General features: G+C 47.3%; 2 pseudogenes; both read left to right on the forward strand.

Moving 5' to 3' along the window:
* Positions 1-2345: 2345 nt before the first annotated feature.
* Positions 2346-7491, forward strand: LOC121835910 (annotated as a pseudogene).
* A 21547-nt stretch (positions 7492-29038) lies between these two features.
* Positions 29039-60668, forward strand: LOC121835911 (annotated as a pseudogene).
* The last annotated feature ends 11421 nt before the right edge of the window (positions 60669-72089 follow it).

A 72089-nucleotide genomic window follows, 5' to 3' on the forward strand; every position in this document is an offset into this window, starting at 1 on the left:
TCGGCGAGCTGAACTACGAGGTGATGCCCGACGGAACACGAACATCGTCACGCCGCCCACCACGACCTGAGGTCGTCCACGTCGTGTGCCTGAAGCCGTACTACGCTCGATAAGACTGTGGAACTTTTGTGCTCCGAAAGACTCTTTAGTTTATCGTTCTTTTTTTTATTTTGATTTGTTTTACACTGCATCGGGGCGATGCACTTTTAATGGGGGAGTAATGCCGCGCGCAAGGCTGAGAAAGCAACGCTCGGTCACGGTCCTCCAGAAAGTTCCCGTTTATTCATGTACCGCACGTAACTTCTATCATTTATCTCTGCATTTGTTTTCTAGAAGGTGCGTGTTCATTCTCGCCCCGATCACGCGACGCTCGAACCGCTTTCGCCGAATCTTCGAGATAGCGACGCACTCTAGATAAGAGGCCGACCGTGACCTTGTCGAGTCAATCTCGCCCCAGCGCTCGATCCTGCGGTTTCGCCGAATTCGACGCCCGCGACGCTCTGTTATTATTCTTTGTACCCCTTTTATTTTTGGCACAAGTTCGCCACATTAAACGTTTATTTCTTTCTGTTTATTTATTGTTTTTGGTCACCACCCGTGACAATATTTAAATTAAACAAAACTTTACAAGCCCAACCGCATTGTAAGTCGAAAGCCGTGCGAATTTAAGAAAAAAAATATTTTGGGTGTTTCACTAAAAAGCTGATTTTTCATCAAGTATTGAGTGATGCCTAGTTTCACGCTGTTTTTAAAAGTTAAAACTGTGCTCACGTCATCAAAATTTGTTTTCGCCGAAATATTTCAGAGCATGGCTACGGACATTGCAGCAAAAGGCCATGAATTTCTTTTTAGAAATCGGAAGGGGTCGAGCGCAATGTCTGGGACGTTTGACATGGAATGAGTCACCTCCTTTTCTTCGAATGCTCTCCACCTTTTCACTGTGCTGCATCCGCGGTGCCCAAGCACATCAGCCGAACCGAGCTTACTCGTTGGACATGAGCACTGCGTCACTCGGACGTACGCGCGCGTCAACAATCAGGCCGTCAACGAATATTTGAATTCGAGTTCGTAGCGAATGAGTGTCACGACGGCACTTATCATCGCTAGGGAATGACAAGTTCTATGGTGTGCTTAAAAAGCACGGTGGAAGCTAGGCGTCATCGCACCGGTGTCCAAGCACGTCAGGACCACGTGATTTCTCATTTCGCTTTTGATTTGAGGATAAAAGCTAAGGAGGAAGAAGTTGAAAAATCATTTCATGGTCCCTTAAAATAGGGACCCAACTGAAAAAAAAAACAATTTTCATACGGGTTGACCTGTTTGGGTCATACGATATTATGGACCAGGCCAGGATTTTGTTTCGGGGGGGGGGGGGGGGGGGGGGGCGCTTATAACAAAATGCTGTATGAGGGGGAGGGAGGAGAGGAGGTTCCAGCAAAATGGAAGATTTCGGGGGGGGGGGGGGGGGGGGCGGGCCCCATGACCTCCCTCCTTCCCCTGGCTACGTGCCTGTTATGACATACGGGGCCCATATACAAACAGGTCGCAAACAGGACTCAGGAGCACCCGAAAGGATACGGGTCGACCTGTTATGCGGGTCGAACCGGAATGCGGTTTAACCCGTTATGAAGGTCCACCCGTGATGCAGGTCCCCCCGTACAATTCCTGTTCAGAAAAAGGTGAGCTGGCAACCCCCGGTCTGCCTTTCGTATTCCGAGGCTTTCAACTAAAATGAAGTCCTGACACCCTTCCTGACAGGAGCATGCAAAAGAACTAAAAGAAGGACTCGAAAGCAGGTACAGTTGACGAATCAAATATATTACACGCATGACAAAAGCAAATCACCCAGCACCGTCATCACATCAACCGGAAAACTGAGTTAGTTCACAGAAGTAGCTTAAAACTGCAGCTTCCTGTCAATATCTTGAAGTTTCTCCGTGATATACTTGTTCATGAGACCCTTCCGCTGCCTAGGTGACACATCCGAGGGTGCTTGTCCAATGTACATGTCGAAGGCATCTGAAAATGAAAAAAAATAACATGGAAATTATCTATATGCACCGAAACGACGACGAAGTTTAGAGAGATTGGAAGCCTTTTGCATCTGCTCCCTCGAAAACGTCATCTGTTTTTATTTTACGGGTGATACGCCGTGAAATTTAATTTCCGGCACCAAGCAGCAAGTTCCCGGTCCCGGCCCAGGGTGGTACTTCACCAGTAGCCCCGGGCCGAAGACCTCAAGGATGTCTGAACAAGCTCCATCGCTGGCTCCAGGGACCTCCGAGGGCGGGATACCCGGACCATCACATGCAAGTGCTCAGCAGCCAACTCAGAACGCCGTAGCCATGTCGCCAGTTGTCATGGCTACCAGTACTGTAAAAATCCCAACCAAGCGACGATGCCCGGACTTTGATAAAGATCCACTATCCGACGACGACCAAACCTCTACCTACACTGTTCACGGCACAGTCGCCCCATCGGAGGGAGGCAGTCAGGATCACATGCAAGACGTCGACCTGGACGATTACGAGAACCCTTTCACTGAAGTCCGATACAAGAAAAACCGCCCTGCAGGGATACCAGTAGTCTTCAAAACAGTCAACAGAGAAAAATCTTTCTGGCGCATCAATCCCAATGTTGTTGCCAACGAAGTGATTGGCATCGCCAAAGAGAAACTACTCTCGCACCGCATCAACAAGGATGGCAGCCTTGCTGTTAGCGTGGAATCGCTCCTAGCGGCAAACAGGCTTCTTGCTGTCACATCGCTTTGTACCATCGAGGTGACCACGAGTGTCCCCGAGTCATACTCACGGAACCTCGGGAAAATCAAAGGAGTCCCTCTTGAATACTCGGACGGTGAGCTACTCGAATATTTAAAAGATTTCGGCGTCCTCTATGTTCAGCACCAGATTGCTTACAGACGACAGGATGACGGCAAAGTCGAAGAACACAAGACTGAGAGTGTCATTCTTCGTTTCCGTCCGGATCGCCCAATGCCACAGCGCATTTTAATGGGTTTCACATCTCACCCTGTAGAGGAATACTTTGGCCCACCCATCCAATGCTTTCACTGTCAAAGATATGGACACATTTCAAAATTCTGCCGTGGTCCACAACGTTGTAAAGTGTGCGCTGGGCCGCACAATCACAAGGCGTGTACATCTTTGCAAGACCCAAAGTGTGCCAACTGTGAAGGTCCACATCCCTCAACGTTTGCTGGATGCCCATGCAAGAAGTCCGCGACAAACATACACAAGAAGGAACTCGTGAACGGTAGGGATTATCGAGCAAAGAAACCGAACCCGAACCCAGACATTGTACGTTTTTCAAGGCCACCACCATCTGCAAATCTAAAGAAATCAACGAAGAGAACGTACTCTGACGTCGTACAAGGGGCACCAAAAGAAGATAGGAGCAGATCAAAAGCAATGTTACAGCAAGACATTCCTCTGTCAAGAAATACCTCGGATCCTACGACACGGCCGCCGGTAGCAGCACCTCGTAGAGGAAAGAACAATGAACGCAACCCACCAGCTGCTGCAATTCCAGGTAGAATACCTCAGGAACAACAAAACGACCTTGGACAAGTTATTGTTCCCATGCTTTTTGCTGCGCTTAGAGCGATAATCAGAACGCTGCCCGGTTCTAGCGACCTTCCGGAAGTTAGGGCAATACTGGCCATGGAACCACTCATCAGGTCAACATGCCCATTGGTGAGTGGATACCTCCATGGCTGAGGTCTATAAGCGCACATCTATCCTCCAGTGGAATGCTAACAGCTTGCAAGGAAAATCAGGGGACTTCCGACAATTTGTTGCACAATATTCTTTCCCCATTCTGGTAATATCAGAGGCGCGTGTAAATAATCAATTTCGACTTGCTAACTATGTTACGTACCAATCAAAGAGGCCAAAAGGACCAAGTCGATGCTTAGTCGGAGTGCGTAAAGAATTTGGCTCGATTCTGTTATTTACTTCAGATTCAAGTGCATTGGAGTATGTCGTCTGCAAAGTCAGTTATGGCACGACCTCACTTACTGTAGTAGGCGTGTATATAGAACCGCAGAAGACTGTGACAAGAGCAGAGTTCGAGGCATTATTCACAAGACTTGAACGTCCCCACGTTGTTTGCGGAAATTTTAACGCCCATCATACCCTATGGGGCGGGTCCCACTGCGATCCTCGAGGAAACCTTATCGAAAGCCTGGTAGACCAGTATGATATGCGCATTCTGAATGACGGCTCTCCAACATACTTGAAAGGTGTAAACTATTCAAGCTGCCTAGACCTGACCTTGTGTTCCTCCGATCATTCACATGAGTTTGACTGGCGCACAGACTTGGACACGCGTGGCAGTGATCATTTTCCCATACTGATACACCATCCCCGGATTGTTGCTAATCGTATCCCGCACCGGGTACACTTTACCAACTGGAAAATGTTCCGCTTTTTAAATAACAAAGAGGTGGAAGAAATTCAGTCTCTCGAAGACTTCGAAAACATCATTAGCAGAAATTTTGAAAAGGCTACACGTAGGGTGCCCGTTCCAAAAGACCGTGGTTGTGTAAATGGCGAATATGAAAGACTGCGGGCTATAAGACGCAAAGCTGAAAGAAGGTATCGGAGATCTGGGAGAATCGAAGACTATCGCGAGGCTCAACACCTTCATACTCAAATGCGCCGACAGCTACAAAAGCTGGCTAAGCGTCATTGGAGAAAGCTTTGTGCCAGATTTTCTCCTTTCACCCAAATTAAGATGGTATGGAACATATTGCGTTCGCTTAGGTCCCCGGTTACGCAACAACGTCCATTTCGGGCACTGGCACTTTCACGAGAAACATCCGAAGTGATAGTGGCTGATGAGTTTTGTGTTTCTCTATCTCAACCAGGTGTGGCAATGTTATCACCAGAATATTGTGCCTCTCGTGAAGCTGCACTGAAAGACGTTGCTCAAGAAATTCATTCCCAACACTGGCAACTCGACTATAATTTCACCATTCATGAACTTAATGAGGCGTTACGAACGATTCGTAAGCATACAGCCCCTGGGCATGATCACATTCGTTATGAAGCACTTACAAATCTCGGGCCGGGAACACTGCGCAGCCTACTTGATATTTACAATGATGTGTGGAACAGAGAAACCTTCCCAGCTTCATGGAAACTAGCGAAGATAATTCCATTATTGAAGTCGGGAAAAACACCGAAAGAGCTGGGATCATTTCGCCCAGTCAGTCTGACAAACTGTGTAGGAAAAATCTTCGAAAAGATGATTCAATCACGTCTACAATGGTGGATGGAAACAACCGATGTATTACCGGAACAATTAACCGGATTTCGACCTCGGCGATGCACTATAGACTCAGTCTTAGATCTAGTAACAACTATTGAACATGAACGGGCATCCGGAAATATGACGATCGCTGTATTTCTAGACGTGCATCGTGCTTTTGACACCGTGAGTGACGAACATGTTCTCCGTGGACTTCTACGGCTTAAGATACGAGGCCGTATGATCCGCTGTATACGCAACTTTCTCATGCACAGGAAGATATTTGTAAGCACGAGTGAGGGAAATAGCAAACAACATGAACTGCACCACGGTGTGCCACAAGGCAGCGTGTTAAGCCCCACTTTATTCAATGTAGTCATGGCTGAACTGCCAAGTAAACTTCCTTCACCACTGAATCTGTCCATCTACGCTGATGATATCTGTATATGGGTGTCTGGGTCTTCTGAGACCAAACTACAAGAACAACTGCAGTATGGCCTTAATGACTCTTCGTGAAAGGGGCATGGACATTTCAGTTCAAAAATCTGCATTTCTTCCATTTACTAGAAAGCACCTTAAGAATTTTAAATTGACACTTCAAGGACAACATATTGAAAAGGTGAAGTGGCATCGTTTTCTTGGAGTTACGCTGGACTGCTCCCTCACATGGTCAAGACATATTAACATGCTTGAGGAAAAAATCAACAGAGTCATTAACGTTCTTAGATATGTGGCAGGTGCAAGATGGGGAGGCTCGACTGATGGACTACTGCTATTGCATACAGCTCTAGTACGCCAGACTATCGCATACTCCATTCCTGTTTTACATGGCCTCTCACCAACACTGGAAAAACGCTTGACATACATGATTGCGCGAAGTCTGCGCGAAGTCTGCGCGTATGACTTGGACTCCCCCGCGCAACATCTAGTGATCTTGTCATTGCTGAGGCCAAGGAACCTCCAGTACCTGTTCTCCGGGAACAAGAAACATGCCGTCATTATCTTCGACTGGCTTCGCACTCACATGCTCGACCCTTGTGCCAAAAGATACTTCGACGGACGGAGTCTAGCTTTCACCGACTTCTCGTAGGACTACCCGTCGCAGCACCCCATCATGCGCATTGGCTTCCAAGTCTAATCAACCCTCCGTGGAGAATTCCGTCACTGGAGATACAGACCGAAATTCCTGGTCTTGGATCAAAATCTTCGGTGGCCCCCCTGGTGGCGAAGACAATTTCCCTCTCCCATTTAGAAGCACGCTACAAAGACGACATTCATATTTACACAGACGGGTCAACATCTAACATGGGGTCAACATCTGCTTACTCAATCCCGATGTTAGACACATTTAAATGTTTCCGATTGTCCCATCATACATGCTCGACGTCAGCGGAGTTACATGCAATACTTTCAGCATCATCATTCATTGAAGCATTCGGTACACCATCAAACTGGGTTATTCTAACGGACTCAAAATCATCTCTAGAGTTATTACAGGGCATGCACCTTCGTACTTCCCAGGCAACCATTCTATATCGGGTGCAACTCACGTTAGCACAAGCTCGACTCCACGGACATAACGTCAGGCTACGATGGATACCGAGCCACTGCCAAATCGCCGGAAATGAAGAGGCTGATCGCCTGGCAGCTCAAGCTCACGATGGTGACGCAATGGAAGCGACATCCTTTACCTCTGGAGATGCAAAATTCATCCTTCGTCACTTACGCCATCTACGTTGTCGGCAGTGCTGGCTAAAGGACACTTCAGCAAACACTCTCCTACCATATATCGACCCGGATTTTGAGCTTCCGCCACACACCAGGATGAAAAGAAAATACGACGCATTAATCCATCGACTCAGACTTGAAGTGGCCTTTACTAATAGCTTTTTATTTCGAATTAAACGCCGAGATTCGCCAAGATGTGACTGTGGAGAACCATATCAAGATGTACAACATATCCTCCTTGACTGTGAACGCTTTCGGCATGAAATGCGCCGGATGGAGATTCGCCTTCAAATATTAGATGATAGACCCCTGTCTCTGACCAAGTTGTAGGGGCCCTGGCCGACGCGTAAAAAACAAGACAGAGCAATGAATATCATTCATGACTTTCTAAAGGACACTAGAATCGTGTATGATTATTAAGTGCGAACGTACGTCAATTTCAACGGGAATGACTATGTATGTAATTTAGCAAATCGGTGCACGACTCCCAAACGGTCGTCTTATTCGCAATTGTAATTAGATTTGTTTGTCAGTTTTTTTATTGTTTTTTTTTTTTTTACGGTTATACTTTATGTGTTTTATCTTTATTCTTTTCCTTTTATGTTCTTCCTCTTATTTATATATATTTTCTCTCTCTTTCTCGTTATGGAGTAGCCGGCGTCATTTAAAGAATACCAACATCTTCATAATAAAGAACTTATCTCTCTCTCTCTCTATATGCACCGCTGTTAAGTCAAACTCGAAGAAACCCGTCTACCAGTTTAATCTAGCGAGTAATTCTATATAAAAATTTTAAGGAATTTGACAACAAACAAGCACGCCCCATTTAGAAACATTTACTCTCAAAGGAGCGTCTGTAGGTCATGAGGGACGCTCTATGCGGCTATTCAGTGGCCGCTTCTTCGTTTTTCAATGCCTCACCGGCTCACTCTCTCTCTGCTCCCTACGCAAAAGAGATCTTTTTTTTCTTCCGGGCGGTTAAAGCGGTTGCCCCAAATAAAAAAAAAAGCCAGCTTTCTATGCAAGCTGTCTTTCCCCCAACGAGTTGGCCGCGTCGCGGGGAAAGCCAGCTTGCAGAGCAGTTCGATCTATCGGGAGATGCTGCAATTTTCGTTCCAATGTAACCACATTTTAAAGCGCAGCTCTTAGGGGCCCGTTCCCGGCTTGAGCGGCGTCGGCGTCGCCGTCGGCGTCGGCGTAACCAAGGTCATCCCAAGGTCACGTGACCCCTCCCAAGGTCATCTCAAGGTCACGTGACCCCCTGAAGGTCACGTGACCCCCAAGGTCACGTAACCTTGGGGGATACGTGGGGTCATCTTGGGGCCACGTGACCCCTCCAGGTCACGTGACCCCTCCCAAGGTCATCTCAAGGTCACGTGACCCCAAGATGACCCCACGTGACCCTTTGAAGGTCACGTGACCCCCAAGGTCACGTGACCCCAGGTCACGTGTCCCCTCTGAGGTCACGTGTCCCCTCTGAGGTCACGTGACCCCCGAGGTCACGTGGTCTCCTCCCCAAGGTCACGTGACCCCTCCAGGTCACGTGACCCCTCCCAAGGTCATCTCAAGGTCACATGACCCCAAGGTGACCCCCACGTGACCCCCAGGTCACGTGACCTCCTAAGAAGGAGGAGGAGAAGGAGGAGAGGTCACGTGACCCCTCTAAGGTCACGTGACCCCCGAGGTCACGTGGTCTCTTCCCCAAGGTCACGTGACCCCTGAGGTCACGTGGGGGTCACCCTGGGGGTCCCGTGACCTTGAGGTGACCACCACGTGACACCCAAGGTCACGTGACCCCCAGGTCACGCCTCCCCGAGGTCACGTGACCCCCTCTCCGAAGTCACGTGACACCCCCCCCCCGAGGTCACGTGACCCCCCGGAGCATATTAAAGAATGAGGGGAGGAGAAGGAGGAGGGGTCTACCCTCCCCTCAGTACCCTTCACTCCTCCTCCTCAAGAGCTGCGCTCCAATTCGGCGTTACAGGGATTTGTAAACGGCTTTCACTTTTTTTCGCTATGCATTTTTATTACACTACTCATATGGTCACAAATAGTTCGATACAAGGGATAGTGGAAATTAACCGGGTTCGATATAATCGGGTTTCACTGTAGCAACAGAAAAAAACATATCACAATCACATGTTAATTTGTTGTAATATTGTACTTATTAAGGTGCAACTGAGAACAATTAGCAAGGATCTTATTAGTCTATCAACCAAAAATAGGTCAGCCAAGAAAGCCACCTTTTATCTGACCACCTTCTAAATGACAACTTTGTTTCGAAATCGGCACAGCTAGCCTGCTCTGGGCTACACACTACGGTCACCCTAAACTGAGTGCCTTTCACCGAACCAATCAGTCCTGTCTCTGATTGCTTGACTTCACTCTCTGCACGCGAGTCTGCAGGGGGTGAGGGGGTTTATCATGTGGTTTAAAATTGACAGTTGACTGGACCAACAAGCATGCAGCTTCTACGGCCCAGTTAGCGTAGAGGTGAATGGAGAAATGGCGACTTGCGAAATCAACGGCACCTCGTGGCTAGGACACAAAGCTGTCAGTGTGGGTACACAAAACTGTTGGGGTGGTTTCGTTCGACTGCTTACATGAGCTAAGCAAATATCCACGGCATCTGGCGGTCTAAACGGAGAGCCGTGAAAGTAGGTTCGAAAACGCCTCATGGAAATTGCCAATAACTGTGGCCCACCTCCAGGTTGACCACATAATACGGTGACAGAGCTGATCTATTCCAACATTTCAAGAACATTAGTCATTACTCAATATAATAAATCAGGGCACGTAAGTTTAGGCATATGCCTATAAATGTTTAAATTTATCACTTCAATGCTTGCTCACCTTATTCGGAATTTCATTTCGAAATTGAAATTTTACCTGCATCATGCCAATGTATGTGAATTTGGCACTTTTATTTACTTTCCCACGATTCCCCCAACAGCGGATATAAATTATGATCACCTCTGCCGCTTGTTTTATTAGATCTTCCTCAAATTGAACAAAAGGGCTCTATAATACCCTTCGGAATAGATGGGAGAACAATATCTGTCATGGCATCTGTAAAGTTTAAACATGATCGGGGCAAACAGGAGAACACTGCCGCATGGTTGGAGCATTGCTCCCAGAAAGACGGGAACGAATTGCTATACGGAGCCTGTCACAGCACTTGGGAGCTGAGCTAGTGAGGAATCATAAGTGTCAACAGAGAAGTTCTTTTACGCTTCTGCAATGAAGGGCCCAGAAGAACGAAGATTTAAACCTGATTTTATGTCTAAGCCGAAGCCGATTTGCCCTTCTGCTAACATGACAAAGGAAGCCTCAAAAGCGGCTTGGTGCAGGCCATGGGTTGCAGTCTGAAGATGTGTTCTCAACCAGTGAAAGTGTTCTCTTTTACAAGGCATGAAACGTTAGTTTACCATGCTTCTTTAAGAACTGCTGCTTCTTGACATCAGGTACTATCGCGGCAGGTATGAGCTGGAACGGCACGTGTGGCGCTATCAGCGCCGCCTTGCACATTGCTCCTTAAACACTGGCACCAACTGACGCAGAGACAAATCTCCTCGTGTGCACGTGCCACAGTGCGCTTGCGGCTGTATGGAAGCGAGACGGCGGGTGCGGCATTGAGTGCGAAGGTGACAAGGTCACACTTGTCATTCTCCATAAATATGAACCAAGATCTGAGTGTGAGCCATTTATCGCCAACTGATTGTTGCACAAATCGAGGCAAAAGTACCGCAGAGCTTGTTTTTGATTAATGTTTGCAAACGGTTTCATGCACAACTCTTGCCATTCAAGAGAACCCAGAATCGCGCTGTAAAACCCAGGGTACGGGTTTCTGTCGCTCCCCACACCTGCCTGTTGTTCATATGGGATGAGCACTATCCGGCAGGCCGTGCGTCACTGCTGTGTGATGCCTGTTAAAGCATTCCCCAGCTCAATTTCTCATTTACAATGCAGCAGAAGAAATGCCGGTTCTGAGGGCGTGTTGGTGAATGCTCCAGAGAGGCCTAATCGTTCAGCTGTTTGCAGAAGAAAGTTAAATTCACTCAAGTAAAAAGCAAGTTGGTAATTAACAATTTAATTTCTCCTTTCACTGGCAAAGATGCAGAGGCAAATTATCTAAAAATGTGGCTTTCACAAGTGTCTATAGACATTGGGTTGCATGGTGCACCCATCGTGACGAGGAATGGAACTAGGGATGTCGCGAACCACCCTAGGTTCGATTTCGAAAGGTTTCGGTGATTCCGAAGCGAACTGAGGTTCGATTAAAAAAATATCGATATTTTCGTACCGACCGAGGTTCGAATTCGGAAAATTCGCAACTTTCGATCGCAGTGGAGTTTCGAATTCGAAAAGTTCGAAGCTTTCACGGTTTCTAAAATTTCGGATTCGAATACTGCGAATATTTTTTTTTACTTCAGGTTTGACAAATTCGAAGATTTCGAAATTCTTTGGAAATAAAATTCGAAAACTTCGAACGCTTCGAATTTTTATTGACATAAAGTTCGAACAAATCGAAGATTTCGAATTTCTTTCTGCATAAAGTTCGAAAAGTTGGAAGGTTTCGATTCTCTTTTAAGGCCAAAGTCGAAAAAAAAAGCTTCGAGATTTTGAATTCCTTTCTAGTCCAAGTTTTCAAGTTCCTCCACAGTTTCAGTTTCAAATAATGTGTTCACGACTCACTGATTTTCACAAAATCAAGTTTAGAAAACTTAGGGTGTCATATCTAGATTCTGCGAAGCTGGTCAGGCGATTTAATGAGACGACGAGTGTCCCAGATGTGCCAGAATATTTGCCAGTGCAGAGTGACGTGTGACCATAGATCAGTAATTGTGACCGCCAGCCCGGCGGGGGGGGGGTCTTTAACCTGCATCACGCAGTAGTGATCACACGAACTCTGTTTTACGAGACTCATCCAGTTCGAAACGGCCAGGGGCGAGCAGGAGGTTGAGGCTCAGAAAAACCTTGAAGCGATCTGGCAAACTACCTCGCCACCCCTTGCACGCTGGTAGTAATCCGATCGAACGTCGCCCGAGTGACGCTGGTATAGACCTTTTCTGCAAGTGCGCCGCCATCTTGAATTTACGTCACTTCCAGTATGGGCGAAAACATTGTTTTGCCTCTGCCACGCCAATGGAAGGCATTAAGGATATAAGCGTAACTGTCACACTTTCTCGTTTTGCCTCCCCTTTATTTTTTTACTATTTGCACGTTGAAACGTCGGATTATTTTTTCTTCGCCCATACCGGATACGCCTATTAGGTGGCTGAGGACGAGAGTACACAGAAAAGGTCTATATAGTAAGTTAAGTTTGTAATTGTCCTGGAGGTTTATTTTCTGGGACGGCGGAATCGCCTCGCAAAAAGCCGACACAACTCGAGGTCGAGGAGCATTGTACCATACAAGTGGCGTCGGAAGAGGAAAAACGGGGGGAAAGAGGGTAACGGGGAAGGGGGGGAGGCTTCAGCCCCTTTCCTCCCCCCCCCCCCCCCCCCTTCCAGATATTTTGGACTGTTAAAGAAAACAATACGGGGAAAGAGGGCGTGGTCGAGCTTATTTTAGTCTGAAATTGTTTATGCATCTGTATAGCTACTGTCGCTCTTCACTCCATAAAAGATTGCGTAGATAGTCATTGTTAAAAACTCGTTGTCAGAAGGCACTACTCGTCACATGGTTAGTGGTTCGGAAGTTCAAAGCTATGTCTTTTCGACCTAAATACCTGCAACAATAGTTAAAAAAAAAAAAGAAAGAATAAATGCGGGGATAAAAAGCTGGAGAAACAAAAAATTATCAAGAATTCGCCGGAAGTGTTGTATTCTTGCATATTCAGAGGTTCAGATCTTCGAAACAAGTTTCTTTTACAAAAATGTGTGCAGGCTAAAAGAAACACGTCCCAGGAACGTGAAGCGAAAAAAAAATGTTTTCTTTTAATGACGTGCTGAACGTGAACACTATTAGAAATTTTCTCCCATGAGTTAATTTATTCCTTAACGTGAAAAAACAATAAATACATTATTTTGTATTCTGCAGATGGCAATGATATGTACTGTCTGTGGTGTTAATTTAAATTCGATACCTTAAACAACTTAGACGAAAATAAATATTAAGTTCAGGGCATAATTGCATGTAGATACATGTTTGGACATTTCTTCGAAACTCACGTTGAATAACAATAATCACGTCTTAAGACGGCACTTACCTAGGTTATACAAAGATCATTCTTAAAAAGTATAACATCTCTACCATAAATAGCTTCGGCTACAGCGCGCTTCAAATCTGGCACAAACGATAATCGTCAAAACCCGTCGTCCTACCTCGCCCCTTTGGGAATTTATTTCTTTAAAACTAAGCATGCCAGAACATTGAAACAAACAGCATTGTCTTTTGTAAGGAACGCAGCACCGCGTGTAAAAGTTCGAGAAAAAAAAATTACGAATGTACATCACTACTTGAATTCAAATGAAACCGTCCGCCGTTCTTTCGAAGTTCGATGAACGTCGAACTTTTAGCCTAAAAGTTCGAAGTTCGTCGACTTCTGACTTTTCAGGATCCGAAAGTTCGAAACGTTTCGAATTCTCTTGATGAATAAGTTCGACAGTTCAAAAATCATCGAAATATTTGGTCAGTCAAGTTCAGAAGTTCGACAAGCATCGAACTTGCAGCGCAATAAATTCAAAAGTTCGAAAAAGATTAATTTTTTTAGCGTAATAAGTTCGACGGTTCGAAAAGCGTCGAACTTCTTAGCTTAAAGACCGACGACCAGTTCGCGCTTTCCACTTTTCGCCCGCTTCCTCCTCTCCCTCCTACCCTTTCCAACCGCGCCCGCCCCTCTTGTTCCCTTCTTTCCATCCTTCGCTTCCCTCGCCCGAAGGCGTGGAGAGGAGGGTCTTCTGCCTTGCAGAATCTCGAGTCTGGTCGTCGGCCTTTAACAAGTTCGAAAATTCGACTTCTGTCGAATTTTACGATATAGACAATTCGAAAAATCGAAATCTTTCGAACCTTTCGAACCGCTTGAATCGATCATCGAATCTTCGATTCGAAAAAAGTTCGCGGCATCACTAAATGGAACGGCGTAACGAGCACAGGAGTAAATGTGTCTCGACCCCAGCGTGCACAAGTGTTTTCCCAGTGATACGACAAACAGCACAAATAGTCCCGAGACAAAGTGTCATGGCGTTTCAGCTCATATTCACCGTAATAGTACCTGATATTCCTCTGCAACCACGGCCTATTGTGGCTCGGTGGAGAAAATTGATAAGTGCAGCTGTAAACGAAGCTACGTATGTGACGACAGCCAAAGCGATCTTCAGTAAACGGAGGTCAAAAAACACTAACTAAATTTCTGCATGCTGACAACAAGCATGACGATGTTGGAAACAATTGACAATTATTTAACTGAGTTTTTAAAGATTGTTGAATATGTACAAGCATCACCTTACCCTTTAATAAGCAGAGCGATTCCTTGTAGGTGTCAAGTATTGTAACACTCTGTGCAGATGTCCGTGATTGGGACATTCTTCCGTCAGGCCTGTGATTATTATAAAGAATGGTGCCTTTCTTTACATGCAAGCAACCTTTATGCATATACTTCATTTTGTATTTACTGAATAAAGAGACCAAGCACTCAAAGTGGTCGGCATGAAGTCATATTGATGGCTGCAAATAAATGGCAGAGTTTGACGTGTTGGTAGCAAAGAGAAACAACTTACTGCCCACGGCTGCCAGCTTGTCCGGAGTCAGTGCCCTTTTCGGAGCTGCTCGCTTCAGCCGCCTGCAGGGCTGCCCCGTCACGCTTCGGCGCTGCAGGTCTAAGGCTGGTTCAGACATGCACTACGAGCGCGATGCGTCCGTTGCAACCGGAGCGACCGGAACGACCGCTCTGCGCCGCGCGTACAAACACATGCAACCGCAGCAACAAGCGCAGCGGATCGGAAACACGGCGACCACTCCTACGCCGCCGTCAGCTGTTTCAGCGGTGCCTCTAAAAAGGGGACGCACTGCCAGTCAATGCCGTAACAGAATATACAGACAGACAATTTTCTATAGCCTAAAGCTTTATTAATGTTTTTTTTTTTTTTTTCATGGTAGGCTTGCAGGATACAGTGGATGAAAAAAAGAAAAGAAAAAGATGGAGTACGCCGTCTTGGAGGATCACGGCTCTAATACACGACTTTTCCGATACTACAAATGTCGCCACACGCCTTTTCTACGATTATAAAAGACGATGTAATCTTATCAGCGATATAGCAACGTAGAAATATGTTTTGGTAATCAGATAGACGTTGCGAGCGTTCAGGATTGTTAACACTAACCACTTTTCTCCGGTGATGAAAACGCGTGAAAATTCGCATCCTTTATACGGTACGCGCCAGTAATAGCTTGAACTTTATCACACGCATGAAATGCGCCAAATAAGAAATCCGAGCGATGTTCGAGGACACAAAGGCTTAGAAAGCACCACCGTAGTCGAAGTAAACAAAAACGACGGCACGGGCGTTTCTGCTGTCTTGAGAGTGCCGCCACGATATCGCCGCACGAGTAGGTGGATCTTCCCTTCTAGTACGTGCTGGGTTATCTAGCGACACACGAAGAAAATTCACAGTCAAGGATAGCGCTTTTACGCAAAACGATGAGCTTTCACCACGCCGTCCACGTCGACGATCACCACCGACGCCATGTTTGCAAATAGAAGGAGCCGGCCCGCGACCGGCATGCAACGCGCGCCACCCATTCTCTTCGACGTGTGATTGATCTGTCGTTGCGGTCGTTTCAGTTGTTTCGAACGCAGTGGGGAAAGTTGGGCTCGCTCCAACTCCTTGCGTCGTGAACGACACGTGCGTGCGTCCCTCCGTCGCTATGGCAACTAACGGTTCAGACCCTTGCAACCGTCGTTTCGGTTGTTCCGGTCGTTGCGGTCGCTACGGGCGCATGTGTGTGAACGCGCCTTTACAGCATCGAAAACCGCCTTCGTCGCCCCTTTGCAGGAAACTGAATCTTGAGCTGCACTAAAAATAAAGGAGATTTAATGCTACAAATATCTTTTTGGGGCATTTGGACCATCACAGACGGGTGAGTCAAAATTTCAATAATAAGTTCCCAGCGAAAAAAACGGTATGAATTTTATCACGGTAACATTCAAACTGGATTATCGAACCACGGATCTTACTGTAAAGTATGCATACCATGGAGGTTCGGCAAAATCAAAGATACTCTGGTTATTAGCCTAGTGATTATTTTCTCTATGCAGGATTGTAGATTCTGAGTGACATAAAAAACTGCACTTTCTTAACCAGTTGCAGTCATGCGGTGGACACTGTCCAAAAATATCAAAGGCATTATGGGCAGGCCTTCATTTTCGAATAAGCCCCGATATTGTCACGAATGACAAATGATGAGGCGGCAAATAAAGGACGAACTAAACATTTAATGAGGCGAACTTGAGCTCAAAACAAAATAGAAGAAGCTTAGCGTCGCAAGCGTCGATGTCGGTAAAACAGCACGATCAAACGCTGGGGCGAGACTAATAACTCAGGCTGGCCACGCGGAGCCTCTCATGTAGACGCGTGGGCTTCTGGAACCACCGGCGTAGAACATTCTAACCTCAAATAAGCGTCAGGGTTCTCAAATTTACCAGAATGTGACATTACAGAAACAACAGAAAGGTGTATCAGCGGCCAGGCATCAAACCTCAGTTTTTCGTGTGGGAAGCAAGCACGGTAACCGTTAGGACACGGAAGCACAGCCAACTAGGCCAGCTGCGTGCGCGGTAATAGTTCCCAATTTTCAAAACCCGTATGGGTTATATCATGGAACTCAGGTTAATCCCAATTTTCTTCTGAAAGCCCGCCTACCTGAAAAATAATGGTGCGGTAAACACACCAGATAGCTAACCCCGCTTAACCGCTTGATGCGTTTGTGTTCGTTTCGTAAGTGGCGTTAAAGGGCCAGCACACAAGGCCTGTGCAGCACTTGGAAGCAAATGGCAGTGTAGCCTTGAAATCAGAGGCACTTGTAAGTGAGTGGTAGCACAGCAATCACTTGTGGAATGCCCCTCTCGCGTTCACACATTTAAGGCTGTACCGCATGCAAGTGATTTAGCAAGCGACGAGACGAGCGATGGAGATTCCTTACTGTCGGTCGTTACGCCGCTTGGTTTTTGGATTTCTAGAAAACGTTGCTCATCGCCTTGATCGCTTGCTCAAGTCGCTTTCATGCGGTTCGCCTCGTTGCGCGGATGACCGAGTGATAATGAAAAGGGTCGCTATCACTTGTCTCATCGCTCGCTTTATGGTTTTTGGAGCTTGCGAAAATGTGAAGCGTGGATTATATCAAGGGCTTTGTACTTCCCGACCTTAGACTGCTGGGAGAACTTTGGGTTCCAGTCAAATACGACCACATGATTTCTCAATTCGCTTAGGAACTGAGGAGGAAAGCTGAGGAGGAAATAGTTGGGAAATCAGTTCATGGTCTTTTGAAGAACGTTGTTCGAAACACCTTGTTTTCTTTCTAACTACTCAACGGCGTTTTTCCCCTACCTTCGCAATAAAGTACTGCCAGAGGGCTAACAAATAAGCGCAACATTACATGCCTTGCACCTACGTCACATGATGATGTCGAACGCGGGTAAGCACCATGCAGGTGGTTGACTCGACGGCCCTTCGCAGGAGGCGGTTCGCCTTATGGGAGAATACATAGAGATCGACGCAACACTGCTAATTAAAAAATAAACGGCGAGTTCACACTTTTCGAAACTAATCTGTCGTGAAGTTCGTAAAGCACTAAACACTTTATCAAAGTTTAAATATTATCGGATGCAGGTGAAACTTTTGAGAGGCAATTTCCAAGGCGTTTGAAGCAGACGATTTTTGCACGCAGCGGAGATGGGCTTTTTGGGTTGGCCGGAGCGGGTCAAGTGAACGCTGTGACGACGCTGTGACGTCGCCGCGTCGTCTGCTGCATGATGCCGCTCCTGCAATTTTTTTTTTTTATATTACGTCCTTACTTGGCACACAACTCAGCGCAAGTTATTCTAAAATGTTCCTTTATTATGTCAAAAACTATTGTCGTTCCGTACATCTCCAGAATATTCAAGAAACAACGATTTTCTTACGTTCCCCGTGCATCTCCGACCGGAGTTGGAACCTCCGGGTGTTCGCCGCTAGTCGCCGAGAGATGGCGTTCTAGATTGCGCTACGCTGCTCCGAAGGAGGTATGCGGGAACTATAGGGGGCGCTTAGAAAAACGCGCGCAGCGCCGCCAGCGGAAGAGCTGACCGCAAAAGCCGTCAAGGGTTTTTGCGGTCATCTGTTGTGTAATAACCTGTCGTGCGAGGTGCCGATTTTCGGCGCGCAGGTACTTTGACATAACCGTAACTTGACACAACACTTATTATACCAAAAAGAGTTGGCATAGCAAAGCCAGGTGGAAATTTAGTTTGGGCGGCGTAACTAAATAGGAACGGGTTTTGACCGTCAAAGGCTGTCAAGATAACTCATCGTGGGAGGTGCACACTTTACAGGTAGGAAGGGACCAGTGGACGCCGTACTTCTAGTTTGAACCACTTTGCGATTGGTGGCTCTAAAGCCGAGAAGAAAAATATTGTTGTCTACAGAACTCGGGGTGTCAGCGTTTCCACATTCAAAAGGAGGCTGATCAAGAAAGAAAGCACACCCCATAAACTTCCATACCCAAACGTCGATTCTCCAGTGATTCCGAGTTTCATTGTTGTTTTCTTTAGATTCATATTTGTCACTTTGTTTTTACCATTCGTATCCTTCTTCATGAAGTACAGATTGCGTGCCATACTTGTCCGGAAATATCATCGACACGTATGATGGGGACGAAACTTCTTTGGAGGGCATTCCTCCAACGAAATTGGCACTGCATACCCGCGAGTGTGGGATGGCATTTCAGTTCGTCCCATCGGCGCTAACACATGTAGGCGTTACTGGTACGAGAAGAAACGCAGAGCGCAAAGCGGCAGTGTAGAATATGTCAGCCGTGCCGACACGGTGGCAGACATGATCGGGAGACCAAATTTCTCGCGTCGTACGGCGCGGGTCCATCGTTGCCGCTGTCCCACAAAACATCGGCGAGGTGAAAAACTGAAACTTTGTCCCCACGAGATACGACGCATAACTATTGAAGCACTTAATGACGCAACACAGGCAGCACTTCATGCTGTGAACCCAGCGCAAACGCACCGCTCCGACTTCAATGCGTACCAACGTGCGCGGCGTGGTTTCGGTTTCGCTTTCTCTGGAATTCTCACTGCCTACCATCGGTACCGGCCGCGGGCGGCGCGCCAGTCGCGTCGCACGGAGTCTATACACTCCGTGCGGGAACTATAGGGGGCGCTTTGAAAAACGCGCGCAGCGCCGCTAGCGGAGGAGCTGGCGTTCGACTGTGAGGCGCGTTCAGCAGCCTGCGGCGCCTTTTCGCATGCCAAACTGTGGCGGCGGAAGCGCGCGCGGACGAAACTTTTGCGTTTTGAGCCGATAAGTTGAGGGTGACGTTGCATGAGTGCTGGGGCAGAAGGGCATTTAGCTGTTCTCCACTTCTTATATATTGAGTTTGAGTCGTTATTAGGGGTAATTTCTCTAGTTGCGGCCGAAAAAGGAGTTGGAGCAATTTTCCGAAAAACAAGACGGCCGCCACCATAATTGCTCTGAGTGGGAAATTTGTTTCGCTCGTCGCTGTAAACCTAGGACTGCTGGAACGATGATATTTGGAGGCGAGTGAGATGTTCACTAAGTTTGTGCACGAAAAGTGCCAAGTTTCTTTGAGACAGCAGGTGTGAAAGTTATGTTTCTAACGTACAAAGAAATAAAGCTGTACGGGATATCCAATATTGGACCCAAAATGTTGTGTTATAGCGGGCTGTGCAAAGTGCAGATTTGGGCACACAGGTGCTTGGACTTGACAGTAACATGACACAGCACTTAGTATGCAAAAAGAAAAAGGTGGCATAGGGAAACCAGGTGAAAATTTGGTTTGGGCGGCATAACTCAATGGGAACCGGTTTTGACCATGAATAGGCTGTCAAGAGAATACCACTGATTGTGGGAGGTGGAGACTTTACAAGTAGGAAGGGACTGGTGGACTGTACTTCCAATTGAAACAACTTTACGGAAGGTGGTTCCAAAGCCGAGAAAACAAAGCTGTCGGCCAACACACGGTTTGGCCGCCAAGGGCTTTTGCGGTCAGCTGTTGTGTAATAACCTGTTGTGTAATAACCTGTTGTGCGAGGTGCTGATTTTCGGCGCACAGGTACTTTAACATGACCGTCACTTGGCACAACACTTATTATAACAAAAAGAGTTGGCATAGCGAAACCAGGTGGAAATTTAGTTTGGGCGGCGTAACTAAATGGGAACCAGTTTTGACCGTCAAAGGCTGTCAAGATAATACCACTCATCGTGGGAGGTGCACACTTTACTGGTAAAAAGGGACCAGTGGAAGTTACTTCCAGTTCAAACCACTTTGCGATAGGTGGCTTTAAAGCCGAGAAAAAAATTGTTGTCTACAGAACTCAGGGTGTCAGCGTTTTCACATCCAAAAGGAGGCTGATCCAGAAAGAAAGCACACCACATAAACTTCCATACTCAAACGTCGATTCTCCAGTGATTCCGAGTTTCATTGTTGTTTTCTTTAGATTTATATTTGTCACTTTTTTTACCGTTCGAATCTTTCTTTATGAAGTACAGATTGCGCGCCATACTTGTCCGGAAATATCAATGACACGTACGATAGGGACGAAACTTCTTTGGAGGGCATTCCTCCAACGAAATTGGCACTTCATACCCGCGAGTGTGGGATGGCATTTCAGTTCGTCCCATCGGCGCTTACACATGTAGGCATTACTGGTACGAAAACAAACGCAGAGCGCAAAGCGGCAGAGTAGAATATGTCAGCCGTGATGACACAGTGGCAGACATGATCGGGAGACCAAATTTCTCGCGTCGTACGGCACGGCTCCATCGTTGTCGCTGTCCCAGAAAACATCGGCGAGGTGAAAAACTGTGAAACTTTGTCTCTACGAGATACGACGCGTAACTATTGAAGCACTTAATGACGCAGCACAGGCAGCACTTCATGCTGCGAACCCAGCGCAACCGCACCACTCCGACTTCAATGCGTACCAACGTGCGCCGACGTGGTTTCGGTTTCGTTTTCTCCGGGGTTCTCACTGCCTATCTTCGCTACCGGCCGCGCGGCGGCGCGCCAGTCGCGTCGCACGGAGTGTATATAGTGCTCCAGCCGAGACGGCGCCACCGGGACATTGGTTTGTGCCGTCCGCGAGACGGCAACCTTCGCAAGGAGCGAAATTATGCAGGCGAGCCGGTTAGGAAACATCATAATATAAACCCTGCGACGATGCGAGTTGTCTTGTCTGTTACTTGATCTATCCTTGTGACAGGGTTTGATTATAACGGCAACCTTGCGTTGTTTACCAGTAGTTCGCAAAGTCGTAACAATTTTCTACAAGCGACTCCTAGATCCCCTCGTCAAATTTTGCGGCGCGCAATTAAGCTTCTCTATTTATTTTTTTTTTTTTTTGCGACACGAACGGTCCTTTGCGTCAAAACTTAGTCGGCGGCATATCGAAACTTTCTGCTCGTAGCACAATCGCACCAATGCCGAAAAATTTTCCACATATTGGCTAAACGTCATCATCGTAAGCTCGGCTCGTGTTTCGAAGTTGGCATCTAACAAAACTAGCTATTATTGATGAAAATATGGTGCATGTCAGCGATGTCCGGGCAGTTAGTGATATCCTGCGCCTTGGTAAGCGCATCAGCGCCGTGTGAGGTCAACCAACAGCATGGCGCAGGGCCCAGTCCTTCCCTAGCGCGACGGCACTTACAAGGCATGTATACAGCATTTTGTATAAAAAGTCCGCGTCCCGGTCTAAAAAGAATTCTTTATACTCTTGGCAAGCAACACATCAATACAGACACCGCTTCTAAAGGCGCACGGCACGAAATATTTTGTGTAGTTTCCGAGAACGAAAATCGAACTTGACTCCGAACACCCGCAGTGGAAGCAAACGGGGTGCAAATACTAGTGCTAGCACGTAACGGGTATCTAGCAGTCACAGGTTCCGCAAAACACACCGCCACCCGATTTGTAGAACTCAAGCCTTATCCACCGATCCACGACATAACGCTCCCTGATATACTTACCAAGTCCGCCCTCCCCGTTCCCGCGCCTTCGGTGGGACGTTTGCCTCTGGGTGCGTTCCTGCAATCCGACTGCTCGCTCAGTGACAAGTCGGTTCCGGGACTTCCTTGGCAAAAATCGATGGTCATCCAATTCGCAAAGCACGTGTGCGACAAGGAGACGTACACGTTTGCTTTCAAGCTGCCTGCACACACAAGAACACGTCATAAACGCTCCGAAAAAAAAAGGACTGAAAAAGTAAAACGAATGGACGAGCACTCACCAATTAGACTCAAATCCACAGTTGGCTCCATGGGCACGCCGGCACCTGGGACACTTTTGTTTCCAAAAACGGGCTTTGATAAAGTTTATCACTCGCTTTGGTTTTGGGTTTTGTTACGATAGCGATGGCGATGTGGCGATGTTCGTTGGTTCGACCACAGTGGCTAGGACGAAACTCATTTGACGCAACGTGAATGTGCTCGTTATAGTCGACTTACATTTGAACTTTCAGATGTAAAAATAAACTGTTTTCACATTTATATAATTATTTACACTAAAGCATAATGGAGTGCATTGTGTACTAAACTGAAGCTTGGCCGGCTTAGCTTCGTTTTATTTAAACATGGCGGCGACCACCGTTGTTTCATGGGACGCCTTTTTTGGAGGTCGATACGGGGCAGTGACGTCTATGACGTCACTGCCGGAAACGTAAGGACAACCAAGTTTTTTTTTTTTACGTTTTGCAGAGAGCTTGTTGCAGGTTGCTGTGTCTATTGTTGGGGCGGGGGGAGGTGGCGGTCGCGGCGTGTTGCAGTGCCATACGCTAAAGAAGAGAGGCCAGCAGACACACAAAACGATCTTACGCCAAGAATGTACGTACTACAACAGCTACGGAGCCGTCTTTCCACGATCAAATCTACATGACCGACAACGTCGACCAACGGACATTTATTTTTCTACGTGCTCTTCTCGCGGGTCCCGATTTCAAGCAGCAAGAAAAAAAGAAGGAAGTACTCGAAACCGGCCACGACGAACATGAACGCTGGATCCACAATTAAATACCCGGGAAAAGGTACAACGGCAACGATGCCCCCAACCGAACGAGCTCGAGGCCTAGCAGGCACTCCGACTCGTCGCAGCGTTGCCGGCGTTGCTCCGACGGTCCTTGGCCAAGACCGTCTGCCCACGACCGATCGGCTGGCTTGCTGAATGGAATACGCGCCCTCGCGACCCTTTTGCACCCTTTCTGTATTATAGTTCGATCGCTGACCTCAATTTTAAACTAAGGGGTCCATTCTCTTCCCCTTGTCGTCTCCTTTTCCGAGGCAGCGGTGACAAACGCTGTTGTCGATTCTATCTCCTTGTTTTGTGTGATAAGGAGCTCAAATAAACGCCGTATGGATTACATTCGCAACACCGTATGTACACTTCGTTATTAGTGGGCCATTTTCATTCTGACGCGGTTGTCGCCGCGGAGGCGATTGCATTACTGTCGAGCTATAACAGTTCGTGAGAGCTACGCAATGCCGGTCCCACCTCTCTTTGCCGAGAGACACGTCAGTATTGACTGGTACTCGTAAAAGATCGGTCCCGAAGCACTTCGATCAAACGTGCGCGTCCGCTCCAAGTGTGCACAGGTATTTTACGTGGCTCTTGCTGACACTCTCGTAGTTCAAACGTATCTTTTTTAACGTCGGCTCGCTCCTGCATCTCCGAGGCCGCGAAAAACGCAGTAGCAATTTGTTTCCATCTACGTCGCTTTGCAAACGACTGGCACGGGCCGTTTTTTACCAACTACGACAGTTGAACATTTCGACAAAAACCCCGAGACTGGGACAAAAATGAACGGACAAACACAAAGTCTCAAAAAGACTTTGTGTTTGTCCGTCCCTTTTTGTCCCAGTCTCGGGGGTTTTGTCGAAATGTTTAACCACCACCAGCTCGTTTGCGCCCTTACCTTTTGTTTACGACAGTTGCGCTGACTTTGGAGGAACGAGCTGAAAACATACTCCGGAGGAGTACGGGAAGTGAAGAGGCGAAGATGTCAAGGTTACAAAATATCTGCAAATAGCAGTATTTTGACTAAAACCGGACATGACATCACAGACGTCAAACTACCACTCTGCTACTTCGCTCTGCCCCGTATCAACCTCCGGAAAAAGGCGTCCCTTGTCTCATTTATGGTGCCTGGAATGCGCATCCGACTGGTGTGTTTACCGCGCCCAAAAAAGTGGTCCCTCGATTTCCGCCTGATGACGTCTTAGAAGTGTCATGCTGTCGTCGGTCGCGACCCTGGCGGCGTTTCAGCAGTTGTGGTGTATATGGCAGATGCCTGTTCTGCTGCAGGTCGCTCTCCACTGTGACAGTTCACGGAAGCTAGAGCCGCCGGAAGCTGGGACGCCTGAGACGCCGTGACGACAGCGACAATCACGTTCGCTCGTGCTTTTCGTCAGCATTTCTACGCCCAACCGCGTGGATCGCTACAGGCAACAGCATGACACTCCGGTTTCTGTGACGCCATTTGTTGCCACTTGGGGACCACTTTTGATTTATGAGCGGTATAGGACGCTGAACACACCAGTCAGAGACGCGATCCAGGCACCATACCCATGTGCCGTGCTCGACATATTTGCTGTGCATTGGTTGTCCTGTTATCCACCTCCTTCGATTCGCATCAGCCACAAGCATGTGTCTAAGTATCGTGTGCCCGCCGGAAAGAATATCCAGCCTTCTCGGAAGCAAAGTCCGCACTAGGGATGTTTGGACCGTATCTCGGACGTCGTCGGCACCCACGAACCGCGTCCGCTAGCCTCACGTCATTTGCTTGGTTCCTTTACGTTTCCGGCGACGAATCCCCCAGCACTGGCCTCATCCCTACAGGACCCGACTGGGGAAAAACAATCTACGACAGCGCAGCGACTTTGGAATGCGATTACTACGATCAGTGGCTCTTAAAATTTCAATCTTCAACGTGAATGCGTTTTGGTTCTAGTACGACACTAACTTTCAAAACGCGACTTCTAAGCTGACCGTAGCGCAGTGGCCGTTCTGTTTCCAGCCACCGACGGGAGAGGACGCAGAACGGAAGGCTCCTCGCGAGCTGCGACAGCGGCCGACGCCGGCCGTGGTGACAAGGCATTCGATTCTTAGTATTATCGAGTTATTTTGCCCACTCTGCCATCAGGTGAATCAATGAAGCGTGCACTCGTGTTGCATTGCGACTTGACTGGACGACAGTACCGCATCGAATATTTTCGAATGCCTCGGGAAGGCGCAGGAGTCATCGGCGACATGGCTGTAATTGGGGCCTGTCAAATGACCTATGTCTGGCTAGTGAAGTTCAAGACGGATACGGCAAAATCCAAGGTGCTCCAGGAGGGGCAGCTCCTCGTCAAAGGGCGCTCGTGCCTCGTCGTAGACCCGTTCCGGCAAGAGCTTCGTATAAAGCTCCACTGGGTGTCGTTCGATGTCTTGAACGACACCATAAGGAGGGACTTCGAAGAACACGGCGAGGTCAAGGAGGTGAGCTATGACCGGCTGAAGGTGCCCGGCTTTGTCGGGGTCGAGTCTACCACCCGGATCGTGCGTCTCGTGCTACGGGAGGGCGTCCCCCTTGACCGTCTACCGTATCAGCTCCGCCTCGGCAGCGGGACGGCTCTCGTGGTTGTGCCTGAGCGGGCCCCGGTCTGCCCCCGGTGCGACAGGAGGGGGCATATTCGTCGTGACTGTCGAGCTCCGAGGTGAGCCAAGTGCCACGCTTTGGGGCACGAGGAGGTGGACTGTGTCCGCTCGTACGCTCGGGCCGCAGGAAGGGGCACGGTTCATAACCAGAACAAGCTACTCATGGATCAGGAGGAGGCGGAAAAAGCAGCAACGTCTGCCGTGTCGGCAACCGAGGAGCCAGGCCAGGAGGACAAGTCTGGCACCGTATCTGCTAAGGTGAGCCAACACCACCTAGACAGAAGGCCTCCGCATGGTTTCCTCTTCTTCTATGAAACGTCATCACAGTCGGATCCAATCGGTCGGCTATTGGACCTGAGCCCGACCTTCGACGCGCTGATTGGCCACGAGCCGCAGCCGAACACTGACGCAGCACTCGTGCCCAATCTCTCGCTTCGATCGATCTGACTATGATGACGCGTCTGGAGGCCTTCTGTCTAGGTGGTGTTGGGTGAGCGACGCTGGCTCGTCACAGAGGTCGACGGTTGCTCCTGCTCCGGCAGTTGAGCGTCAGTCGACAGAAGTGGCGGACCCGAACGCCACAAGTGTCGCCCCGGCGTCTGACGGCGAAAACCCTGCTACCGAGGACCCTGTGGCCGAGATGGACATAGAAGCGAGGTCAGTAAAGCGCCGTCTTGACGACGTCGTCGAGGTATCAGAAGAAAGGCGGCTGCAACAGCTCGAGCTGCAATGGACGAAGAATCTGGCACAGAAGCGCGTCCGGAACCAGCCGCGCTCGCTGTCACCGCAGCGCGGCGACAGACTGTCCTAGTAGATGCTGTTCGAGAAGTGTACTACCACGAAGATAAGTACCATGCGCTCTGCTTGGTCCTAGCCGATGACAATTTCCGTCGCAAAGCCTGTGCGACTTGCGACCCTTAATGTTCGGGGGCTATCGAACCGTAGGAGACGAAGACAGGTGTATCGCCTCGTCACAGAGCGGGATATTGACATCATCGCGTTGCAGGAAACCAAAGTCGAAGGAGAGGAACAGACAGGGCGTATGGTGTGGCATTTTACGGCGCTTTACGATGTGGGCATCAGCCATGCGGAAGGTGTCTCGGTGGGGTGTGTCTTGTTGGTTCGGAAGAGTTTGGGGGCGGTCGTTCAAGTTGTCACCACCTGTGATGAGAGACGGCTGGTTTTCTGCGATTTTTTTTTTTATTTTTGTGCCATGAATGGCAGGCTATCTGCATTTATGCTCCTATCAGTGCTGATAGAAGGAAATAATTTTTTGAAAATATTCGACCCTTTGTTTATACAGAACGCTTAGTCATCATCTTTGGTGATTTTAACTTTGTATGTTCCCCGCGTGATAAATTGAGCGCAACCCCTTTCAGAGATGCTACCAGGGACACCTTAATCGAAATTATAAATGAGAGTGGGCTGGACGATGTCGGTGATATCATGGGGAATGCACAAAAGTTTCGTTTTACAAATTTCAAGGGTCCAGTCACGCTCGTTTAGATGGGCTGTACGTTTCATTGGAGCTGCTGCCCCTTTGTTACAAATATTGTGCGATGCCTGTTTCTTTTAGTAATCACTGTCTGGTGTCGTTCACGCTTGGAGCTGACAACAGTAGAAGAAAATAATTTTCTTGGGAGCTATGGAAGATGAATGGTAGGCTCATGAGCGACGATATTTTTACGGCAGCGGTCGAGAACTGCCTGGAAAATTTAGTTGAATCGGTGGGGGTAACTATGCTATAAAATGAAAATTGAAAAAAACGAAAGCACTGGAAAGATCATGCGCGATCAAAAACGGTGAAATAAAAAGAGAAGCACTCCTTGGAGATAATCTTAAACTTCTCGGCGATGAAAGTAGGGCGCCTGGCGCCTATAAAGAAGATATCTGTACTGTGAAGGGCGCAGCTAGAGGTTTTGGATAAAGACCGATATCATGGTGCGATTGTTCGAGCGCGAGAAGAGAAACTGCTGCTTGGCGAAGCGCCGACAAAGAAAGCGCTCGGCACTGAGAAACGGTATGCCAGTCGGAATGAGATAGCGGAAATTGAATATTCCGGGGCTGTTGTAACCGTGAAGATATAGAGCGTGTATTTCTCGATTTCTATAAACCATTGTTCTCATACTACCCTGTAGACATAAATAATTTTAAAAGCGAGTTTCTTTGTTTACTGTCGCAGTTGGACAGTGACACAACTACAATTTTAGAGGCAGGGATCACCGTTGAGGAAGTTTAGAAAGCTATCGATGATTTGAATCCCGGCAAACAGCCTGGACCTGACGGTCGAGGTGCGGGTTTCTATAAGACATTCAAGCGTAAAATCAGCCCTGCGCTCTGTCGTGTACTCTGTGAAGCGTATGAGCAAAGAAAGCTACCACCGTCTTTTTCCCGTGCACACAGAGTTATCATTCCCAAAATCGAAGATAAGGGTAAACTAAGGCAGGTACCACCCTATGGACCAATTAGTTTGACTAAAGTCGATTATAAAATATTTATGAAAATATTGGCGAGTAGGTTGCAGACGTTCATGAAAGATATCGTTGGTCCTCATCAAACGTGTGGGATAAAAGGTCGATCAATGGTAACCAATATTCATGTAGCCTGGAGCGTTCTCGACTGTTGCGATTGTATGAATCGAGTAGTGGCGATCCTTCAGATCAACCTCGAAAAAGCTTTCGATTAAGCCTCGCATGAACTTTTGTTTACTATTGTAGAACACATAAACGTAGGATCCATTCTTCTTGATGGGGTACGCATGGCATACGATGGGTGTACTACTAACCTGGTCATTAACAAATCGATAAGTGAACGCATTGAAGTTCTCCGGGCGGTGCGCCAGGGCTGTCCGTTGTCCCCACTTCTTTTTTGCATTAATATTGAGTCCTTTTGTTTGCGTATAATTTGTAGCAAAATTATTCGTGGGTTTGCACTGCAGTCGTGCGAGCTCCACGTGTTGTCACACGCCGATGACATTGCCATATTTTGTGTCGATATGAATAGTATCAGAAAGACGTTGAAGATAATTAATACATTTTGCAAACATAGCGGAAGCGCTGTAACTTGGCAAAAATGTTTAGGTGTTTGGCACTGAGAGTGGGAGTCAACGCCCACTGTGTTTGAAAATGTATGTTGGGTAACGACACCTCCAAAATACTTAGGGGTTCCATTGGAAAATTACCGAGACAGTGAGCCGTACTGGCGGAGGCAGATAGTCGAACTACGTGAAAAGGCTGAAAAGTGTAAAGGACCTATCAATTTTTGCGTGCGCCACACTACGTAACCTGTTTTTAGCAAGCACGATATGGTATCTTCTGCAGGTACTGCACTGTTCGCGAGTGAATGTACAGAGATTGCATTGGGTGTTTTCTGTGTTGATATGGGGATCCACTTGGGAGCGGACGAGTCGAATGAACCTGTTCCGGCGCGTCCGCTTGGGGGGGGGGGGGGGGGGGGGGGGGGGGGGAGGGGGGGGAGGGGGGGGGGGGGCTGGCTCCCGGGTTTCGTTGTCTCATCTCCGAGGGTTTGTGGTGGAGGGATTCAAGGCGCGAGGCGTGAGGTGGTAAAAGCTATGCAGTTTTCGTGCACGCTTTTCTCTCTAGAATATTCGAGCAGGGTATCTCGAAGGCGATTGTACAGAGATCTTGTTGACGTTACCCTGCCTGTACCGCTGTATAGATCTCTGTATTGTATGGGTCCTGCTCAGAATGTTCTCAAGCGAGTTAAAACAATGCCTGTTCAGCCATCTGTTGAAACCTTTTTCTTTAAATTGCAATCTGGAGTCTTGCCGGTAAAGACTTGGTTAGAAGACGAAGGTCTGTTTGTACCGTGGAGTTTAAACTGTTTTCTGTGCCAAAAGCCGGAGACAGTAGAACACGTCTTTCTAGACTGTTGGGATGGGATTTTTCTTTGGGACGTGTTGCAACGTACATTGAAGAAAACGTTTCCGTTAAATCCGCATGGTATTAGGTTTTTAGCTGTAGAGGAAGAGAACAATGTTCCATATGATCTTGTGATGCTTGTAGGCCCTCACAGTATATGCAAATCCCGCATGGCCGTCCGCCATGCAGATACTGATGCCAGAGAGGTTAAAGAATACTTCGGTAAATCTATGCAATATGTTTTAGAAATGCCGAAGGCTCAACCTTGCGTACCTGATTTTGCATCGGTACTCGACGATGTGACTCGCTTGAAACCATCTTAGACATGTCCCGTAAGACGTCAGTCGATAAGCGTGGCATTTGGAATTTTGTAGTATGTTATTCTGTGAATGTCCATATCCCGGCAATAAAGAAGAAAAAAAATCTAGCGCAGTGGTAACGCCTCTGACGTCTACGCCACGGTCGCGGGTTCGATTCCTAATGGGGCTTTTTTTTTTTTTTTTCTGGCATATTTTTTTTTTAGGAGGCATTTGGCGATATTTACGCTTCTTTTTAATGATTAACACGTAAAAAAAAGAGTGTTTTCGATGAATCTTCGCTGTACTAAATGGTATGGGACTCTCTTTCCGGAGGGGCATGGGGGCTCCGTAGGGCTTGGGTTGCAGGCTGGTGTATGCAAAGCGTTTGTATTTTGTCCTGGTGTATTTCCCGGTATAAACCCAAGGTGTTAAACCGTTTTTTTTTTTTAATCTGTTACATTTTTCTGGTTTATGAAAACCGTTTTTCAGATTCCAGGTTCGTTTTTCACTGTTTTTTTTTAGTAGGGCTTTTATTAAAGATGTGTGAATATTCCCCCCTTTTTTTTTCTAGTGATATTTATCCTTTTACTTTTGTTTTATACAGAAACTACAATTGCAAACATTTTTATTGCGTGCTGCACTTTTATGGAGATATTTTTATTTTCTTGTTCCTAGTTTGCTTCAAATTCGTCAAAATCAGGTGTAATAAAACATTTACGTTTTTCGCGAATCAGCCGCCTTAAGCGCGAAACACATGTACGACGAAACCGTCCGATCCGACGTCCGACCGCGCAATACGACCGTCGGAGGCGAGGGTTTTCAACGCTCTCCGGTGCTACGAACACCCTCTCCCCCCAAGGTCATTCCGGCAGTCCGCACGTCGGATCGGAAGGTTTTCGTCGTACATGTGTTTCGCGCTTTATGGCTTTAGTTATGCGTCTTCGCCGGTATGACGAACTGATAAACCGCCACAGCTTTCCCGCTTATCGGTAGAGTTACCGGGTGACCGCTTTGACGATCTGGTTCACCGGTTTAACGCACCGGTTGACCGCTTTGCTTTCCTAGAATTCCGGTAATACCCGGTGCGACCGGAGCCACAGTCCGGTACACCAGATGGGTCCACTGCTATCAGGCTACCGGGGCTCCGCACTAAGCAAACCGGTCCCGGTGAAACACTCCGGGCCGCCGGTACGCCGTCACCGGGACCCCAGACAACGTATACCGGTCCCGGTGTAACTACTCCGGGCTGCCGGAATGATGCTACCGGGGCTCCGGTCTAAATATACCGGACCGGTATGGACCGGTACGATCCGGTACAACTTCATATGGGTTTTTTTCAGTAGGGGACTCACACTCAACGAACATGCTGTGATATTTCATACCCAAAAATCGCAGCCAAGCTTTGGTTTCCCAATGAAAAGGAATATTTATATTCAGTTTTTGCAAACTAAAAAAAAAAAAAAAACGCTAAATTTAGAGAAGGCGCGAAGGACACTGCAACGGAATTGACTGATTTATTGGTGCGTAAAAACTAAACATAAAACATAATCAAAAGAAAGTTCGTTTTTCATCGAGAGATTATAAGCGCCGGAATGTTTCGGTGGCACGCTCATATGATTTCTGTTTCTGAGGTCTCGACCAGGATTTGCCTCGCTGTGACGTCACGAGTTGTAAGCTTGGCTACTTATTATCAGTTGCAAACTAATTTAGATAGCTTCTGTAAGAAGCATAACGGAAACTTGGAGTCATCGAATTCTTAAAATAAAACTTTGAAAGTTGACAGTCCGAAATCGTTCTTATTTCCGTGGATAAAAACATATTTTTTTCAAAATAAACACATCATAATGAGGGTATGGGCAACTTTTGAATGCCGACCAAAACGACGCTCTTGGTCCCCATGTAACCAATAACTCCTCCTGTTTCTTTTTCTTCTAGAGACGTTCCCCTCTGTGTCACTTTCTACTTTCATCCTAACCACAGTCTCGGCTGTTACACAAAATAATTTATTATCGCCATTTAGCCTGCACTCTCCCTGTCTTTTTGTCGCACTATATCTGTTCAATAAGAATGTACCCTGCTTCATCACGATATGGTGTGAGCAATACACATCCGAGTGATCTGTTACTGCCGATTCTAGGGGTACTGCCATACGATCTCGACAATATTCGCGTGTTTTGCACATAGTTCTGTTCTGTAGTAGCGGTATCTCGGTCGTCTTACAGCTCTTGTAACTTCTAGCAGTCATGCCTTTAGTTTTGGGCCTTTTAGCCACTTGACAAAAAAAAAAGGAGCTGCGGAGTCCAGAATTTCTTGACTTGCGTACTGAAAGTTGCATGTACTATCAGACGACCCACGTGCCGCTATTCCAATCAAAGTCTGTCTGTAAAACATGCGGATTGTGTCGCCAGGTATGGAAACGCCCCTGGAATCGGGGGAAACAGGGGTCCTGTTTTTTTAGTTTTGCTACGAGTAAGCAAAGGTGACTCTAACCCAGTGTTGGACAAAATACTCGATAAAAGTATTTAAGTTAAGTTACTAAATACCTCCTTCATAAATCATTTAAAATACTACTCAAGTTACTTTCATTGTAAAGTATCTTGAGTAGAGTAGAAGTACTTAGAAATGTAATTCAATTACTTTTGAAGATACTTTCGCATTGCGTAATTTTTTATCAACGTCCGTGACAAACACAATTATACAGTGGCGCAAATCTGGTTTACCAGAATGGTTTATTAGCACGTAACAACACAAAACGGACAACAAACAAACAAAAACAAACATCGTAAGACTATTTTATACAGTCCAACCAAAAGGAGCAGAATATCACTGATCCATGCTACAAAACATTACTGGGATGAAAAAAAAGTAGGTTACTTTAGCTATTCGAAACTCTAACGACCTATAAGGGGCGCGCTTGTGCCTATCAAAATGATTGTCATCTGGATGATCGTCGTAGAACAGCAGTAACAAGCTGCAAGCTTTAAGTCAGACAACTTGCTTCAATCTAGTTCAACATCATAACGAGAACGTTCTTCAGCTGCTTTGAAAAAGAATTTATGTTTCCATAACATATCTTCTTTTTGTCTTATGGCATCATTGAACATACTGTTCTAGTAATTCGATTTAGCATGTTTCAGTTCGGAATTTAGTTTGTTACGGAAAGCTTTATAAGGACATAGTTGACTTGGATCCCTATGTTTAATAATTTTTTTTAAAAGCTTATTTTTATGTTTATTTTACGAACTTCTTCAGGTGTGACTCACGGCTTTTTTGAATTTTTGTTTTTTGTTATTTGTTTATACGGAAAACAATTTTCATAAATCCTAGGTAAAAAAGACGAGAAAATGTTATAAGCTTCATCTGCTGCTTCCTTTATGTATATTAAGCTCCAGTCAGTATTACTTATGGCATTACGAAACGTTTCTAATATTTGAGCATTCATTTGTTGAGCAAACATTGGTTCCTGTAATGGTATTGATGTCTTATTACGAGATTTTCTAATCAACAAAAAAAATAGGGAAATGATCGCTGACATTACTTAGTATTACGCCAGAATACCCATGTCCATTATCATTATTTGTTATGAAGAGGCCAATGAGGGTAGACGAATTACTTGTGACACGTGTTGGACATTCGATTAAATTGTTACAACCATTTCATTCAAGAATAGAGATAAATTCAGCTTGCGAGGGAGGTATACAGTGGATACGTCTATGAAGTCTCCACTCCTAAACAATGAATATCTGTTGCAACATACAAAATCAAGAAATCGCTCCAGAAACACACAATACTTGGCGACATTTCTATCAAGAGGCCAATATACAACATACAAAATAGTACAATCATTACATAAAGTTAATACTTTGTAGTCCGCGGTTGACTTAGTGAATTCAGTTAAAAGTTCGGTTTTTAGAGATGACACTGGTTTGTACGGCTACTCCACCACCCCTTCTATGTGATCGATTTAGCACAAAGTTGTTATAGTTAGGAATAAGAAAGTGACTCGAGTTATCGTTATACCAAGTTTCAGTAAACATTATTGCATAAAATTTTATACCCGTACTATCTAGCAACATTTCGACGTCGTTTGTTTTATTACTCATTCAACGGACGTTTAAGTGAAAAAAACGATAAATCGTTTACGTCTAATCACTTTCCAAGGTCAGCGGGATCTAAAAAATTTGCGAGTCCCATTTTTAAATGCTACAATTTTTTTTGTATGCAATTTAAACAATTTCGGAGAGGTTCTCACAAGTCATGATCTTTAAAGTCGGAGTGCCAACTGCCTTCCGTGCAAAGATCTGGCCGTTTCTAACCCAGACAAACTTCCAATTCGCCTTCTATTTTTGCTGGTAGTTTGACCGAGGAGCCTCTTTATCTGTGGACAGAGGTATTCATTGATGTAAATGGGCTCGTTTAATATTAATTCGACCCTGGTCACATTAAGCCTGTGGCGTCTTGCTTCCTCTAGTACATCGTTTCTTTTGACTCTATGAACGAACTGCACGACAATGTTTTTGTCGGTAGTGCTGTTTGCGATGCGTACTCGATAGCATATCTCAATGACTTCCTTTGTAATTGGTACGAAAATTTGGGCACCTATTCATTCCGGTAGCGTGGACAAATTCTCGTTTGGCGCTGTAGGTAGCCATTCTATTTCAATGTTTGCATTGCGAGAGTACTGCTTTGAACTCTGTATACGTGTTTCGCTATATTTCCTACGGACAGCAAGTTGGTCACACGTCGTTTGAAGCCGCGCATTGTCCTTTTTCAGTTCTCTGTTCTCATCCTGCGCAACTTTGATCTAGGTTTCCATTTCCTCACACATCTGACTAATTAAGCTTGCCTTAACGTCCGGCACATCCTTTCGAATTTCTTTATCAAAAGCACCTCCAAAAACCTTCAGCTCTGTTTTGAACTCATTCTTTAGATCCTTAAACGCAGTCAACAATTTTTGGCTCAGTAACATGTTCAAAAATGGGTAAAAATAAAACTGCTCAAAAACAGAAAACGAAAATACGAACAGTAGCACTACAGAGGCAGCAGCAGTAGTGGTCAAGTAAAAATGAAATTCCAATAGAAATAACACCAACCTGCGGTATCAAAAAGCGTTGTTTAGGTTTCGATTCGTTTGTCACCACTGCCGCTGCCGAAATGTAGAGACCTCGGTGAAAAGCCCTTGTTATATAGCCAGTGGCCGATAACGTAGTGACCACGTGATGACCTTGAGGGCTCTGGTGGGATGACGATGCTTTCGATGACAGTCACGCGCAGGTCCCCGAATGCGTGTTTCTTGTGCGTCTGCAGCTTCCTGCGGGCAATGATGCTGCAGAGCTTCGGCACTGCAGCCGAGCTGAGCACTGATGTTCACACGCAAACAGCCTTGCAACAGAAGCCTGCGGTATCAAAAACGCGTTGTTTAGGCGTCGATTCGTTCGTCAACACTGCTGCTGCCTTAATGTCGGGAAAAAAGTCGGGCGGCGCAGTTAAAACTTGTCTTAAAAAAAAAAAACAAAAAAACTACAAAACTAATGTTCTAACAACAAATGCGACTAACAGTCGCATTTGTTCTGTCTCGCGCGTACCCAACAAGAATAGTCTACAGGTCTTCTTTTTTATCAAATATAGTACGATGCTTACAAAATAGATCCACCATGAAACACAAAAGACAGTGGGAAAAGACGATAATCTAGTCACCAGCAGTGTTTGAAACTTCGCCTACGTAGGCTGCGCCATCGAAATCACAGTCCGCTCGGTTGGGGTTAGCAGAGACGCCGGTGAGATCCTAGCCTCAAACCCAGTGACTGGGCTCGAAAACGGTTTGTTGCACCTGGGGTTGAGTGTTTCTTGCAATGGTGTATGGGAAATGCAATACCGCAATTATTGTTCGAAAACGCCGTCCGACGGCGCCCCCTGGTGTCTGATCCAACGCGTAGAAAGCGGGGCGCGTGGCGATCATTGATTAGATGTTTAATAGTCTAACTTATGTTTTCTTCTTTTTTTTTTAGCATGCTTAGGGTATGTGAAACAGCTCTGTAGAACGTAAATCACAACAAATCTGTTGAGCGAGCCCGATAACGCAGTGAAAATAGTGCATGCGGGCAATGGCCACTCCTTTTCTCTTGTGATAAAATGTGCGCAAATAAAAAACGAACTTCCTGTGTACAATTTTTGTAAACTTCTATGCAAAATATTCGCGCCAATCTGCGGCGCTGCGAAAGTATCCAAATTGAGTATCAAGATACGACTTGAAGCACGTCTCTCTTCCTCTCCCCCGAAGGCATGTTAGAAGCAGACTTCATATGCCATTTTAAAGCCTCGTCATTTTGCTCTTTACTTAATTCGACACCGCAAAAAAAATATTTTGTAAAACAACCTAAATACAATACGCATGTCTCAAAGTGCGTTTTCTCCAGAGAATAAAATTAATCACAGCAATATTAACGACCGGAGACTCATTTGAGTGTTCCTCAAAGGTGGCACCTAAAAGCTTCTCCTAGAAAACACTCAAACCTGTCTTCTGTCAATAATGTATTGCCATGATTATTTTTTTCTTTGTAAGGAGGGGAGGGGGTGAATTTCGTGGCATGCGGATTGTAATCAGGCCGTTATAAAAATAGTTTCTTTGCATGTCTCTTCACGAGACTCGTTCTTCGGCTGATGTGGATGCCCCACAGAGAAGGCTGAGCTTGAGCAGGTTTCAGAAAAAGAAACATGTTTTCAAAATAGCGTCCTTTATTGTCAAAACTTGAAAGATTTTCATTGCACACTCAAAACGTTTACGCGCCATAAAAAGCATGTGCCTGCACCGCTAAACTTTTATTTTTACGAAAGTAAACATTATACGACTTACGGGCACGCACACCGAAAATGTGAGCGCAGTACTTGACGACTGGCATGTCTACTGGCAAAGAAATGATAGAAATCACAACTCCGCGAATAAAGAAAAATGCTTAACCTTTGGTTTAATGTTTACCCCCAAAAACGTCATGTCTAGGACAATGTTTGAATATGAGGCAGTTGCGCTCAAGAATAAAATAATAAAAGTTTGTATTCATTATGATCGGACCGAGGGAATTAGGTAACTCTTTCTGGTACATTAATGTCTATCACACTACACACATGCCTCATCATGACTTCAAACTTTTCAAAAGGGCTTTCAGTTTTCTTTTCATCAATGCTCTCGGGACGCTGTCCTTGGAACACACCATCTTTTTTAGTAGAATAAAAAATGGAGCAAATGCGATTGGGTAGTGCAGACTTGTACGTAATCCGTTACAAGTAACGAAATTACTTGTAATCCCTTACATTTATCGGTAATTTAGTAACGGAATGATTACATATTTTCTAGAGTAATTTTAAAGTAATTCCCTTACATTTTTGACGTAACGGATTCCTTGTAATCCGTTACATTTTTTGTCAGACTCGACCCCCCCCCCCCTCCCCCCCATTCTAAATAAAGTTTTTTTTTTAAATTTTTGTAAAGTTGAGCGCAGTGACACTGTCACGCGAATCGACCAGCCCAAAGGGAGGCTTTCAAGAAGGTCGAGGCGGTAAGTGCACTGAAAAGAATTAACAATGTCCTTCTCGGTTATAGTTTCATAATGTCACAACACAAGACAACGCTCCGTCTACCCTACCCTTTTTGTGAGTCAGCTTTTTGCGAGCACTTAGAAAATGCTAATAGTCTTTCTTTCTTCTTCTTCCTGTTTTGCCCCAGCAGGACGCATCTTATCTCAAGCAGATATTTTTACAAATAAAACATAATGGTGGCTGACATAGACTTGATATTCTGGGCTTGAGGAGAGAGTAAATTCGTGAGTGGGGCCATAGCGCGGCTTACTTAGTACCCTACCCTTTGCTGCCCGTGACATCAGCGGACGTCTATCTGGAGAACACCGGAGTAAACTGCAGTCTGTTCGTGCTCCGTGCGTTTTTGAACGGCACCAAGAAAGGTACACAGGGCAAACGTGCGTTTACATTCCCTTGTATTAACCGACATTTTAATTAATTGTTGTTATGAGTGTCCTTCCTTTTCTTTTATTACTTATATTTATATATTAGAAACTTTTTTTTATTCACCAACGTCTCAAGTGAGGCTCGAACTGTTCAGAACCAAAGGAAGAAGAATATCGAGCCAACCCTTATTTATTATTTAATTATCACCTTACTGTTACAACTATGTTTTGCTATTGATGACTTCTACAGCTTCGCGATTTATACAATGGAGAATTTTAATAGATCGGCCCGATGACTCTGATAACGATATCCGATACTTTGCCGCCGTCTTTGCGTATGCATCATATCGTATCGGGTACCGTTATTGCGGGTATCGGAGGTATCGGAAGGATCTACTAAATCTCTCAAATAACAGCAACGGCTGCAACGACGAAGCTTTGTTCTACATTCGAGGTAAATAGCACTTCCCTCGCTTCGCTGAAAAAATTCAATGCAGAGCATGAAGCATTTGTGAGGAACAATATGGCAGTCCCATCCAGTGCCTCAGCTCAAATGGTGTTCAGCGTAGCAGTCGACATATTGAGTAAGAAATAACGCAAAATGTCTGACGAGACATTCGAGAGCCAGCTGTTGCTCAAAATACTCAAGGTCATTAAATGGAACAGGTGGCAACGAAAAGAACTTGAATAACCCTCTTCCCTTTGTTCCTTACTTGAGGGCAATAATGTTAAAAGTAACGCCACGAAAGTAACGGATTACTTTTGGGGTAACGGCCAGTTACTTCCATGGGAGGGTAATTGTAATTGTAATAAATTACAATTTAGCCTTGAGTAATTGTAAATGTAATTCCTTACTATTTTTCAGTAACGTGTACAAGTCTGGGGTAGTGGAGGCTCTTGATGTTATAGAGTACGAGGCACACCAGAAGCGAATCACTCAGTGGCACAAGATTTCCCGGATTTCTACCGTAAATCACAATTTTCTGCGCTGTGCCAGACAAGGGGAGTTAGTCTGTTTCTTCCACCTGCAGTGTAAACAAACAAGAAAATTAATTCAGCAAGCATTGGTCATTCAATTACGCGAGTATGCTTAACGCTTAGAAATTCGGCCTTGCACAATTAGTAGTTTGTTGGCTTCAAGAGCACCGCAATCCAAACTAACATAGGAATATGAACTTCAAACAAGACTTTCGAAGCGAAACTTATGGTTTCTTTTTTCACAAATTTTCCCACATAAACGCGAAGACGTCATCTGCGCTTAAAAAGCCCCCTACATTCCCCCCCCCCCCCCCCCCCCGTGCTTGGGTATGGAGCGAACGAACCGCTAACATGCAGGCTGGCGTTAACTAGTTCGCTCGAGTCGACCAGATGGCGGAAACCGTGAAGTCTGAGATTCACGTCAGAAACCGTTCAAATATAACTTTCGCCAATCACTTTTTAAAAAGGTTTCGTGCCCAGGTTACCATGTCCCGACGGTCCATGCTGGCACTATCCCCACTTGAGCTGCGGGTTATTGATACCGATCGACGCAGCTTCCACGAGGTAGCTATGCATCATGGTCCTCCTCTTGGCAGCGTCATCTCACAATCCCAAACACGTATTTGTTTGCCAGAGCCGCCATGGCGACCTAAATGAACAGATCATGAATCCCTCATACCCCGATACATATGTAACCAATATAAATTATTTTGTACAAGTCAAGTGCCAAATGCACCTTATCAAGCTTCTGGATGTTTTCCAGAACTCGCAAAACCCAACCACAAAAAAAAAAAAAAAAAACCTGTGGATATTTGATGACAGCCGCCTGACCGCCACCGCCGCTTACCGCAACGACTTCCAGCCCAACGAAGAGCGCATCGCGGTCATGGCGCCAAGTCTGGTCACCTGAGATTACGTGTCTAAATTTTCGAAATCCGTAATACACACAAACACACACAAAAAAAATAGAAGCTAAACTAGCTTACGCTCCTTTTTCTTATGCCATTGTGTCTTGGGCCTCTTTTTGTTTGTCTCTCTCACTCTCCACCCTCTTCTTTGGGGGGGGGGGGGGGGGGGGGGGTTGAGGGGACGAAGAGGGGGGCGGGTGTTAGCAACCGCGTAAAGATGTTAAAAATGCTGCTCCTAGCGGTTACATATTAGGAGTTACATTGTCCGAGGCGCAGTATAACCACTAAACTTGCGCGCAAGTGACAAGATTGGCTTTTTAACCTCCGAAGCAAGGTAACAATAAAGGAAACCTCAAAAACGAAGCCCTTCACAGCTAAATTAAAGGATGCAGGAGTATATATAGCAGCTATAGAGGTTACAACGTAAATGGGAAGTTCAAGAGGTTCTTGAAAAAAACGGGTAAGAGGTGAATTCTAGAGTATCTTTATCTCATGAATCTAAACATCACGTTCGTTTCTTCGAAGATGTGACTAAACTTGAGGAAACACGGAGAACCCCTGACCAGCCATTACGTCATACCTAGATGTTTCGGCCACCGTGCTCGTGAAGCTCGTGTGGACAGCGCGTGCAATTGCATGCTTGCCATGTATATTCCCCCGGACTGACACCAGTCGTGACGTCTTTTTCTGCCCTTTTTGGAAATAGCGAAAGTGCGCACGCATAACTCTGGTAAACACTAAAAATGGCCGAAAGCTAATATTCCGAAAACTCTGGATATGACGGCTTCATTTCCCACCCCTGCCCGTTTCGATCTGGGTCCCTAAACTCGTGAAACACAAAGCTAGAGCCGAAAGTTCGCGGAGCACGCCGATTGGACGTCGGCGACAAAAGCGAGAAGTCAACGTCATGTTAGGCCGATCGGTGCGCTCTGTCAACTTCGGCCCCAACTTTGTCTCTGACGAGTTTTGGGGTCCAGGATGTGCGGTTGTGTATCACTACTGCGTGGTGTACGTTAAAGACCCCCGGGTAGGGGTTGTACTGCACTGGCTAAACTGCTCATCTACAGCTTAAAGACAAGTCGCTAGTTGAAGGCAGACTAACTTCAATGTTGTATAAACATACTCACAGGCAATTTATTTTCTCGATATGATGTCATGCTACGGGAGGAGGGGCTTCAGCGGTACTTAGAAAATTATGTTCTGCAACCTTTGTGCACCAAATCGAAATATAATCTGGATATTCTTCATCCTGGAGGCCAAATGAAGACGATCTGAGAGTCTTTTCTCAAATCCAGAGCCGCTTCAGTTTCCCTTTGACACTGGCAGCGCCCTTCGAGTTCACACACCGGCATTGGTTGCGTTTGCATGCAACCGAAACGACCGTAACGACAAAGTCACCGGGACTAGCGTTCGCCGTACACAATGCAAGAGGCAGCTCCGCGAATCAATCTGTGAGTCACGGTTGTTGGGGTGTTTTGGCCGGAACGGTCATTTCGATTACGTGCGAACGCAACCGTTTCAAATGTGTGAGCCGGCCTCATTCGAAAATGCGTCTTTGGCGCATGCGCCAATCAAAGGACAAAGTACGCGGGCGCATTTGGGGAGAAAACAAACGTACGAGGTACGCCAAGACCAGGCGAAACTGAACGCTCTATAGGGGTATTCACAAGACGCCATATTTAAGGGCGCTGTTTAGAGCGCATACTCAGAACGAGCCCACATCAAAGGGGCGACGCAACAATTTTTGTACTTCGCGCGAATACCGCTTAAAATGAATCCCTGACGTTAATGACCTATGAAACACGCGTTCGTTTTTCACCCCAAGCAATAGAAGTTCCAGAAAAAAAATTAAAGAAGAACGTGCACCGTTCACCCCCTCAACTCGCAGCCAGAACAAGCGGCCACATGATCAGGAGCCGATTATATGCCGCCAATGTTGATCATAGCCACGCGCTGGGGTTGGCAAAGCACAGCACACGCACTGTGTTCCAGACACTGTTATGGCTTGGCTATTGTCGTCGTCGCAGCGATTGGACACGGGCCACTACCCGAATGCATGTCGAGGCATCGATTGTCACGAGCCCAGATCGAATACGTACACAGTCTTCGCGTCCACTGTGTGAGCAGCATTTGAATATCGTCACCGCAAAGCTTGATGACGCATTCCCGGGGATCGTACTGTTGCCATTGTGCCCACAGCTCCGTCATCAAATTTCGCAAGGGAGCAAAAGGTGGCTTTGGAAGGAGAGACTGAAAGAAAAGCTCCGCTTCCATCCTTTGAATTGCGCCCTGACGAAGACGCTTCTTGGTCAGTAGTATTGCGTTCTAGTATTCTTGGGTCCCACTAGTGCCAGGGAGCTGGTGTAAAGTAAGAAATATTCCTACCCAATGTCGTTGCACAGCCCCTTTAATAGCTTGCTAAGACCGACAATGTTGAAAGTGAATGCGCGTTGTAAAAGAACTGTGGAAGCTCGTCGTCAGCACGCGCTCAGCAGTTGCGCACACATCTACGGCTGCTAGCGTGCCTGAACTGAAGAGTGCTTCCAACCGTTCGAACAAGGTCACGTTGTTTCTGGGCCGTCTTTGCAACACAAATAATGGCGAATTCGGGCGGGCAATCGCCGGCAAGACCGAGCCGGCAGAACCGGCAACCAGAAACGCGCCGGCAGCACACCACGTGACCCTCAGCACCCGAACACGAAACGCCAGACGGTGGCAGTTTACTTTGCCTCTTGCCCGCGCGAGACAGCTAGCGAGAGCCTGTCGCCGCTGTCACCCATGTCTCAACGACTTGGATTCACTCGAGTAAGGGCTCCTGAGGTGACTTCAGATCAGTTTACTCTCTAGTTCATTTTTTTCTCACTGACCTTCTCTTCCATTTCGGAAGTGACGACACCGGACACAGTCTGGCGCCTACTCGCCCGGCCGTTTTGGAGCTCGGGCGGAAAAATCGCCGGAAAGTTGCCGGTGCTTGCCGGAGAACCACCACTCGAACGGTGCGCGCCGGGCGGGTAGTGACCACGCGAACACTATTGCCGGTTTTCCGGCAAAATAAGTTGCCGACGATCGACCACCCGAATTCGCCATAAAAGGAGGTGACGAAAGCCTTCATCGTCTGAAAGCGTTTCCGCCTTTCCACCTGCTTCTCTCTTCGCCATGCGAAGATGCGGTGTGTGCGCACTTGCTACCAATTGACGCGGGAGGCATCGGCCACTAAATTGTAACATTCAAATTGCGAGAGAGGGAGCAACTCCAACTTTGCAGTTCCATTAACTCCCTTTCTCTTACATCTAGAATATCTATTTAACGCCAATGGTCACACTGTGCCACGAGTTTCTGGCGAGCTTTTACTCAGAGATTGTCACTGGAGTTACCACGAAGAGACTTCAGACCATGTTTTAACCCAAAGAAAGGCGGTGACGAATGAAAACTCAGATTTCTTAGTGTCTTTTTAATTTGAGATTTTTCCGACACATATTTTACTCGAGTGACAGATATTAAATTGCGCGAGTAATCCTGATATGACAGCAACTTTATGTCGCGCCTCCTTTTCAGTCAACGTCAAATTGTCGAATTCATTCATAATTAAACCCACTCTGCCACGACATAAGAAGACTTCCTGCCACCGCGGATGTCTCGCACAACGCTAGAGGCTACAAAATATTAGGAATTTGCGCCCGAACAAAATTGCCGTTTCAAAGATGTTGTCATATCCATCACGTCGCCCTCAACGAAAACTGACATATCAGAACGCGTGAAGAGCGAATACCATGAAAGAGAGGGGCAGCGATGAAATATTTGAATAAGAAATTTGTCCTAATTTGTATATAAATTTAATCTGGAGCGACTGCTTCGTATTTCAAACATCGTGTGTAGCATTTCTGGGTGAAAAATTAACAAATATTTGCTCACGTCGTTTTCCTTCGCCTACCGAGGAAAGCTTTCCGAGCACCGATTTTCTCCAACTTTCCTTAATTTTGATCGGCCTGAAGAGTTTGACGAAATATATCATCATAAGTTATCTTTTTGAACTCGGCTAGGCTAACTAAAATAAGCTTGTTCTAAGATATGAAGGGCTCTCTGTGTAAAGTTTAATAAATTCAATGCTGAACGCTTTCCTACGAAAAAGTACGAGTCTGGGGTTTTCACGGAGTAATGACTACTCCCGCGAAATCTACGCCGCGTTGAGGCAACGCCGATAAACTCTGAGAGGAGGTACTTCCGCCTCGGGCGGCGGAGGAAAGCTCACCGGCCTTTTGACGGATGCGAAGAAATGCTCACCTACGAATCTAAGAATCGAGCATTCACTCAAGTGAAAAACATTCACTCAACTGAAGTATGCTGGGATACATTATGCGCGTAGGGTCATTTTGGACCTCACTATGCTCCGTCCACCTAGTGCCACTAAATGAGCTTCGCTTCAGAGTAACGACACTTGGCCATATTGTGGCTTAAAATTATGTTAGCCTTAAAGTTATGTTTTGTATCTGAAGCTTTTTCTGAAATCGCAGGAAACGCCTTTCCGTCATCCATAAATATTTAAAGAGATTGCGACGAGACAAACACCGAATCTAATGCTCAAGGAGTCGCACTTTGGAATCATGACGATCGGCAGTTGCGCCTGCTCTGCACAAGCACCAAGATGGCGGCGCCCACAACAGCGTCAAGAAACGGAGTGCCGATACTCTAAGTACAGCTCATTTAGTGGCTAGTACGTCGATCCTTAAAGGGGCGATGCAACATTTTTTGTACTATGCGCAAAAAAAAGAATGGATCCCTGACATTAATGACCTATAAAACACGCGTTCGTTTTTCACCCCACACAAAAGAAGTCCCCGAAAAAAAAAATTAAAGAAAAACGAGCAGCGTTCAACCCCTCAACTGGCAGCCAGAACAAGCGGCCACGTGATCTGGAGCCAATTCTATGCCGCCAATGTTGATCATAGCCACGCGCTGGGGTTGGCAAGGCACAGGACACGCGCTGAGTTCCAGACATTGTTGTGGTTCGGCTATTGTCGTCGTTGCAGCGATTGGACACGGGTCACTACCCGAATGCTTCTCGAGCTATCGATTATCACGAGCCCAATTCGAGTGCCCACGCAATGCTCGGGTTCCAATCTATGAACCGCAACAAATATCGTCATTGGGGTATACTGCCATCCCCATGTTACGTCATCACTATTTGCAAAGGATAGATAGATTGATATTGATTGATTTTGTCCTTGAAATTACACCGCAACAAAGAAGTTTCCTGGTCAGTGGAGTTGCGTGCGAGTATCCTTGAGTCCCACTCGTGCCAGTAAGCTGGTGTAAAGTGAAAAACATTCCAATTGAATATCGTTGCACCGCCCCTTTAAGCAGAGAGAAAAAGCTCCATCTTCAGCGCGAGCTTTCTTCCTTTGCTAACACAAGCGTGCACGCGCAGGCACGCGCAACTAAAGCACTGCGGAAGCCAGCGAGCTCGCGCTAAAGGCGGAGCCCCTACTCTCAGCTTAATGGTGAACGGAGAATTGCAGAATATGATTTTAAAATATAAAAAAAGATCCCGTTAGACGTCAAGCGTTGCCTGACAAAGATAAAGTTAATAATTTCAGTAGAACGCTGATTCCGGGGTTCGCCGTGGGCCAGGCTACGCAGCCCGGCTCCGTCGTTCCTGCCCAGCTCCAGCCTCGCTCAGCACGCACTTTCTCGCGCCAGCTCGTGACTTCTCCGCCGACCGCCTGTCACGTGCCCTCTGCCTCGTCTTTCACCCTCGGCTTCCACAAACTGTACAAAATCGTTCCGTACGTATTGTTTATGACCGGTATTTTCAACGTCGTTTTTATTACAATTATTACTTTCTCGTTGATAAGATTTCTCTGAGGCTATTGCCCGAAAGAAGGGCTGAGCGTGACTTAATTTTCCTACATACCAGAATTAACATTCATGTCTCTTCTCGGTTCACTAGGGACCATCCTGCTTTTTACGTCGATACCGTATGTAGATCGTCGCCCCTGTTAGAGTGCACTAGAAAGTACGAGTGGGACGAGCTACAGGCTCCGCTCATGCTTTCAGTTGCACCTCAAAATGTGGAAAGCGATCAGGTGAAACCAAGCCACTTCGATCGCAGCGCCACCTCGGCTGCGTGCGATCAAGCAACGACACAGGTCAAGGTCAAATGGACAATATAGCCCCTTAGGGGCTATATTGTATTTTTTATGATTTTGATGTTAGAGGTAACGTCAAAGCACCACCACGCGACGACGGGACGTTACGACGACGCCACGACGTCATCATCGACTACGAAATTACGCGACGCCAACATGCTCTCGTAAGGCCGTCGTGACATCCCGTCGCGTCAAGGACGACGCCGTTACGCGACATCAATTCGCCGTTGTGACGCGGCCGTGACATCGCGTAGCGTTGAGGACGACGCCGTTGCGCGACATCAAGTCGCCGTTGCGACGCGATCATGACGTCGCGCGCCGCGTCGAGGACGACGTGGACGTGGTTGTCGATGCCGACGTTGACGTCGACGCCCTACGCAACGTTAAACATCGCTATGACGTCACGTTAACGCCGTCGTGACGTCATCATTAACGTCAACGTCACAACGAAGCCTTGACGGCGTGTAACGTCGCCGCTTTCGTCAGCATCAACGTCGACGCGCAGTCACGACGAAGTCTTGACGTCGTTGACGTTGACGTCAACGTCGACGTCCCGAAGTTGTCGGGACGTCTTCGTGACGTCGAGTTGCGTCATGTCGACAACGACGTCGACAAACTGACACCAAGCGTCCTTATGACGTCGCATTGACAAGAACGCCGTCATCTTGACGTCCCGTGACGTTGTCGTCGTCGTCATCAACGCCAACGCTGGCATCGTCGTCGTTGTCAGCGCAATATGACGTCGGAACGCAGTCCTGATGTCCTGTAATGCACGTTGTCAACGTCGATGACGACGTTGACGTCAAGGCGTCGTCCTGATGTCGCATGGCGTTGTGACAACAAGTCAGGTCGCGGTGATTTTATGTACGTGACGACTGACGTCTAGGTAGTATAAAAACTATAGTCCGGAGTTCTAGTGTTTCTATGACCTTGACCAGGGTAGCTAAACTCGTGGAGCAAAACATCCTTCGCTTTTTCACGTAGCGGGGGGAGTGACCAAAAGAACGCCGCAAAGTTTCCTCTTCCCTGCGTGCGCTCAACTTCGCAACTTTTGACGAAAAATCCCCCGCGATCCCTAGGCGGTGCACGAGAGAACGAGACAGCGCGGGGAGGCGAGCGTTCACGCCGCTCGCTGTACGTTGTCTTTGAGCTCTCTAGTGCCGCCCAGGCAAGGAGCGAGAGCAGACGACGAGAGTTCGTCTGCTACGATGCGGCATTCGCACAGCGGAACTGAAAGAAAAAGTTGGTTTACTGCTCGAAATCGCGTCCCGCGGGCCACAAACTCAAACGCGAGCTTGAATTGTAAGTGTCTAATACTTCACGAAGGGAGGAATCGACAGCCAATGTTTTATTTGCAAAATTTGAGTCGTTTTGTAGCCGTACAGACGCTCAAACCTACGAATATGTAATGAAAGGCCTAGGACAACCACATAGGCCGCGAGATCTAGCATCATTTGTGTATGGGTGAAAAGTGGAACATTTTTCGACAAAGCTCCCACAGCAGAAACCTGTGACGCATTCACTCAGCGTCCGGGAAGGCTAAACATGGAGAGTTTGCCCGAGACTCAAACAAAGTCATATTTGAACGGCAGCTTTCTTGCCCCGTCATATTTTGTTTTGAGAAAGCTCTCGTTCTCAATGCCCTCACCAGGGAAATAAAAAGTCTTACGAAACGTATTGCTAGATGTTCTAAAGAACTAGATTTAACCCGTATCCGTTCAGTGGTTCACTCATAATACTATGCTTAAAACGAAGCAAGCTCTTGCGCGTACAGCGCCATCAATTTTCCCAAGTGTATGCTGTTTTGTAGTCAGCTGGTATCGGAAACTTACGCCGTCTGTAGATATCTCTGACAGCCAAGTTGCTTAATTGGAAGTCATCGCAAATGTAAGTTCCACGTTGCAGCAACCAACGTTTATAGATAAAGGATGGCAGCGACTGCACTCTCGCATTCCCACCCATCACGTCGAACAAAAAGGCGCTAGTTTCGGTTTGAGGTCGGTACTTTTCTACAACATCTATGGCGACAGCATCAGTCTGCACTCGGTGCATTCGGCAAGTTGTTCGGGGCCTGTTCTCCGTGCAGCACACCGCGGGTGTAATGCATTAGAACTCTCACAGTGCAAGTCTGGATCGCGAATCGGGAGCCCGTCCCTGGCCTCACCGGCGGCCATTGCTTGACGACAGGCAATACGCCGCGTCCTGTCAAGTTCTCCCTTCGTTTTAGTCCTTGTTGTTTTGGCCTATTACATCATGAGGCAATACACGCAAGTCTAAGGGAGAAACACGCAAAAATTGGAAGCTTGTACGCGGTGCTCGAGGGCGAGCATTTTATGACGTCTGTCTATGCTGGAAAAAGCGATGAAGAAACTTCATCGTGACGTCGCCGGTGGGAGGAGCCGAATTCAATCGGCGGCGAACTCAACTGGTAGGGAACTTCATCGCGGCGCGTTGATGACGTCGACGAAGAGCGGCGATTGAGTTGTAACTTCATCGGGATTTGTACCTAGAAAATGTCCCTAGAGGGGAATGCGCAACGCCGCATCGGAGGCTCTTGTAAAAGCAACATTTTTAACTTATGAAAATGTATATATTTGATACAATCTAAATATAATTACCGGTGTCAAGTTTAGGTCGCATGAATCGTGTCTTTTTACGTAAGTGAAACAATTTAGATGATCGCAATGCGTGAGCTGCATCGCGATCGTGATGAATCGTCATGGCCGACGGTGGATGTCGCACGTAAAGTGCTCGTGTGTTCGTACGAAGATTTGCCTCACTTTTGGAAGTTTTGCTGTCAAGTCGGGCTTTTTCAAAGGTTGTCACGTCGCGATTGCCACTCGGCAGTCTGGTGGGGGACGTGAACCAAGTGTCGTCGCTGAACTCGAGGAGTAGGACAGAATCCTGACCCGCAAAGACACGGACGCGCGTCGTCCGTCGCCACACGGCATCTCGGCTGCAGTTTTGGTAAGTGCTGGGAATCGCAATAGGCGGTTTTAGCGTAGCGTTGCCGTGCGCAGCGAAATTGCTACTGGTAGCTCGCGCTGTACTTTGAAGCATGCTTATCAGCGCGCTTAAAGCCTTACCAGCCGTACTGTGGCCAACGCAGAACACGGTAACGGTCTGCTAAAACTTGCTTCTGGTAGTGAACAGACACCGTGTTGTTTTTGGCCTTATTGACTTTGCACGAGTGTGCTGTCTAGTAATGTTTTTCGAAAGCTCGGATCGTAGCGCTCAAGCTCACGAGTTAATTTTTCTATACCTGTGCATGAGGCACTCCGATACCTGAATTCTAAGGTGTAGGCAAGGGGCATTACATCAACGCGTAACCAGAAAGGCTGTCATTTTGTTGTGCGTTAAATTGTGTTTAACTGGATTTTGCAGGACTCATCTGCTGCGACCAAAGGTGCTAGTGAGGACCTAGCACAGGTGGCAGCTCCACCACCACCATTAAATGGTAGGTATAAAAAAGTCTGGACCCATCTCCATGATACACTATTTGCACCTATGTCGCGTCATTAACATGTATTATGCACGAGTGCCGTCGTTAGTGTCATGCTGATGGCCAGTGATGGTCTGTGGTTGCCGCTTTGCTACACTGTGATCATGGTGAACTGTGCTGGCTCCAGTGGCCCAAAGTGACAGTTTTTGTGCCCATCTCAGCAATTGCATAAAAATGTGACCACTATCTGCACCGTGCATAACTACGAGGAAGGTCGAAGAAGCTGTCATAAGCATTATTGTGCCTGGTCGGTAGCTCCCAAGGTGGCCGAAGGCCCGACCGTGTTTCTAGTAAGGTGACACCTCAGCAAGACTCACAAAAACTTAGGTGTACACTTGGTGCAGAGGCAATTCACACATGGTTACTCGAGTTTTGTGTTGAACAAGACAGTAGAAAAATAGATGAGACTAAATGTCAGTTTACAAAAAGGCTGTGGCTCCGGTTATCCGTCCCCCGACAGTGGCCTGCTTGCACCAAACATTCCCAGTACGTCTCCGGTCCCATTTCTCAACAGCAACCTGCTTCCACCAAACGTTCCCGGCAACACTACAGCCACCCACCACTCTGAAATTGACAAGGAAATGACACTAAGACAAAACTGGCTCACCAATTCCCAAATTGAGGTCTGCTATTTATATAGATTGTGCAAAGGGCTGTGGGTACAGGACGCACCTAGCTGGGCATTGCCTATCGAACTCGGCATAATCGTTGTCTCATGCACTTTTGCATATTTCTCTTAATTTTTTGCACTTCGGTATTTAAGTCCTCCACCTTTGGCTAGAGATCGCAATCTGTAATAGTTCAGTTAAGAGTAAGTAGCAGATGGTTCTTGCCGCCACACAGGGCAATATTTTCTTCGTACTGAACCGGACAAATACGGGCAAACTTTGTCGTGATCACTTGACCGTTTAAACTTCTGCCTAGGCTTAGCCCAAGTTCCTGCACTAGCACATATTGCCACGCGCGTCTTTGAGCAGGTGCGCTTGTGGAGGAGTGATTGTCGTTCTTGCCTCCCTTGCGAAGGTCCGAGGTTCGATGCCTGGCTGTGCATGCACCTTTTTGTTAATGCCCCACACCTTCACCAAAATGTCACGAATGACAGATGATGAGGTGATAAATGAACAAAAACTAAACATTTAATTTGGTGAACTTGTGCAAAACAAAAATACAAAGAGGTAGCTTTGCAGGCATCAAGGCGGAGTAGCACGATCAAGCGTAATGGCGAGACTCCGTATTGCCTCACCCTCATATACGTGGGTGTCTGGGACAATCGGCGTAGAAGGTTCGGCGCATATAACATTTGAACTTCGAACAAGCAAGAGGGTTCTTGAATTTAACAGAATGCCACATTTGCAGAAACAACAAAAAGGTGCCTGCACGGCCAGGCATCGTACCTCGGACCTTTGCAAGGGAAACAAGCTTGACAATCATTCCGCCACAAGCGCGCCTGCTTGGAGACGCACGTGGCAACAGGAGCAGCCTCTGCCATTAACCGAATCTGACATGTACAGAGTGGTGGCCACCACCACGGCGCCTACTGACATGACATCACACGCAAATCATGTATGCGTGCTACTGAAACTGTGTCATGTTGTCAGCCGTGCACCATTCGTCAGGTGAACTGCCACCCTGAATGGTGAGGGCCTGAACTTCCCCCAACTGCACTGTTTAGGACCTCTCGCCCACTCGGCAAGAGCAGCTGGTTGCATTGCACATGCTGCTGGAGTGCAACATGAATTCCCTAGCTCTAGAGAAGTGCAATCAAGGTCCAAAATTAGCTGGCAAGCATTGTGTAGAGAACCGTGGAAAGAAAACCCGCATCATATGGCAATAATTTATTTTAGGCCGAGTTTCTTCATCCTTGCTTTATTCAGTTACATCAAGAGCAGCTCGTGCTCACATCCTTTGTTGCTCACTCAACACAATGTGGAACAGCTGGACACCCACTGCACCAAGTGCATTGATGGGAACAACACTTAGCGTGTCATTGGAAATCATCTATGACAGACAGTTATAGCAGAAAGGAAGGCTAATACAGCAGTCTTGCGTTTTCCCTCCTTTTCTTTTTCTGACCTTCTGTTGGGTTTCGAAGTGACCGATTTCCACCAGCTTGTCCCTTTCCATTTTTTTATGTGATCGACAGAGCAGGCCTGTTTACTGCAAAGTAATTAGATCAAGCTAAATGCACATTGCTGAGGGCTGCCTGTCTCACAGGTTACGTGCTGTACTGGAAAACCCACAGCATGAGTTCGCTGGTCTGAGCACTTCCTGGGTTAGGAAGGTGCTCGCATAAACTAAACGTCTTTCCAAAGTCTCACATTCTTGCTATTTCCAGTACTGCATGACAGTTATGAGAGAAGGTAAAAGCAGTGGTGTGCTATACACTACTGCTTACCACACCACCGGGATTATATTGTTCTATGCAATTTCTCTAACATATTGTTTAAAGATGTATATATTTGTAAGCATTAGCCCCTTTTGTATACTTTGGCTGCAGGCTCTGGTGGGACAAGCAGCTTCACATGCCCAGCAGTCATCTTCACTGACCACACTCGTGCTGCACCTCATGGTGGGGCAGAATTTTCATCTACAAAAAAAAAATGCTCCCTATGCACTATTTTGCTTCTCTCATGATTTCAGTATAGCATGGAAACAAGATTTGCAGAAGTACCTTGGTCATACCCGACAAAATTGTCATACATGAAATAAAATTTTCGCGTCAGCAAATCTCGGTGCCATTGTTTATGTATCGACACTTGTACCGCAACTTCTGATGTCAATGTGAATTTCGTATACAAGGAACCAGAAATTTCCCAATTAATGGTGGTACGGTGGTAGAGCTCCAATCATCCGGATGCCAGCAACCACAGTAAATTCTTCACCTTTTCTTTCTCTATGCTTAGAACAATACACTGTTCGAGCCGGAATGCTTACACAGTCGATGAGAAACGAGATGCCACCCTTGAGGAGGCCCTGCTTTTGTTCTCAGTCGTAATGCTTCGGAGTCTAGCTTATGTGGTTTGCATTTTGGCCAGCTTACTCTTGCCATAAACATTGTGTTACAAAGCTTTTTCAGAAAAAGCAACTTATCACAAACGTATAAAGTTTAATTTTAGGTGCCATACCAAAAAATCTCTGACATCACATGCTTGGTGAGGTGTTCCTTCAGCCCAGGTACCAGAGCAATAAAAAGAAATATACTTATGTCTATCTTTTTCTAACATGAAACAGAATTTGTGTTGTGTTCGTCCCCTTCTGTGTTCCTGAGTCTCGGGTTTTATTACCATGATATATACCAGACTTGCCTGCCATGGGCTTGGTGTCAGTCGTTTTAATGCATATGCAATTGCTTCAGATAAAAAAAAAAGTGTCCTTGTATCAACCTGCTCCTTTATCTATAATAGGTAGTCGATAAAAGAACCCAACAAAATTGAATGCTGCTTGTACTGTCTGCTAGGTAGATCGCTCTGCAGTCAAAAGGGACTTGTCGTGTCTACTAGATTGGGCAAGTTACAAAGTATGACACAAAATTGCAAGCAGATGCACACAAGTATATTTCAGATGTGACGAAGCTCGCAACAGGCTCGACGGCTGTCAGACTGCAAGTTTGATGAGGGCGACCCTGGTAGGCAGCACATACTGGGGTGCAGAGGCGGCCACCTTTATTATTTTCAACGCTGCACAGCTTGTCCTCTGCTGTCGAAGATCACACCGTCCTCGGGGTCGAACTCTTGAGGAGCAAGGGGCTCGAGAAGATACTGTTATACGAGTCCGCCTTGTGCAGAAAGGCAAATGATGTTGCTGTGGCCAGAACTTCTGCAACCACTGGACCTGCTTTTGAGCATCTTATTCACTGCTCCACAACAGAATCTTAAGCAATGCTTTTTGTTAAGCTTGGCCTTGGGACAGCACAGCATCCATTGGGATTGCGAGGAAATGGTGTGCAAGCATTGTTTCAGGGGTTAGTCGCTGTCACCTGCACACAACGGCCTCTGACATTAATGTTTCCTAACCTTCTCAGTTGTCCAAAAGCACATCAAGACTAGATAAATGCATTCTATGCTAATGCAGTCTGTGCTTGGAACTAGTAGCATGCAGGTTTTTATAACATTCCCAAAAGCTTGCAATATAAAGATAATGATAATAATTGCAAAAAAAAATAATGTGGAAGTATTTACACTTGGCTCAAACGATACCAAAAATCATGTCTTGCAGAGCAAAAAGGTGCAGCGTGAATAGCAGGCAATCAAAGTTATGTATCATGATCTGTCCATACAAACAGAGTTTGGCAAGTGTGAAGGGAAAACGGACACAGCGTGCTTAAGCTGAACAATTTTCCGATGTTGGGGCCCTAGACCTTTGGATGAATTATACACACGCAATCACTAGAGTAAGCTTGAATGTGCGCTTAAGACGATCTCGCACGACACTCATGGCGTTTAATGAGGCGCCCGCTTTCTACCGAGAGCTGTCGTGCAAGCACACTGAGAAAATGTTCAATTCAGACTGTATTAGAACACGGCGTATTGATACGTAAGAGTATTTACCGAGCGCACTGCTGAATTTGCATCGCTGAACTTCTTGGTTGTCGTCTCTACGTCTTCCTTTCGCGCGAAGTCCACCCACCTTGAACCCCGGGTGATTGATTATCGTCTCTTTAACATCCAACAGAACGCGACTCACAGCGCACCGATGCATGGTGACGTTTTCGCCGCACCAAAATATGCCTCCAGCAACTCAAAAGCTGAGAGCACTTGCTGCTCGGCTGTCGGCAAATGGGGCCCCTCGCGACGCCGCCAAAGCTTCCGCGGCAACTGTCAGAGCCAGCGAGTTTCGGGTAGTATTCCCCGATTACGTCCCTGACGAACCTTGAACCGAACACATCAAAAACGTAGCGATGGTCCGTGAAAGATCGCTTCGGCTCGCCCCGTCCGCGAGCGTGAACGTCGCCATCTTCATTGAGTTTGGCACCTCCGGCTGCCTGACAACTACAAAGTTATCTCAATCGCCAAACTGAATCATGCCGACATTTTGACGTCACCGCTAACTTCATTATTTCAGCAGCATAGCTCGAACTCCATCGGAATCCGTAGGGAAAAACTCAATCGCAACGTCACATCACGTGACCAAAAGGGCAGCCAGTCAGCGACCGATTGAGTTAACTTTGTCGTTGAGTTTGCGACCTAGCATAGACAGACAGGAAGCAGGAATCGGGAAAGACCAGGGAGCAGGAGGGATGTCTCGTAAAACTATGTTTATTTACATATTGACAGGTTTCTCTGGCAGCCGCCTGCTGCTCCTTTTATGGCCTCTCATTTCCCCATATCCATAGCAAGGAATCCTCAAGGTCAATGCCTCGGCCAAAGCGGAGGAGCCATTGTTTCTAAAGTCCAGACACGCCCCTCTCCTCTCCTCACACACCGCCAACCGCGTCAAGCACAACGATGGACCAAAAGTCCTCGGTGACGGTGTCACCGGTCAACCTCGGGCGGTCAACGGCTCCATCGAAGTCTAGACTGTAGAATGAAGTCTGAATGGAAGACGAGAAGTAATTCTTCTTAAGTGCCGGCGTCTCGGCTTCCGTGCGGTAGCGAAGGAATGCTATAAATACTTCTCGCTGTAAAAAGAGCGCGAAGTCGCCCCCTTTGTCCAGTAGCGTCCAAATGCTGCCGGGGTGCCGTGTGCCGCGGCCAGGCAGAAGCAGCATTAGAGGGGCCGGTTGGTAAGGGCGTCGGTAAACATCGAACCGAAGAATAGAGTCGCCTGGAGCCACAACATAATTCATCGTTGAACGCCCCGTCGTACCTCTGTACGAAGGCACATTGGTGACATCATGGCACCCCCATGCTTTGCTTCCGGGCCAAGCTCACCCGAACCGCCCGGCGACGACACTCAAGGCCGAGCACCTGTGGTGGTGATTGGACGGGCGAAAATTGTCTCCCGAGGCCTTTCACAACAGTGTTTTCTTCGACCTCCCACCGTTTCAAAGATTTTGAAATCGCTGAAATGGCTCTAAAATAACTTCAAACGCGAAAATGAGCGTCGTCTGCTCACAGCGATAGGCAGCAGGCACGGAGAAGCGCGGTTGGTTGCGGGGCGCGGGCGGACACGACACTTCGAGTCGGGACGGCTCGGTGGCGTGAGAAAAATTCGAGTTGAAGGACGACTCAATCTTTGACGTCACTGCACGGGAGCGGATTGCGCGGGAACTTCAATTTCAGCTTTGGGAAATTGTTTTCTTATTTCACGAATACTGAGTTCCCTTGTTTATAATTTTGACGGTAATGTCCAGGCATCTTTTTCTATCGTTTGTAGAAGAAACAGATATGATTTTTACCTGTCAGTGCCTCTTTAAAGCACATTAGTTTTTATTAACCTATTGCGACCTATTGTTCAAGCTCCACAGTTGACAGCGAACAAAACTAGTTGCTCGAAATTACGATGTGTAGATTATATTACCCTTCAATGAACTCCGACGCAATCAACAGGCCGTTCGACGATTCTCCCTATCAGGAATGTTCTCCTATGACGGATCAGCCTGTTACTGCACCAGGGTAGCTTCCTAAGCTGGTTGGTTAAACGACATAGTGAAAACAGCGCAAAAAAGACGGGACACAAAGTAGAAGACAGACACCGGACATACACTGACTAACAACCGAAGGTTTACTTTTTTACGCTGTTTTTTATCTATTTGCTTTTTTGCGCTGTTTTTCACTACAGCCTGTTACCAGTCTGCCTGTGACAAGTGCGCATGTGCCGAATTGTCCTCACCAAAGCCCATTCGAATGTTATGAAAAATGTTATCAAATTTAATTACGGTGCCATGTTCATGGGCGCAAAAGACCGTTTTCACGCCTGCCAGAATCTTACTTAGGGCTTAAATCACATACAAACAGAGAGAAAAAAATGTTGCGTTAACAAGTCAGGCGCGACGTCAGTACTGCGTAAAACAATGTTGTAGTTTCATTCAGCATCAATTTAAAGTCGCACAGGCACAAGACCATAAGAATTCTGTGTACGTTGCATATCAATATTTCTTTCATTTTTATATTTAATAATATATTTAATAAGCTGTAAGTCAGGGGAATGCGACAGAACAGCACACGACAAAACAGCACGCGACAAAACAGCACGGTCAAAACAGCACGCGTCAAAACAGCACAGCTTCAAAACAGCACGGCGACAAAACAGCAGGCGTCAAAATAGCACGCGACAAAATAGCACAGCGTCAAAACGGCAAAGCGACAGAAAAGCACGTGCAAAAACAGCACGGCGTCAAAACATCACAGCGACAAAACAGCATGTATGTTGCAACTTCGAGCGCGCTCTTCACCTCTCTCTGCGCGAATATTTTCGAACCTCCTTAACCCTTTCATTTATTGTCGCTAGGTTATAAAGGAATTTATTGCCTATTTCATTGCTAAGTCAGTGTCCCGACTGGTGCTGCTGTGTGATTGCTAAAAACAAACGAAGTTAGCAGTAGTTACTACTACTTAACGGCGCTGATCTCTGAAGAGACTGGGTAGTTAGAGGGGATATCATCGCGTCGATGTTATTCACGTTGTTTGGTCTTTCTTTTTTTTTCTTTTTTTAGACTTAGCGAAAGAGGAAATGTAATTGGGAAAAAGAAATTCAAAAGTTTAAGTTATGAACCGTCTGGTTTGCGGCGGTCCGGTGAGGGTACTCGCTGTTTCGTAATTACCACCTTAGCGTGAAACGTCCCCCAAAAAAGCGGGAGTTGCGCCGATTACAGATGCATTGATAGAATCGGGAAGATAAAACAACTTAATGTCGAGGGAATTCAAGATGTACCATGGGCACGGATTTTGTCGGGTTCATTCGTTGGGAACAAATTTTCCGGAAACACGCAGCTGCAGCTTGCAGGCGAGAAGTTGTTTTGAGTTAAATTCACAGATTATTGCCGACGAAGGGCCTCGATCAAGTGGAAACCGGTGAAGAAGAAACATGCCATAGCCTCAATGCTCTTGCCGTACAGCATGGGCTAAGCACACCGTTGCCGCACACACTTCTTTTTTTCTTTTAACAACTAACAACAACACGTTGCCGTGCGATTGATTCATTTATTGTACACGACATCACCAGCAAACTTGGGCGTCAATGTTGGCAGAACTGCTCGAGAAATAGCCATAATACGCACCAGCAGGGGCTTCGGTACTGCCCACGGAGCCTTCATGTGCGCATTGAGTGTACTCCCCACTCCCAACTTGCTCCCATGAGAACGGATTTGACAAATTGGCCGTCGACGAGTTGACCTTCGAGGAATTGGCCTATAGACCCTCCACTCCTTTACAGTGCCTACTTGGAGACATGAATTTTTTAACTCCATACGCTCTATTTAGGGTTCAGCGTTTTCGGCTTAAACTGATAAAACCGGTAAAAGTACGACCAAATATTTCTTACGAATTCGGTTTTAACTGAAAAAGGTCAGTATTTTCGAGGGCGTTTGGAGGGGTGGGTGGGGAAATGTGCCTCATTACTGACCGTATGACCACTTCCTTTCGCAGTTTTCAGCTTGTCTCCGAGATCGGTTCAATTTTCAACAAAAGTTTAACCGACGTAATGGTCTTCAGGACGAAACCTGGGTTTTTCACTTGATAGGGGTATGTGTGCCAAATTCTTTGTTCAAAGAAGAGAGTTTATTCGTGGACTGTACAATGAAATCATAGCGCATCCGTAAATGCCACACATTTTTTAACACCCCTAGCTTTATGCCCTCCTACTAGAGGAGGGCATAAATACGCTTGCATTATTGTCGTTTCTTGGTCTGCGCGAATTAACTACCTCTCGCAGTCGTGAAAATGGGGGAAAGACGGACTCAGTATAATGCTTGGAAATTTTTGGATTATGATATTTGTCTCTCCGACCGAAGTGGTAGTAAAGCCCATGTTCCTCCTGCGTACAAATACGAGCCCATGACGATAATGTCAGATCACGATAGGGCCCCATTGCATCTTGCAGAACAGGTCGCGTCGGCTGCCACACACAGCAACAAATAAGAAATCCAGTGCCTGGTTTACTTACTATTCATTTAAAAAAAAAACGCCTTTATATATTGCATTTTCGTCATTATACTGGTTTTCGTCATTAAACCGAAAAGAACTGAAAAGTTTTGGCGTCTACAAATATTCTCAGCAATCAACTGAAAACTTCTGCTTGTAATAAAAACCGAAAAATGTACGCCGAGTTTCAAAATACTAAAAACCGAATATGCCAAACCCTAGCTGTATTGTCAATGTCCTATTTCGACGCTGTGCTGTTTTGACGCTGTGCTGTTTTGACGCCGTGCTGTTTTGGTACGTGCTCTTCTGTCGCTTTGCCGTTTTGACGCTGTGCTCTTTTGTCGCGTGCTATTTTGACGCGTGCTATTTTGACGCGTGCTGTTTCGTCGTCGTGCTTTTTTGACGCTGTGCTGTTTTCACGCGTGCTGTTTTGACCGTGCTGTTTTGTCGCGTGCTGTTTTGTCGTGTGCTGTTCTGTCGTGGTGCCGTAAGTCAGATACGCTATACCACGCCTTCACCGACACTCCTTGCAAAATCGTAGACGGGTAGTATTTCGTAGATGATTGAGCGTGTTGGTTTCCACTTTACGATAAGAAAAGAGGGACATTGAAGACAAACAGACAAGACAGGCTTTCGACTTTCAACAAAACGTTTACTGGCTCGACTTCGCCTCCTGAAGCTCGACGGGGGCGTCGGGGAGGTTGAAAGGGGAGGGGGGTGGGTGAGGGAAGCGATAGTCTTTAATGTCCCATTTTCCTTATCGTAAAAAAAAAAAGAGAAAAAGGGCAGTATTTTGCGTTCAGATCTCTCTTAAATCTCTACATTACTACAACAATCCCGCTTTCACCTCCTAGCGCAAAAATACATTCTCTGTAGACTTGAAATCTTGCGGTTCCGGTACAACCGGGGAAAGGCAGCCTGATTCCGACCAGCCTCAACAACCTATAAGAAAGCGTTGAAATATAACTTCTTAAAGGGATTGTCTGATAAAATTTCGGATTCGAGAAAACATTCCGATATCATCATCAATGGTTCTAGGAGCATCTTCCACGACAAATCTTAATTTTGTGGGCTTCTCTGAACGAGTAATTGTATTTAAATCCAAGCGTGCATAAAAGGCGTTTTCATTTTCCACCTTAAAAGCCGCGGAAGCTCTGACGTAACATAACGCAATAATCGCGCTAAACTGAAGCGCCCTTCGAAGTTTGTCCTCCGGGTGAGCGCTGTGACGTGGTTCACCCTCGTTGTTGCGCTAGAAAGGCTTTTGTGAATGAAAGTGGACTCTCATTGGGCGGTTGTCATGCTCCACACTTCTCCCAAAGATTTACAGTTGCGAGTAAAATGGAACGCTCCGGTGCGTCGGGAGCACTGTGTTCCCACGGAAAAATGAGGCATAGGATATGAGAATTGCAAGCCTGGTGTGACGTCACATAAGGCATTGTAGCGCAGCCACTGACACTTGCGAAATTTCGCATGGAGTTTCGTATTATTATTTGTCTTTGATTACACTAAGTTGGGGTATCGTTTAATATTATAAAAGTGGCCTGTGTTGATCATTAGGCTCCTGCCAGGTAACCGTTACAAAACCTCGTGAACTTCCGGTTTCCACCCGACAATCCATTTAAAGGGGTACGGCAAATCAATTCTAGTGCCTGTTTTATTGTTTAAATGTCAACCGCGTTCTGGCCACAGTACAAAGACACCAATACATTATTTAGAACGAAGAGACAGATTACCAGATTGCACCTGGTGGATGTTCCCGAATGTTGTTAGGTCAAACTTGGGCGGCGGAGAAAAGCTCAACGTTTGTAAAGCTCAGTGGAGAAATGTTCTCCGCAGAAAAGCTCACCAAAAAACCGTCGAATTTGGAGTAAATCTCACCAGCGTTTTTACGATCTATGCTCTCCTTTCTGGAAAGGGCCTGTCCATGTACGAAGAGCTCATTCGGGTCATCCTGGATGGCTGCGAAGCGACGGGGTACATCACCGATCCTAGAGTGATAATTGTCGACTACGAGCTGGCGGCGATCAGAGCTGCCAAAGAAGTCTTCGGGCAAGATATTTCCACCAAGTTTAAAAATATCTTCTATCTCTGTGCCAGAGCGCGCACCATAACGTAATTGATATTCTTGTAATCTTAATTACAGCAGTAGATTTGTTACTCGATTACCTGTAGTGATATTAGCTATACATAGCGAATACCACACATTATGCAACGGATAAAATTTCGTTTATCGTCGTTTTTAAAGCCTGACTTCAAGCAGGATATCCACCATCGTTTTTCGTGCGTTTATTTGTTGCCTAAGAACCAACAGCTAACTGACACCCCTTCAGGAGTCTGTGATAATTTCGCACCACCTCTCATTACACTTGACGACGTTTTAGTCGCCATTATGAAGCTTCCTCTCAAGAAGTCCTGTGGTCACGACGGTATCCCCTCGTTGATTGTAAAAGGCTGTGCATATACTTTTCTTATTTGCGCGCTCGCATATTTACATTGTCTTTTAAACATTTTGTGTTTCCAAGCGCTTGGACGAAAGGCGTTTTGATTCCATTACTGAAATCAGAAAACCCTACCTCTGTGGCTAAGTACAGACCAATCTCTTTGTTACCGGTATTCTCTAAAGTTTTTGAAAAAAGTTGTTCCCATGCATCTGTCTAGCATCTTCCAACGAGTCATGGTTGAGAATCAGCATGGCTTTATGAGCGGCCGTTCCGTTGCAACTAACCTTGTCACTTTCCTGAGTGGTGTGGCACCAAGCATTTCCTGTCGAGAACAAACTGATACAGCCTATTTTGATTGCAGTAAGGCCTTTGACCATGTTAGTAATGAAATCTTACTTAAATTATCTTTTCATGGTTTAAGTGTCTGTTACTGCTCGTGGTTTTCTAGCTATCTTCCTGATAGACTAAACTACGTTTTCCATGGGGAAACCAAGTCGCATTTGTTTCCGGTTCCCTCCGCTGGGCCGCGAGATTGAAATTTAGGTCCTTTGCTTCTGAATGTGTTTGTTTAAGAGATTCATGAAGTGAAACAGCACTCCACTTTGTCCGAGTTCGCTGACGATATGAAGGTATATCGCAAAATTCAATGTCTTCATGACTGCTGCTGCAAATTGACATCGATGTTATATGCACATGGTGTGTAGATAATCAGATTGACCTAAATCTGCGTAAAACGCAAGTCATTTCGTTCACACGAAAACCCCTCCCTGCTCTTTGTGATTACTGTCTAGACAACGCTCTTATTAAACGTGTGTTCGTTCTGCGGGATCTCGGCGTTATGCTAGATAAAAAGCTGAACTTCATCAGTCATGTTGGAGTGATCCTGTCAGCCTCTTTTAAAGTGTTGGGCATTGCTACTCGCCACAGTCCTCTGTTTCGCGATCCTTTTTTTTTCTATTGCACAGAAGCCTTCTTTTGCCCAAATTAGACTTTGTTTCAGTTGTCTGGAACAACCTTAGTGCCACTGCTGCAGCGACGTTAGAGCCTGTCCAAAAACGATTTGCACGCACGTTTCACGAAAGACAAGGCCTGTCCGATCCCTATAGTCATATGTGAATAGGCTCAATCGCTTAGGATTGGTGGAGTTAAAAACAAGACGCGGCAGATGTGATCTGATATTTTTGTTCAAGTGTTTGCATGGGTCCTTTTATTGTTTCTTGCATAAATCTAAATTAGCCTGTTACACCCGTGCCAGACAGCGTTCTAGAGATCCTTTTCACTAAGCTCCTTTATAAAATCGGCCAATTACTCGCGATGCTGAGTGCCCACGTGCCCTACGGCGTGCGCTAGTTCACCGATTTCGTAATAGGGCTTAGTGAAAAGAATCTTTAGAACGCCGTCTGACACGGGTATTAGACATTTTCGCAACAATCGCACTTTAGCCGCTAATCCCATGCATTGTTTCTCTCCTGTAGTTCACATACAAAACTATTTTAATCATCTTGATACGCGCCTTTGCTTTTTTAATGATGACATCACATCATTTAAGAGAAGCGTTGACAATCTGATATAGTGCGTTGTCGTCGTGTCGTTTTCTGGATTCTTTTTTTTTTTTGTCTCTTTCATCTTTGTAGTGTGACTTGGTGCTCTACCGTCATAGGCTTCTGATCATTGGTGGGCACTGAAAATAAATAAATAAATAACTTTTCTGATGTAACTGTTTTGTATCCTTATTCTCCTGTTTCTTTTTGCACAGGTCGGTGACTTGGGACCTCTCCCAAGATATATGACCGGCGATGGTTTCCGTGAGTTCTGCGGCATGCTTGACGGGCTTGCCTTTGTTTCTCCTGGCCTCGTGCTGACTGACTCGACCACATTCGGGAGCACGCTCCTGACTGTATGACTGACCTCATCACGTACTTCGACGCGACGTACGTGAACGGGAACTTCCGCGTTGTTTCATCAGCGGGAGTGACTGGACAGGTGACAACAACGGTGCGCCGTGGACGTCCCGAGTTCACGCCGGAAATGTAGAATGTAATGGAGACAACACTACCAGAACGAGGATCGCAACAACAACGCCCGCGAGGGTTGAGATGATATGCCTTCAAGCATCTCGTCAGACACAGCTACCCGAGCATTTGGAGGCTTCTGGAGTGCCTCCAGCAAGACCAGGCAGTCGCCGTCACAAAGTTGCTGCAAGTTAGCCGAGAAGAGCCACCAGCTAAGAAGGCAAGGAGAGAGACCAAGCGTTTGCAGAATTGTCTACGAAATCTCTGCAGTGACTACTTGCTGCGCAGTCACCTCCCTGTGCTTCTGGAGGCAGTTGGCGATTTCATTCGGTTTTAACGTGAATTTAAATTGTTTCGTGCGCAACGAACACATGTCTCGAAGAATTAAGCTTAATTGAAGTTGAAGCAAGTAGGCAGGCGAGCTGGTTAAGGATAGACATGGTAACCCTGGAGTGAGGGGACAAAAAGGGGGCGGACAAACACGAGACAGTTTAAGCTGCGTTGGGAGTTTTGTGACTCTCCGCCCCTTTTTTGTCCTCTCGCTCCAGGGTTATCATGTCTATGTTTAAACTTAATATTGTTTTAGTGATGTGAGCGCCCTAAGTTCCATTGAAATTAAATTCACGATGAGCTTTTCTCTGTGTATTTCGAGAGAGCAGGCTGAAAAGTCAATAAACTTTCCTCCGGTGTTTTTTTTTTTTTCGCCCCCCCCCCCCCCCCCCCCCTTTTCCTTTCTGCCCTTCTCTTTCCAGCAACGCGTGTCACGCGTTGCCGGGAGGGAACCGGAAGGGTGCCGTGTTCCTCGGGTGGCGCCGAGGAACAATGCCGCCGCCTGAGGCATTTATACCGCCGGCCGCCGTAATTTCGGCAGTAGCGAAACGTGGATCCACGCCTGTACACCACAGACGGACTAATGGCGCATTCACACTGGAAGCGGATCGGCGTTCGCGAAGCGGGTGCGAATGCGGTTCGCGAGCGACCCCGTTCAGACACACCGAGAGGCGATTGGCTGTTGGCGAGAGGTGGTTGGCAGTTTCTCGGCGATCACGCGAGGTATTTTGAGACTTGCGTTTGGCAACCCTGTTTTACAATCCAAAATACACATTATTTCACGATCCGAGGCCACTTCTTTGCTATTTCGGTAGTCTGAAGATTTTTCTTTCGGATGTTCGCAGGCATCACGAGTTCAGGCAGCGAAAATAGAGACATGGACCCTCAAAACCATCAACCGCTAGCCTGGTGTCTTAAACGTGCATCTCGCAGTAGTGATACACGACCGCACGCCGGTACGATGCTCATCCAGATCGAAACGGGCTGGGGTGGGGATGGAACCCAGTATCCCTGGATTCTCCAGCGCGAGCTTTCGCTCTTTACGTGCTCCAAGCTGGTGTGCGCTAGTCCACTCGGCCATCATTCCCCCTAGCAAGCTGGTTAAATTTCTTTAACCTTGAGAAACATCTGCAACTGCTGAATGAGGAAAATAAAAGACGTACAACTTCGCAGAGCCTCAACTGCATTAATAACCAATATTTATTTTAGAAAGACGTTTTATGGTAGGTAATCGTTTCATTAATAAATTTTCTGACCAAAAAAAAAAGGCTTCAAGAACATAATGTAAACCTTAATGAGTGAATAGTACACAACAGACAAACTGTTTACACAAAAATACTACAGGGACGTTTCGTAGAGTGATATTGCCACGCTCGTCGGCGAGCGACCGCGCGCGTGGCCGAGTGGTTACCGTGCTTGACTGTCGCGCAGAAAGTCTGGGTTCGAGTCCAGTTAGTGGAGGAATGCTCTTTTATTTGTTCTTTCATTGCGTTCTCGTGAGTTCGAGAACATTCTCGTCAGATCGAGTTCCGAATGTTCCAGTCGCCGAACAATCTAGGCTGATTGTTCCAGAACCCAACGCGCGTACATAAGGCACTCCGCGTGCTGATCTGCAGTCAGTTTCGCCCCAGCGTTCGACTCCGCTGCTACGCCGACTTCGACGCCCGCGACGCTCTGTTATTACCTTTTGTACCCCTTTTATTTTGGCACAAGTTCGCCCCATTAAACATTTTTTTTTAATGTTTAATGTGGCGAACTTGTGCCAAAATAAAAGGGGTACAAAAGATAATAACAGAGCGTCGCGGGCGTCGAAGTCGGCGTAGCAGCGGAGTCGAACGCTGGGGCGAAACTGACTGCAGATCAGCACGCGGAGTGCCTTATGTACGCGCGTTGGGTTCTGGAACAATCAGCCTAGATTGTTCGGCGACTGGAACATTCGGAACTCGATCTGACGAGAATGTTCTCGAACTCACGAGAACGCAATGAAAGAACAAATAAAAGAGCATTCCTCCACTAACTGGACTCGAACCCAGACTTTCTGCGCGACAGTCAAGCACGGTAACCACTCGGCCACGCGCGCGGTCGCTCGCCGACGAGCGTGGCATTACTCATTCGGCGAGAAGGTCCCTTAGCTGCCGTCGTTTCGGGCTTGGTACCGACCTCCCAGGCATCCGTGACATCATCCGTGAAGTCGTCCGGGAAGAAATCCGCAAGATGCTCCCCGCTATGGATCGCCCGTCCTCCCTGTCGCTCGCCGAGGTCGTGCGAGATGAAGTTCATCGGGCCTTCCAACCTGAGGTTCCGATCAACATGTCGACGCCAGAGGAGCCGACTTTGAGCTACGCCGCCATGGCCCGACGACCGCCGCAAGCTAACCACCAGGCCACGGCGCCACCCAGACGAGACCCTCCGATGCGACAGTATCCTCGACGCCAGGAAGGGCAAGTTTAGGACGTCCGCCCGGAGCAACCCTCGTCGAGGAAGACCGACGTGTGGCGAACGGCCGACCGACCCCCGCACTGCTACCACTGCGGGGAACCCGACCATGTGTACCGCCGATGCCCATACCGACGACTCGGGCTGCGCGGGTTCCACCCAAACGACCCGCGCCCCCGGTATGGTGAACGCCCTCGGGAGATCGACGAGTACCTGCGACGACCCCAGTCCCCCGAGCCTGCGTCCCGCCGAGAGTTCCGGTCGCCATCGCCGCGACGTCCAGCTTCGCCGATGCACCGACCCCGACGTGAAAGCCTGTCACCCCTCGCTCCTCGCCGGGGAAACTAGGCGCGGCAACCCCTGGAGGTGGAGTTGCCGAAGACGACCGACGTAAAGAGCCTCCAAGAACGACGGAGCGCTCCCACTCCCCCGACGCCACGCATCGCTACGACGCCCCTGCAACGGTGTCCAACAACCTAAACGTCGTCATTGACGGCCACGACGCATCGGCACTCGTGGACACCGGAGCAGACTACTCAGTCTTGAGTGGGAGGCTCTCCCGCCGCCTTCGAAAAGTCATGACGCCGTGGGAAGGACCCCAAATACGAACCGCCGGAGGACATCTCATCATACCAGTCGGGAGATGCACTGCTCGCGTCGAGATCCACGGTGAAACGTGCCCTGTCAGGTTCGCCATTCTGCAAGACTGTTCGAGGGACGTTATCCTCGGAATGGACTTTCTCTGCGAGTATGGCGCCGTCATCGACCTCGGAACAAACCGGCTGACGCTACGAAAACCTGCTCCACCATCGGAGGAACCCCAAGCGACGTCACCCACGGTCCGAGTCCTCGCAAACCACGTAAACCTACCACCGCGGTCGAGTGTTTTCGTACTTGTCGGGAACGATGAAGCTTCCTATGGCGAAGTTCTTCTCGAGGGAAACCTCCAATTGCTCCTGGGAAGAGGCATAGGCGTCGCAAGGGGAGTAGCTGAACTTCAGGATGGGCGGACTGTGGCCCTCGTGACGAACTTCCGAAACGAAACGCAACACCTCACGAAAGGTGCAGCCGTGGGCCACGTCGAGGAACTCCGAAACCGCGCCGAAATCACCGCGATTACTGACGAATTCTCGCCGTCCCAGCAAGACAGTACGTCGCCAGCGCAGCTCGACATTGACCCTAAGCTTCCGGACCCTAAACGACGTCAGCTGGTTAACCTCCTCGCCGAATACCGCGACTGCTTTGCGACGTCGTCGAAGGTGCGCCAGACCGCGGTTGCCAAGCACCGCATCGTTACCGAGGACGACGCGCGCCCTGTGCATCGATCACCGTACAGAGTCTCCGCTAAGGAAAGGGAGGTGATCCAGCAAAAAGTTCAAGAGATGCTGAATGACGACATAATCCAACCTTCAAGTAGTCCATGGGCCTCTCCAGTCGTGCTGGTTAAGAAGAAGGACGGAACTCTTCGGTTCTGCGTGGACTACCGGCAGCTCAACACGGTTACGAAGAAAGACGTCTACCCACTGCCCCGCATCGACGACACTCTAGACCGGCTGCGCCACTTTCGATACTTTTCATCGATGGACCTGAAGAGCGGCTACTGGCAAATCGAGGTCGACGACCGGGACCGAGAGAAGACAGCCTTCGTCACGCCGGATGGACTGTACGAGTTCAAGGTGATGCCCTTCGGACTATGCACGGCACCAGCAACTTTCCAGCGTGTCATGGACACCGTACTGGCAGGGCTGAAGTGGCAGAGCTGTCTCGTCTACCTGGACGACGTCGTAGTATTTTCAGCTGACTTCGACGAGCACTTGCGACGACTCCGCACGGTTCTCCATGCCATACAGACCGCCGGGCTCACTCTTAAGCCGTAAAAGTGCCGGTTCGCCTATGACGAACTGAAGTTCTTAGGTCACGTGGTTAGTAACGAAGGCATTCGTCCAGACCCAGAGAAGACTCGCGCGGTCGCAGCATTTCCAGTGCCAAGAGACAAGAAGGCCGTGCGAAGGTTCCTTGGGCTATGTGCCTACTATCGGCGCTTCGTTCGAGATTTCGCAAGGATTTCCGCACCGCTCACAAACCTCACGAAGGACGCCGAGAAGTTCGAATGGGCCGAGGAGCAGCAGCAGGCATTCGACGAGCTGAAGCGACGACTGCAGACGCCTCCTGTTCTTGGACATTTCGACCAGGATGCGGAAACCGAGATTCACACGGACGCAAGTAACGCAGGACTTGGCGCGGTACTGGTTCAAGCTCAAGAAGGCACCGAGCGAGTCATCGCCTACGCAAGTCAGACATTGTCCAAGGCGGAGCGAAATTACTCCACGACTGAAAAAGAATGCCTTGCGGTCGTCTGGGCAATCATGAAGTTCCGCCCGTACTTGTACGGGAGCCCGTTCCGTGTAGTCACGGACCACCATTCGCTCTGCTGGCTTGCTAACCTGAAGGACCCGTCAGGACGTCTTGCTCGATGGAGCCTCCGACTACAAGAGTTTAACATGACAGTGGTCTACAAGTCCGGCCGGAAGCACAGCGACGCCGACTGCTTGTCCAGAGCCCCCGTCGAAACCCCTTCCGGCTGCAGCGACGACAATGACGACGAGAGCTTCCTAGGAGCTGTAAACGCCGACGACATGGCACGACGTCAACGGGACGATCCTGAGCTGCGCGCATTAATCGAGCACCTGGAAGGGGGTGGGGGTACCGTGCCACATGTTTTCTCACGAGTACTGCCGACCTTCGCCATTCGACAAGGTGTACTCTACAAAGAGAACTTCGGCGACAACAGCACACCGTGGTTGCTGGTAATCCCGACCGACCTTCGGGAGGAGATCTTTCAAGCATGTCACGACGACCCGACGTCGGGACACCTCGGTTACAGCCGAACACTGGCCCGTATTCGTGAAAAGTATTACTGGCCAAAGCTCCCCAAAGCCGTCCACCTCTACACCCGATCGTGCCACGAGTGCCAGCGACGTAAGAAACCGCCAACGAAACCGGCCGGTCTCCTGCAGCCGATTGCTCTCCCGACCGCACCGTTCCAGCAGATCGGAATGGACCTACTTGGCCCTTTTCCGCCGTCAACATCGGGAAACCGCTGGATAATCGTCGCCACAGATTATCTCACGCGGTACACCGAAACGAAAGCCCTCCCTTCAGGGACTGCCGTGGAAGTCGCCAAGTTCTTTATCGAATCCATCGTCCTCCGGCACGGCGCTCCCGAAGTTTTGATCTCAGACCGTGGATCATCGTTCATGGCCCAGCTGACGCAAGAGATCCTTCGTCTCAGCCACACCAGCCACCGGCGCACAACGGCGTACCACCCGCAGACCAACGGGCTGACGGAGAGACTCAACAAGACCATCGCCGACATGATCTCCATGTACGTCGACGTGGAGCACAAGACCTGGGACGAGGTGTTGCCATACGTCACATTTGCCTACAACACGGCCGTGCAAGAGACCACCGGGGTGACACCCTTCCAACTGGTTCATGGTCGTAAAGTAACGACAATGCTGGACGCGATGTTACCCCACGAACCGGCTGTCAACGGAAGCGACGACGCCCAGGTGGTTGCCCAACGGGCAGAAGAAGTCCGCCAGCTCGCCAGACACCGTATTCAAGCCCAACAACGTGTCGACACTGGCCGCTACAACCTTCGTCGTCGGGACGTCCACTTCCAGCCCGGAGACAGGGTGTGTGTGTGGACACCGATCCGCCGCCGTGGTCTCAGTGAGAAACTCCTGAAGCGCTACTTCGGACCCTACAAAGTACTTCGTCGACTCGGGGATCTGAACTACGATGTGATGCCCGACGGAATACGGACTTCATCACGCCGCGCTCCACGACCGGAAGTCGTCCACGTCGTGCGCCTCAAGCCGTACTACGCGCGATAAGACTGCGAACTGTGATCTTGTGCACCGCTTGATACGATTGTGTTTCGCGAGCCTCCGTATGTTCCCATTTTTTGTTTGTTTCGCTCTGTTCTGTTGCCTTTTCCGTGGCATCGAGACGATGCCTTTTTAAAGGGGGGAGTAATGCCACGCTCGTCGGCGAGCGACCGCGCGCGTGGCCGAGTGGTTACCGTGCTTGACTGTCGCGCAGAAAGTCTGGGTTCGAGTCCAGTTAGTGGAGGAATGCTCTTTTATTTGTTCTTTCATTGCGTTCTCGGGAGTTCGAGAACATTCTCGTCAGATCGAGTTCCGAATGTTCCAGTCGCCGAACAATCTAGGCTGATTGTTCCAGAACCCAACGCGCGTACATAAGGCACTCCGCGTGCTGATCTGCAGTCAGTTTCGCCCCAGCGTTCGACTCCGCTGCTACGCCGACTTCGACGCCCGCGTCGCTCTGTTATTATCTTTTGTACCCCCTTTATTTTGGCACAAGTTCGCCACATTAAACATTTATTTTTTTTCTGTTTATTATTGTTTACTGGTCACAACCCGTGACAATATAGGTTCCCCTTTCGGAATGCGGCATCTTTCTCCACGAATTCAAAAAAGGAGAACGTGGTCGGCGGAAAACATTAAATATTATTCACTTCATGCGTCATTAAACGACTACGGAAAGAAATGTTGTGTAGCCCCTGGGAGCACACAAATGTTCGTGATTCTGTCAAAGTAATTGCAGACATCCTGTTAGATTGCAGCATGGTCACTGGTGAATGAGCGAAACGCATCCATTGCGTGAAGCCTCTCGTTTCTTGCCGAGACGGAGCTTGATATTGGTCTTGCCACACTGAGCGGGTTCAACAAAAGAGGCTGGATTCGACTCTCTGGAGCGTGCTGCTAACCCCGGACGGTTTCAGGTTCCTTCTCGTATTTTCTTTGGAAATTTGGCAGTCTTTTGCTTGGTTTCTCGTTTAATAAAGGCTTCAATGAACAGTTGAAATGAAAAACAAAATAACTACTGGCAAAGGACTGTGACAGCAGAAAGTTTGAAAATTATTCGAAATTAATTGATTCGGTTTCATAAATTATATATTTGCGCTTTCGGAAGACGCTTACAAGCAAAGCACAGTTAGTTTCATCGAGTAGAGCTGTCTGATTTTTTAAAGCTTATTTTGTTTTAAATCGAATACCCTGTACATTTTTCCCAAGCCAGCCGTTCTCTCTGAGAGGTTAGAACACCAGAGACATTTATTTTAAAACCGCCAAAAAATTACGAGGATCTCCGAGGTACACTCTATTTTAGGGATGCTTCTCCTCACCGCTCGTTTATTCACGAGAAAGCAAAGTATCCTCAGTAACACATCTCAAAACTACGCATTGCAAACTATTTTTACCAAACTGTTACTTTAGGTTCCAGACACTATAGTAAGGGTGCAGGCGAGCGGGTGAATGATAACCATGTTGAATAAACCTGAGACTGGGGCAGAAATTAACACATAAGTAAAAAAAAAATTAAAGGACAGGAGGACGTCTCTAAGACGTCGTCCTGTCCTTTTCTGTTGCTTTGACCTATGTGTTCATTTCTGCCCCAGTCTCAGGTTTATTCAACATGGTTAGGTTCTAGCTTGTCGCAGTGCACAGCACAGAAATATTGTACGTCTTCACAATTGCCATAATAAGTATGCACTCTAAGTGGACATTCCGACCTGGTTGGATATTCCGTCTCGTTGGGTATTCAGTCACTGTGGACATTCAGGCCTGGTTGCATCTTCCGTCTCGTTGGACTTGTTGGACATTCCGTTTCAGTTGGACATTTTGTCTCGCTTGTTACGTGACCAATGAAATCTTTCGACTCGTTGGATCTTCTGTCTCGATGGATATTTGGGCCGTAAGCGGTACGCTAACCTTGCAATTAAATAAAATCTGGGCAGTCTTTTTTTTTTTTTTAAGGCAACATTTTACTTGGTCAGTTTCTGTCTAGCTTTATAAGAAATACTTTGATATTACGAGAGAGAAGTTTTTTGTTCTGCATTCAGTGCGAATCGTAGAATCCGGCGTGACGCGTGCGTACACCCGCGTCGCTTGCGGCCTGAATATCCATCGAGACGGTAGATCCAACAAGTCGAAAGATCCAATATGTCACGTGACAGGCGAGACGGAATATCCATCGAGACGAAATGCCCAATTGAGGCGGAATGTCCAACGAGTCCGAATGTTCAACGCGACGGAAGGTCCGAGCAGGCCTTACTGTTCACCGTGAATGAACATCCATGGAGATGGAAGATCCAACCAGGCCTGCATGTCCACTGCGACTGAATATCCAACAAGACGGAACATAATGTCCACTGAGGCGGGATATCCAGTGTGTTCTGTTTATGTAATTCCTGTAATTTATCGAGCATACTGCTCCCAAATAAATAATGAT

This window comes from Ixodes scapularis, unplaced genomic scaffold, assembly GCF_016920785.2.
Source record: "Ixodes scapularis isolate PalLabHiFi unplaced genomic scaffold, ASM1692078v2 PGA_scaffold1__304_contigs__length_218370807, whole genome shotgun sequence".
NCBI lineage: Eukaryota > Metazoa > Arthropoda > Arachnida > Ixodida > Ixodidae > Ixodes > Ixodes scapularis.